At 53.6% G+C, this 69794-nt stretch overlaps 1 protein-coding gene across 1 annotated transcript; it reads left to right on the top strand.

Moving 5' to 3' along the window:
- Positions 1 to 12158: 12158 nt before the first annotated feature.
- On the top strand, positions 12159 to 61527 carry LOC122691410 (proto-oncogene tyrosine-protein kinase receptor Ret-like). Its single transcript, XM_043897974.1, is given in 20 exon segments — positions 12159 to 12435; positions 34221 to 34484; positions 36289 to 36576; positions 38940 to 39181; positions 40471 to 40666; positions 41942 to 42138; positions 44237 to 44495; positions 45204 to 45329; positions 46851 to 46961; positions 47770 to 47892; positions 48839 to 49104; positions 51574 to 51721; positions 53143 to 53250; positions 54454 to 54668; positions 54751 to 54873; positions 56988 to 57058; positions 58332 to 58469; positions 59517 to 59598; positions 59600 to 59620; positions 61094 to 61527. Coding segments are annotated over 20 exon segments (3228 nt in total). The 5' UTR covers positions 12159 to 12365; the 3' UTR covers positions 61274 to 61527.
- Positions 61528 to 69794: the final 8267 nt, after the last annotated feature.

Genomic DNA, 69794 nt, shown 5'->3' with positions numbered 1-69794 from the left:
CTCAGCTTATGTCTCTTCACCTCACCTTCCCTCTGGGCCTGACTCTGTCCAAATTCCTTCTTTTTATAAGGACACCAGTGATATTGGATTGGGGCCCACCCCAGTGACCTCATTTTAACCTGATTACATCTGTAAAGACCCTGTTTCTGAATCAGATCACATTCTAAGCTAACAGAGTCAGGACTCTAATATATGGATCTGGGGGGACACCATTCAACTCCTGATACAATGAAAATCGTATTTGAGTTTATGTTTCTCCCTTTAGTAGGACTGAGGATGACTGCACAGTAGCCTAGACCAGCATCAGGGTGATTTGGCAGGCAGAGGGCAGAGGGCACTGCCCTCAGGCCAGGAGGCCAGCTTTACCCTGTGGCCTTGGCCAGTCTCAGTGGAACCTCAGTCTTTCTGTGATAAGGCTTAGACCGAGTGGTCCCTTTGGGCCTTTCTGTCCCTGAGATTGCTCAGGGTCACTTGTCCCTGGCTTTAGTTCACATGAGGCATGGAGGCCTGTGCTGGGCCCACTCAGTGTGGGTGTGAACAGAAGTGTGGCGGACACCGGGGCACTCAGCCAGGCTGCTCAGGGTGGATGTGCTAAGGAGACACCAGTAGGCCTCCCGGGGAAGGGCCAGGTTCTTGTGGGATCAAGAACAAGGAACCCTAGTTTCTCTTTCCCGCAGACTTTCCTCACTGCCAGCCCTACAGGAATTTCCCTTGAGGGCTGGATGGTCAGAGAAGAAGATGACACTCCTGAAGGGCAATGACTAGGCTTAATGCTAGAGCAGAGGGCTGGGCAGTGCATGATGAGAGGCTGGTGCCCCTTCCCCCAACAGCTGCTGCAACTCCAGAGTAGAGAGTGTGGCTGAGGGACCATGGGAGGCTTGGCAGGGAGGGGCTGAGGAGTAAGTAAACACTTTGTCTTCCTTGCTTTCGCCTCTTCTGGGGCCTCAACATCAAGGGCCAGATGACAGGATATTCCTCTGCCCCCCGCTCCACCCCCCAGGGGCAGCCTGGCTGGCCCTGACACCGGCTGGTCCAACCCACTGCCCAGCCCCCGCCAAGTGTGGCTGGTGCACACTGGGGCAAAACTGAGCAGGCATAGCCCTCACCATGGAGGAGTGGGGATGATGCACATCTCACCTAGCACAGCAGGGAAGCCAGCCCTGTAGCTGCAGTGAGGCCCATCTGTTTCCGGGCACGAGCCCCAGCCTGGAGCTCCCTCAGGGAAGCACCCCAGGAATGCCCAACAAGGGCTTAAATCCAACAGCAGATCCTAAGTCTGGGACAGTGGGAATAAATAGTTGCTTAGGCAAGTTTCACCCTAAACCAAGACTTGGGGACAGTAATTCTTGCAGAGCAAAGATGGCTGTGTGATTGCTTACTGTCAGGAGGTTTGCCCAGGCTTCCAGGGTTGGGGTGCGGGTCCCACTGCTCTGGTCTTGGCAGCACCTGGCTCAGCCTGCCCTGCCCTCCTCTCCCTAGGCCGCCTCCTGTAGGCCTGGAGGAGCTGGGCATAGGGGTGAGGACCAGTGGGACCATGGCCCAGGCTTCCAGAAACACATGGGCCACGGGTCTGGAGCTCACCAGTGAGGCAGAGGAAGGGGAAGAAAGGACAGACAGCTCAAATGGGTTGTTGCTCCTAGCAGCCTGCAGGGCTGCCCTGTGCCCCCTCAGTTCCCCTCCCCAGCCCTGCAGGCAAGCATGGCCGGGTGGCCCCATTTCTCACCCCTATCGATTATGCTGGCAGAGCCCTGCAGCACAGGATGTAAATCATCATCCTTGGGGTATTTAACCCAGGGAGGGTTAGCTGGAGGTGGCATCCCTTATAAATCCTGCATCTGATGTTTTTATATTAATTCCTAGAGTAGCCAGATTACTTTTTATTCCACTGACTATTTATTCCACTGACTTCTTCATTGACTAGGAGACATTTCTGAACAGTGCGTATCTTGTGGAGCATCAGTCATTTAGTGGGGTGCTTCCTCTGGTTGCAAGTTTTTTCATTAATGTAAAAGGAATGAAAATTCCTTTGCTTCAAAGACTCGGTCTTTGGAAATAACAATGCACAGGCCAGCCAGAGTCACTGCTGCCAGCACCACCACTGCCATGTATATGCGCTGTCTGGAGGGGCCTGTGAGCCTCTGACTAAGGGGCAGAGTCCCCTGGCATCCTCTCTTTCCTCTTTTTCCCCAGTCCCCCTTGGCCATGCACAGGACCTGAATTAGCCTCTGTCAAGGGACCATGGCTTGGCAGAGACCAGGTCCCCGAGAGCCAAACACGTGGTCATCAGGATGATGGCAATAACCGTCTTGCTCTGAGGACCCAGTTGAAGACATGGGTGTTAGGGGAAGAAAGCTGTCTGCAAATACAGGTGTGTCCCTGCAGAGGAATGGAGCAGGCATGTTCTGGGTGATGGTGACAGCCCACTTGCTTTGCAGATGAGAGAATCATGTTTGCTGGAGACTCTCTGAAGCTCCACCCCATGCAAGAGTTGGATGGCAGTAGAATCCAGCCAAAACAAAGAGATGACCACCCTTTACCTGCACAGTGAGTGTGCTGGATCACCCAGTGGACTCAGTCGGGTCTGAGTCTCCCATGAGGGACCCAGCTGAAAAAAACGGGTGTTAGGAGGAGACAGCTGTCTGCAAACACAGGTGGGTCCCTGAAGAGGAGCAGAGAAGGTGAGTTCTGGGTGGGCTCCCAGCAAAGCCAGGGCCATGGGCATCAGCCAGGGGCAGATGGAGGCTGCAGAAAGGGAGGAGACACAGAGGAGGGGAGGCTCACTGGGAACAGGGCGTGCGAGCAGCAGAGTGAAGCAGGCACCTTCCATTTTGAGATCCTCACCTGTGTCTCTCCCATTGCACCATGCTCTGGGCAGCTGATCCCCACCCAGTGGGCCGGGTACCAGCGGCATCAGCAGCCCCAGGGATCTAGTCCCGAGGACAATGTGTCACCCTACCCCCACACCCAGAGTTAGAACCTGGGGGGCAGGCTCACAGTGTGTTTGACCAGCCTTGCACTAGAATTTGGAAACCAACAGTGAAGTGAGGGCAAGAAGCCCAGAGAAGGAACAGCTGGGTTTGCACCTCAGCAATCTGCCTGGAAAATGGGGCACTGCTCCCACCCAGGCGGGTGTTGTGACCCTGAATGAGTTAGAAGCTCCAGTCCAGGGCTGCCCCCATGTAGGTTCTCCACAGCCATGAGCCATTCCCACTGTGCTCACTCAAGGCCGGCCTCCTCTTCTAGGAGAGATGATTCAGGCCTCAGAGCTTTGCCTCCCAGGGAAACCTCACTCAGCTTTTCTTCCAGGGGTCAGACATGCATAATTCAACCTTTAGGATTTTGAGATTGCTGATAAATTACAGATACAAATGGGTAACCAGGCAAAGCCCCTCTGCAGCCTGGGTATCCACCTGGGAAATAAAACAGAGGTCACTCCCTCCTGCCCCCCACCATAGGCAAGGTCGCAGGAGCCCCCAAAGACGAAGGCTGCTTGCATTTGTGGGCAGCTGCTTCCAAGACAACCGTGAAGAAAACAAAAAAAGGTTGTGAATGGTGTTAGAGAATCAGCTGTATCCAAGCGTCTGGATCCTGTAAGGAAACAATTATGAGGCAGGAGCGAAGCTTTAGAAGATCATAGGTGCTTCATCCAAACTCTTCTCTTCCATTCCTGAGGTGGACTCCTGATGAGGGTCTGGGCAAGTCCCAGGAGCGAAGGAGGTAAGCTCGGGGCCCCGGGGCGGGGGTAGGGAGGAGAGCAGGCACCCAGGTGCCTGCTCAGTCCCGGCCTCTCTGCATCAGTCTCCCTGTTCATTCATTGCCTGACACAGCCATGGATGAAATGACTAGGACAGGGAGTGATCTGGCCATTTAGATAAATACATCTTGTAGACCAGCCATCAGGTTCCTGTGGGTAGGAGGGGGTGGGGGTTGGGGAGGGGAAGGAGAGTTGCTGTGAGTGAGGAGGATGCTTCTAAGCTTCTGAATCAGCTTTCCATGAGACCCCAGGGATCTGGGGCAAAGAGAGGGTCTGAGACAGGCCTCTGAGGGCCATTGCTAGGGGGTGGGAGATGGAGGGGCGGAGTGGGAGGGCAGAATTATCCACAGACGTGGAAAAGCCGAGGTTCAGTTTCTCAGTTACAGCAGTTTCTCAGTTATAGGAGTGGTTGAAAATGTGGTTCCGGGTGTCCTCAGAAGTCACCTAAGGGAAACGAGGGGCCCTCCCTGAAATCAGTGTGGAGTCTTGGTGTATTGATTGATTAGAACCTTTCTCCTGCCCCTGGGAGATGTCCTGTGTGGAGAACAGCACAGACACAGTGGTCCCTTCTCTCCCATCCCCCACCACCTGAGTGCTCATCTCACAGCTGTACTAGGAGGTGGACTGCTGTGCCCACAAAGTTCACATGGGCTTCCTTTCAGTTCCATCCATGTGGTTTCCGTGAGCCAGGTCCTAGGCCTTCCTGTGTGCCCCCAGCCAACCCACACCCACGTGTGGTGGAAAGACAAGCCCAAGTTCTGCCTGGCTCAGCCAGGGGGCCTCCCTGTGTGGCTGAGTCACAGCACAGACAATCTGTGGTGAGTTCTTCCATGGTAGCCTCATTCAAGGACAGGTTACAATTCGCAGAGGTTGCAACTGCATCCACCCCTCACAATGCAGCCCCTGTCTTGGGGGGCAGGGCAAGGGCTGAGCAGCACACACAGGGTAGTAGAAGCAGCCCCACCAGTGGCTACTTGGTGTCCGGGCTGGAGCTGGGCAGAGAGCAGCCGCAGGGCTCCCTGGAGGTCCTGGGACAGAGCCCGGGATGGGCAGGTAGGGGCCTGTCTCTAAGCCAGAAGGGAGAAGCTTCCAGACATGATTGCATCTGACCTTCTCCTCATGTCTCCTTTCTCTGGCGTAGGGCCTGCAGTGAGCCCAGCTCCTTCGTATTCCTGGGCTTCAGCGTGGGGGAACTTTGTAAAGTTTCCAACCCACAGAAAATTGCCAACCTCTGTAGGCTTGAGGGGGACCCACGATCTCCACACAGAGCCCTTCTCATTCCTGTGGACCTCTGTGGAGAGAGGAATTGGGGGTGGGGAGTGGGAGAGCTGCTCTGAGTGAGGAGGGTGCTTCTATGCTTCTAAATCAGCTTCCTGAGAGACCCTCACCCCCAACCCTGCTGGCCTGGAGCACTGAGGTCTTCAGAACCTTCCAGAACCTTCCTCAGTTGAGCAATCCCAGCCCAGGGCCAATCCCCAGGGAACCTGGAGAAAGAGAAGCTCCCCTTGTTGAGGATCCCTGTATCCTTCTGTTTAAAGGGCCAGAGGGAGGAGAAGGATTCTGAGCTTTTAAGAGAAGGTCTCTCAACAAAACACTTCCTGATGCTCATCTGACACTAAAAACCTATTCAAGTCATAAACTTCTCCTGTGGAACACGTCTCAAGAATGTATTTATCTAAAGGGCATCTGTGTTTGGTCTCAAACTCAAATGCTCCAAATGTCAGGCCCTGAATGATTTATTTGGGGCCTCCTGTTCCCTCCCTGTGAATTGTCTTCCGGCTCCAGCCCTGCTCCTGTCACCCTTTCCACTGATGTTTACAGACTCAACAGGCTTCTGTTCACACCAAGGAGGCAGCCCAGAGGGAGTTGGGGGCAGAGGGGTGTGAGTGTGCACCGGTAAGGACTGATGCTGTCACAGCAGATGGCCCTGCCCTACCTCCTGCCTCCTGAATGCACCTTGTGCCTCTGCCCAGGCTGTCTTCTTAGCTTCCAGGGCCATTCCTCACAGCAGGTCATCCAACTAGCACCCTGAGTCCTCATCATGTCCCCATGGAGAGGGCCGGGAGATAAATCCAGCACAGTTAAACCAGGAAGCAGGACTTCCCTGGCTGTGCAGTGGTTAAGACTCCATGCTCCCGATGTAGGGGATATGGGTTTGATCCCTAGTTGGGGAACTAAGCTCGCACATGCTGCAGGGCATGGCCAAAACAACAACAAAAACAAAAACAAAACAGGAAGCACACTGCGTGTGTGTGTGTGTGTGTGTGCTCAGTTGCTTCAGTCGGGTACAACTCTTTGCGACCCCATGGACTGTAGCCTGCCAGTCTGCTCTGTCTGTGAGATTCTCCAGGCAAGGTTGCTGGGGTGGGTTGCCATATCCTCCTCCAAAGATCTTCCCAACCCAGGGATCAAACCCACGTCTCCTGCGACTGCTGCAACGCAGGCAGATTCTTTACCACTGAGCCACCAGGGAAACCCAGGAAGCATACTGGGTTCCCTTCAAATTGTTTAGATGGAGCATCTGAGTATTGGCTAGGGAGAGTGGTATCTTGGAGCCCAGACTTCTGAGTGACAATTAAGAGTTGAACAACAGAGGGGGCCAGAGGCAGGCAGGAAGACAGAAGGAACAGCCAGTGGAGGTCAGTGGCCACAGAACACGTAGGGAGTCTGAGACCATTGGAGGCAGGGTGGCTTGGGAGCAGAGGGAGGTAGGCCCTGGAGAGGGGCTAGATGCTGAGCTCCCAGCCCCAGCAAGCAAGCCCTTGGGTCTCAGGCTGCTGCACAGAGTCCCCTGACAGCCCTTCATCACAACATATCAACATGCATGAGCTCATCAGCCCCTTTCCAAAGAGGCCCCTGAGAACAGGGCCCTCCAACGCCCACTCTGCCTACAGGAGGCAGGGGTTTCAGTAGACGTGGTCAGGCTTGGTGCTGGGTCTGCAGGGGAACAGAAGATTCCCCAGGACGAGAGAGAGTGTGCCCAGGGGGAACCCCAGCAAGACTGCTGCTGTTGAGGGTGGGGGTGGGGGCTCTGGCACTTTCAATCCACCAGGAAACAGAGTGGAAGCTGCTGGATCAGACAGCCCACTGGGACTCAGCAGGCTCTGGTTTCTCTGCTCTCCCCACAGCGGGGGAGGTTTGGGCTAGGAGCCTGCCCAGCCCCCCAGGAGCCCCAGGGTAAAGCCGGGAAGGTGTTTCTTAGAGCATCAATGCCCAATAAGTACATAGCCATGTATGACTACTTAATTTTACATTATTGTAAATTCAGTTCCTGAGTCGCACCATCCATATCTCAAGTGCTCCACAGCCACACTTGGCTAGTGGCCCTCACATTGGATGGAACAGAGGAGGAAGTTACCACCATCACAGAACATTCTGTGGACAGCACTGGGGATGAAGGCCAGGCTGGCCAGCTTCTCAGCAAACAGGGGTGCTGAGGGGTGCCCACCTGGGCTGGGTGAGGTGTCTACAGCAGAGCTGGGAGCTACCTCCCAACCATGCACCTAGGTTCAGATAGCCACCTTTAGGGAGGTGTTAGAGAGGAAGCAATGGTGGCACCCTAGATCTACCCGAGACAGCACTCCCCACCTCCCCTGGCCACCTGGGGCTGCTGCCATCACTGAACAAGGTCTTTAGGAGCACTTCCTGGATTGGGGTGGGGAGAATGGGGGTCAGTCAGTGCCCTGCTGCTCGCGGGCTTGTCTGTAAGCACAGGTGGCTGGGGGAGCCACACAGGTTATGCCCTCCCACAGGCAGGTGGCCAGCCCCCCTCCCCCTCCTTTCCAGGGATGGCGGCACCCCCACACACACACTGCCTCAGCACCCGCAGGCCTGAGATGGATGTAGAAGCAGCACACCGTGCCTGGAGCTGCACCCACCCCATCCTGGGCAAGGAGGCCTCAGAAGCCATTACAGGACATTAAGTCAATGGACTTCCTATTTGTCAGCACACCAAGAACACAGCAGACATTTTCCACTCCTAAAGATTGCCTGGGTCAGAGCATTCACTCTGCCAATCCTGCAGGCTGTAACCCTCTCAGAGACCAGAACTGCACCTTCTAGAGGGGTGAGGTGAGGCTGCCAAGGAGGTGCTTCATGGGGAGACAAAGACCCCTTATCCCTGCTGGGGCAACAGAGGAAACCCCAAGGCCCACCCTGTCACTTCCCCCACTCCCTGTGGGCAGCACCATCCCCAGAGCTCTGTCTTCTTTGCCCAAAGTCAACTCCCCGGGACATCCGCCCTGACAGACACCCTGCCCCATGCCCCTCCCCATCTGGGGTCACTTGTGAATGCTCTGTGTGTCTGTACCTTATGTGTTGGTGATTGTCCTTGAGAAGCACCCCAAAGGAAGGGTCTTGGCTTAGCTCACTGTAGTTTGAAAAGGGTGCTGGGAAAATAGTGCCCAGCAAGTATTTATTAAATAGATGAACTTTTCAAGAAGAGTAAATGGTAAATGTGCAGATCAGGTGAAATACAGACTCGGATGTGAATTTTTGAGCAAAAACAAGGCTCAACTTCATGCTTGTTGATCATTTTAGGTTACATGACCAGGGAGGGACATTCAAGGCCCCTCCTTGTAGACCCTGGCTAAGCAACCCTGCCACAAGGCAGACCTCCCTGGCTTTGTGATTCTGCCCACCTGAACATGACAGGTAGCATATGCTACCTGTCACCAGTTTTGTTTTGTTTTTCCACTGTGGGCCACAGAACAAATCGAGAGGCATCATCCATCTTACCTGAAGGTTTTGTCATTTCAGTCTGGAAACTGGAGAATTCATAAATAGGTTTTGTGATGGTAAAGGTAAGCTTAATTTTTCATTCACCTCTAGCTAATAACTGATGGAGAGGTTCGCCTTTGCTTCTAGAAGCAAAAGGGAAAAGAAAAGGCTTCCCAGTGACAGGATAATTTGTCAGAAAGTTATGAATGAGCACAAGCAGGACTGTATAGGAAGTGTGTATTGAATGATATGACATACTGGCTTCTAATTGCTGCTGCCTTTCTGATCAATAATACATGTTTTCAAAAAACCTTCTGTTTGCATTTACACAATGGGCTGTAACTACTGCAAAGGATCCATTAAGACCTATTTTAAAAAGTGCATTCGTAAAAACTTGTCTAAATCTGCATTACGAGGCAGATTATGAAACTGCCCTGGGAGATGTTTTTTCTAAAGAGCATTCAGGTCATACCTGATGGACTGGCCAATTCGAGCTCCCTGTTACTGCTATGGCTTGCTTGTAAGCTAGGTCAGTCCTTCTCTTTGGTGTCCTTGAGGCAAGAGGCAGGCACTGCCAGGCCTGAGGCCCCATTAGGTTCCAGTGGTCTCCAGCCAGTGGTACCCTTGGGCTGGGGACTTGATGTGAGCAAAGCCCCCAAAGCCTGGGTGAGGTATGAGCAGAAATCAACCCACCACTCCCGAATGTGTAATTACATGCTCAGATAAGTGCTGCGGTGGCAAAGAGGACTCTGGGGTTCTAGGGCTCTCTCTCCTTCCACTGAGAAAGCTGTAGGTCCTGTGGGGAGGGCTGGAGACAGGCATTGGCTCCTGCAGGCTGGTATCATTGGCTGCCAGCCCCATGCAGGTGTGACTTGTTACCTGTGCAGGTGGGAAGCCAGAGCTGGGGCAGCAGACAGCCCGTTTTAGGGGTCACCTGTGTTCTGTGCTACCTGAGCTAGGTCCACCGACCACTCTTGCCTCAGCTCAGCTTCCACAGCTGACGGGAACCAGTGATAACAAGGACAGCTCCTGCCCATTGCCTCGGATTCACCTGTCCTCAGGCACCTAAAGGGAGAGAGCTCTGCTTTCCTGAGGCCCAGAGATGTTGCAAACATGCTGAGGTCACACAGACCAGAGAGAGATGGCTTCGATACAACTCAGAGCCTACCTGCAACCTTCACATCAGGTCACTGCCCCCAGCCTAACATCCAGACAGCACCTTGGACTTTAGAGGACCCCTGGAAGAAGAGCCAAAAAAAAAAAAAAAGCTCATTTTCTAGACAACCAGAAACAGTGCTGATTCTGTCAAAGCTTCATTTGGGTTCAGCCTCACAGCACTGCCAGGTAGTTACTGTATTATTACTCCCATGTTCTAGTACATGATGAAGACCCCAAGGCCCCAGTGATGCAGCTAGCCTGGTTCTTGTGCTGTGGGGAGGAATGGAGAAGAGATTCTTCCAGAGAAGAGGGAGGGAAGCAGGCGAGGGAGGAAAAGGAAGAACAGAGGAAGGAAGGGAAAAGAGCAAGGTGGGGCCAGAAATTCAGAGGAGAAAAACAACTCCATTGGGGTGGCCCATGGAAGGGTGACTGGGGCAAAGAGTTGATGTCAGGCCTCCTGGTGGAGATGGGCCTTGTCTGGGACTCATGGGGGTCTCATAGATATGCAGGACCCAAGGCCAGAAAGCCCAACGCTTCACCTCTGCCCTCTCCTAGATGATTATCTGGTCAGGTCTCTGGGCATACACATGGGGGCGAGTGTACATCCGTGTCCTGCACATGACACAGGTATATGCTCATGCATACATGTGTACATACACAGACGGGGATAAAACTACACATAGGAGGCTCCCTGGACTTTTTTCTAAGAAGAAGGCAATACCCCCACCATAGTCTTAGATGTCCTCTCAAGACCCCCAAGGGTGGTGGTGGGGAAGGAGTGGAAGGGCCTGAGGGGATCAGGCAGGAGCACAGTGTCCAATGGGCCCTTGAGGTGGTCACCCAGAGCACGACTGGACATCCGGCCTGACCAGTGTCAGCCAAGGCTTGGCTGGGGCAGTTCCACAAGGGTGGGGCCAGTTGGAAAGAATGCACCAGGCCACCCCCCTTCATTCTGCATCCTCCTGTCACAGAAGTCTGTGTGTAACAAAGAAGTCTCTCTTGGGATCTCCCTTCCTAACTCAGGTCCCTTCGCTGTGCACAGGCCTGAGCAGCTCAGCCTTGGTGGTTACTATTAGCACCAGAGGTAGCTCGCCCACACCCAGGGGAATCCCCCACAGCCAACTCCAGCCCCAGATGTCCAAGAGCCTGAAGCCCTGGGAGGGTGAGGCAGGCAACATAAGGTCTGGTGGCCGCAGGGTGGCTCTCCTGAGCTGATAGCACTGTGCCCTGGCCTTCTGCCAACAGGCTGGCTTGGACATCTCAGGGGGCAGAGTCCCCAGCCAGCCTGTCTCGGCAGCTCCTCCTCCTCATGGCGAGTGACTTCACTTTGACTTCATATCTGCAGTGATGTGCACAGCTCTTACTCAGCTCTGAGCTCAGCCAGGCAGGAGGGCGCAGCTCTGTGCACAGCAGGAAGAAAAGACCCTGAAATAGGGGCACCTCAGGCCTAGGGACCTGGGATCCTCCCACCCCAAGCTCCCATGTGCATCCCATTCCTCTGTGCCCTGGTGGGGGCCAGACCTCAAAAGGCAGCTGGGAGGTGGGAGGAGAACAGTGGACTTTTCCCACAGGAGCCTAGTACTCACCTGCCCCCTCACCCCAGGACCTCCCATGTTAGGGACCCAGAGTCTTCCCTCTTTAGTATCAGATGTGTTTATAGGCATCATTTCTTGGTGCAAAAATTAAATTCTTTTGGGCTCCAGTTCCTTCTTGTTACTTGCTCTGCTACCCTGTCAGCCCCACATCCTAAGAACTCTAATGTGTGGTGGGGGGGAAAGGGTATTACCCTCCAAGCATTCCGTTAACGCTGGCTCCAGGTCTCTTTGAAAGGTGTGCCCGGTCAGATCCCTGTTTTCATTGGCTGGACCAGTCCTAAAGAGGGGTTCACAAACTAACGCTAGGACACCCCCAGAGGGACTACAGAAGCCACTCACCAGGCGCACCCCTGGAGTGCACAGAAGGCGCCGGCTCAGGGTCCCTCGCGGGGGCTCTTCCCCTCCTCCCACCTTCGGCCGCCAGAGAGGCCGTGCACCCACCGCACCTCCCCCCTCCGCGAAATGGCGGAGGATGCGCCCGTGCCCGGAGCCTGGAGGCGGGGCACCTGCCTGGTCTGCAGGTCCCTTCCGGCTCACTCCCAGCCAGTCCGCCCAGAATCCGCATCCCCGCCTGGTTTCCCTGCCCTCTCTGGGCGGCAGGGAAGGTCGAAGTGCAGAGACAGCGAGAGGGCGCACAGGCTGAGGAAGAGTGACTGTGCGTGCGGAGGTGCACGGCTTGGGGCTGCGGCTGCCAGGCCGGTACCCGGACCCCGCACCTCGCCCCTACTCGTGCCCCGCCCGGCCTGCACCCCGCGTCCGGCTCTGGTCTACTAACCCTCGCCCTGGGGTAAGCGCACCAGGGATCGCCTGGGGAGGTACCCGGCGCCCCGCCTTTACTTCCGCACCCTGGCCCCGCCCCCCCGCCACTCCGCCCCCCGCCCCACGCCGCCCTCACTGCCCCGCCCCGCCCCTGCTCTCGCCTAGTGCGCAGCCCGCGCCCTCCCCTCCTCAGTCATGTGCTCCGAGCCCCGAGCACAGCTGCGGAGAGTGCCCTGGAGCCCGCGCCCCGACGCTCGGTGCCCGCAGTGTTCACTGCGTCCTCCGCTCCAGGACGGGCGGTGCTGAGCGCCGCACCCCGCTGCTGAGCCCCCCAGCCCAAGGAAGCGTCCCTCTCGCCGCAGCCGCAGCGTGCATCGGCGATGGCGAAGGCGACGGCCAGCGCCGTGGGGCTGAGGTTGCTGCTTCTGCTGCTGCCCCTGCTCGGGGAAGGTGAGTTCTGTCGAGGACTGGTGCCCGCAGCGGCCGGGGTGAAGTTGGAGCCGCGCGGTGGAGTGGACGCGTTTGAAAATGCCTTTCTGTTCACGGCGGGCAGCAGGCCAGGCAGTTACTGGCCACATGGGCTCCACTGGGAGTGGGGTGGTGTGGCGGGCAGCGCGCCTCGGGCCCCAGGCTGGGTGGGTCTCGGCCGGAGCTGGACACGGGCCAGGCGCCTGTGCCCAGGGCCCGAGTCGCAGCCACGCTTGCCTGCCTGGTTGCGCCTCGGGCCACAGCAGCGTCTCGCGAACCAAGCGGATCTTGTTGGCGTTTTGGTGCAGGTAGGGGAGGACGGGTAAGGTAGCCCTAAAAAGCCTGCCACTGGGGCAGGAGGAGTTGTGTTTCTGTAAACGATTGCTCCATTTTGGTTTCCTTGTCACACTCCACGTCGGTGCGTTTCTCCTCCAGCTCTGATATCCTCTCTCAGGTGAGAGCGGAGGGGATCTGATCTTTTTAAAACGGTTGCTTTTCCTTGTGAGTTTTTGCCACCCTACTTCTTAAAAATCCCCCAAGCCTGTGGTTTTTAGGGAGGCTGCCCTCGAGGGCCCGCTCAGGCTGGCCCAGCGCCACCGGCCCTGGCTCCAGTCCCACCCGCTTCTTTAGAGTCCCCTGTTGCTGCCCCACAGGGGTACCTGAAGGTGCGGCCTTTGGCACCGTTTGACAGTTCGGGGCCACCATGCACCAAGCGCTTTTACCATCCTGGAGTGGAGTAGGGCTGTGTGTTGTCAGCATCAGTGCTGGGAGGATTCGAAGTGGCTTTGCAGAGGCTGGTCACTGCCCCCACCTCCAAAACTCTCAACAGATGAATGAACCCCAAGGCTGTGGAATCTGCTTCTTACCCCCTGCCCCCCGTGGCCACGAATTTTAGTTTCTCTCAAATTGTCCCTGATTTCTTTTTCTTAAATACTTATATGTATGTACTAAATTTCCCTCTGAGAGTAGCCCCCACCACCCTTCCCCACCTTTCCCTTCAGCCTTTGGGAATACAAGAGGCAGTGAGTGGTTCCCTGCTTCTGGCCCTGGGTCCTGCACAGACGGTGGGTTCACAGGCCTGCCCAAGGTTTCATTTGTATGACTGGATCCTAAACTCAAGAGTCAGATACTTACACTAGGATGGGCCCCCAGCCCATCACAGGAAAGGCAGGGGAGAAATCCTTCCCATGCCCCGGGGAAGAATGGGGGAAGCATTGGGAGTCTGGGGTCAGGGTGCTGTGAGGCGGAAACAGACAGAAGAAGGATGAAGACTCCGCAGAAGTAAACACAGACAAGGCCTTCAGAAGATCTCTTGTAACTCTGCGTTGCAACTTTGTAGTAATGGGCGGGTGATCAGGTGAGAGGCCGAAGCCAGGGTGGACTTGGTGGCCTCAGAACCTAGAAGAGGACTTCCCATGCCTCTCCTGTGCTTAGCCAAGGTGTCCAGCTGAGGCTAGGAGGACTGGACTGGGAGCGGGGCTGCTAGCATGGACCTGTGACACTTGGTAGGAATGCAAGTGGCTTTTTCACAGCCTGGACTTAAGGAGTTGGGTGGTGGGAGAAAGGCCCTCCAATCCAGGGAAAGCAGGTCTCCTGCCCCACCCACTCTTCCAACAGGATGAGTAAGAAACTGATTGACGACACTGAGAGTGGAGAGGTGGCCCCGCGGTACTCAGGAGGAGACAGCTGGGCGTTTGGAGAGGCCTGCGGGCACACTACTCAGAGTGGCAGTTCTGGAGCTCTCTCAGTGTGGCGCTCCAGACTGCCGCAAGTGAGCCAGGGCCACTGCTCCGGGACTCACCCAGGCTGGGAGTAGCCCGGCCTCAGGGCGGCCCCTTGTGGATGCAGCCCTTCAGTGGCCGTGCCTCTTACCTGGGGTATGGGCTGGGTCTCTAGGGGATGAAAGCCCTCCCTGCTGGCCTAGACCTACCTCCCCCAGACTGGAAGCTCTCTTCTGTGCTGGATGACTGATGAGAGGCAGGGTAGGGAGGCAACCAGATGGAGCGGCAGTGGCCTGGACCCCAGTGTTGGGGAAGGAAAGCACTGCCTCAGGGCTGGCAGGGATGGGCTAGAGGGCTCAGGGGTGCTCAGACCAAGGTCATAGGACATCACCAGACCCCTAGTGTGTGCCCCTCTCCATGTGTACACACTCTCATTGTGTAAGAATTCACACGCCTTCAGAAAAAGGCGCCATCCCAGACACAGACTCCCAGAGTAGGGCAGTACTCCTCACCCACACTCTGGTATCTGTGTGAGGGCACACATGGGCACACACACACACTCTTGAATCCATGCTCACACACTCTCATGCTCACTCTTGGTGATCACCGAGACACCACTGCCCTTTCTCAAGGATATGTGATCATGAGGCCTGTGGACACACTCACACCCATGCTCGGCCCCTCACACTACACCCTTATCTGGGAAACCCAGCCCCCCTCCCTGCTACTCCCACACATTGCGACCCCTGCGTGTATACACAGGGACACCTGCTCCTCCCTATTCACACTCAGGGGGCACAGCCTGTCCACCTGGGGCATCCTGGACCCATCTAGAAGTTGTTCTCAGAAGAGTGTGTGGCGTTTTACTGCTCCAGTGCAGGTACAGATGTCCCCGTGGCATGGATGAAGAGACTGATTCCCAGCTTCCAGGGCTCTCCCTGAATGTCTCAGGCTGACTGCTCACCCAGCACCTTCTCCCTGCTCTTCCTCATGAGGCCTCGCACCTCCCATCTTCCTGGCCTGGCTTCTGGGTTCCCGTTTTGCTCAGTACCTCTGCCCACAAGGAGAGACCTGACCCCTGTGCCTGCACGCCCCTGGGGCCTCTCACTCCCAGTACTGGCCATGACTTCCAGCCTGCTCTCCAGGCTGTGGGCCCTGCCCCTCTGCAGTTGGACCTGGGTGTGCCACTTTTGCTGGGACCAGCAGGTGCCAGCGCAGCCCCTCAGCCAGGAAGACTGCTCTGCCGACCTCTTTGTTTCTCTTTCTGCCCCTTCCCTCTCTAGCCAGGGACGAGTGGTGGTGTGCTTCATCAGGCTCACCTGGGTCCCCCTAAGCCCTTCTGGCCTCTGAGAGCTGCCTGCGCTCCACACTGACTGTCCTGGGCCCTAGCAGAGTCCAGCCTTCTGAGGGAGCAAGGGGCTGGGTCAGCTGGTAGGCTCCTAAGAGTAGGGTCTGCAAGCAGAGAGCAAATGGGGAAGTTTATTGAGACCATTGCAAAATTGCCTTTATTCTGCAGAATTGCATTAAGGATGGCTAAGTAAATCACTGTTTCCTTGGTGGTGTGAAGAAAATGGGATTCTTTTACCTAATGGGGTGCTAATGGCCTTTTAGCCAGGGGAGGAGAAAACAAATGAAAAATTATGGGATCTGTTAACCTGAAGTATGGGGTGCCAAGCGGAAGTGGGGTGGGGGGGGCAGGAAACTGCTGCCTTGCCTGAGGGCTTCTCCCCCTGTGACCCAAAAGAGGTGCCCTCTGCCTATTGGTCTTAACTGGATAAGGTGATGCCAGCAACAGCCACCCCAGGGGGCCCACAGCATGCTGATCCTGTGCTCAGCACCGCCTGTCTGCTACTCACTGTATCCTCCTGAAACCCTGAGGGATGTGGCCTTGTATTCCCATTTCATAGGTAAGAAAACTGAGGCTCCCACAGCCCGTGTACCTGAGCCCGTGAAGAGGACTTCATGACTCTGTGGCCCTGGTCCTCTGGTTTTCAGCAAGCCCCTCCTCTGGGCCAGCGGTGGTGGGGACCTGCAACAGGGCTCAGGAGGAGTCCGGGGATGGGTGTGGGGAAGGTGGCCCTGAGTCTGCTCACCCACTGGTCACCCTCTGGTGGGGTGCTCCAGGGGCCCGAGGGACAGCCTGGCCTGGGTCTGGGACGGAAGTGTGCTGCCATGCTCCCCAACACCTGAGTCAGGAGCCCGCAGGACTCTGGCTGATTCTCAGATGGGACTGCTACTGTAGCTGATGTCTGGGAGTCCTACAGGTCCAGGAACTGCCTCCAGGTGGGATCCTGTCATAACTGGCCCCAGGGGAGGGAGCGTGCTAGTGGTGTAGGCTGAGAGTGTGACCCTTGTACCCGCCTCTGCCTGGGGACCTAGAACCTGACAGAAGCCACTGTGCTGAGGAGTGGGGGAGGGCAGGGGCTGGGCTTCAGGGCACATGGGTATGACTGTGTCTCCTTACCTGGACTCCAGGACATTCTGGGAGAAGAAAGTGCCCACTGGGCTCCCCAGGAAAGAGGCAGAGCTGGAGAAGTGCCCCCCAACAACGGTATTGCTTCCTTCTATCCTGAAGAAGTGGCTAGTCTCCACTCTGGAGACCCACCCCCTTCCTGTGGATGTGGGGGAGGACACTTCCTCCTGTGGGGGTTGTGTTCAGGCTCCAGTCCCTCATCTTCTCCTCTTCATTTCTTTCTCTTCTTCCTCCTGGTTTCTGCAATTGTTTTTCTGAGAGAGTGACTTAATAGTAACAATAACAGTACTGGTGAGCAGCCCACATACACGCTCCGAGGGACCACCTGCCACCCAGGCAGCTTCTCCAGGACTAGGGGTGCACCCGGGGAGAATGCAGAAGGTGACTTTGACCTCAGAGCTATCTCCATGTAGGAGAAATGGGCAGTAAAGGAAGCGCCAAGCTGTCATTTATCTCAAATGTGTGTGTGTGATATCAAATGGAAGTGCATGGCAGAAGGCAGGCTGTGGGGCCGGGTGGAAGCAGGGATGGTGGGCTGCCAGGCAGGAAAGGGGCCCTTCTGGGCTTGGGCCACAGGGTGTGAAGGCGGTGGAGGACATCCCCCTCCCTCCCTCCCTCCTGCCTTCTCACTTGCTTCCCCTGGGTCTTCAAGGGCAGAGTGCTATGCTTTATGGGTGGGCATGCTTCAGCTCCTGGAAGACTGGGGGGTTGGTGTGACTCAGAGAGATCACCCAGGGCCATGACCTGGGTAGTCTCAGAGGGGCTTGAAGGGGTATGAAGATTCAGGCCTCCAGAGCCCACATGGCTTTCCCTCCCTACCCCAGAGCAGCGGACTGGCAGCGCAGGTCCCCCTCCCCGACCCCCGTGTTCCCATGCTCAAGGGAGGCTGTGGCTCCCAAGACAGAGCTCTGCCATACCTGAGAGGACCTGAGGGTATTGTCCTCTTTGGGCTGAAGCCCTGGGAGCCCCTGTGGACGGGGCCCACTTCCTGCCTGGCTTCACCTCCCAATCCTCCCACCATCCGCCTTCCCAAGCTCTGGACCAGACGAGACCTGGGCTTCCATCAAGCTCTGGCCTCACAGCTGGGTAATTGTGGGAGCCCCTGGCACCTGTCCCTGAGGCTGGAGCCTGAAAGCCAGTGGCCCTATCAGCTGTCCACTGCAAGACCCTGGGCAAGGTAGGGTGGGGCGAGAGAGAGCAGGGAGGTAGAACTGATACCCCCTAGAAAGCGTGGTTGTGGGTGTGATGACACCAGCAGGAGCTTGGGGAAGGCAGATCAGGCACCACCTGGGCCCTCAAGGAGAGCAGGTGGCCAGCCCTGAGCAAACACCTCTGTTTGCTTTTGCCTGGTGAGCGGCTCCACAGAGTATAGCAGCCAAGGCACCACTGTAGAAAGGTCACCTGTGCACCTGGACAGGTGTGTGCCCACCTGTTGGTCCGGCCGATGCAGGCTCTCCATGACATCAAGGATACCTAGTGGGACTGGGGGCCTCTGTGGCAGGCAGGGATCAGTTCTGGGACCCACTCAGGGAAGACACCCCTGCCCCTGCAGACCCACGTCCTGGGGGCCCCAGCCCACTGCCCCCAGATTCAGGTACTGGGACTTTACTTTATCCCCATCTTAAGCCTTCACTCTTCTGACCTGGGAGCTACTGTCTGGGTTCCACAGGGCCCTGGGCTCCAGAGAAGTATCTAAGGGGCAGGGTGGCCAGGAGAGGGAGGCAGAGCTCCAAGCTGTGCCCTGATTACCAGCTCTGACTGCCCTGTGATTGAAGAAACAATTTGGCTTCTGAAACAGTCAGAACCTCTCTGGTGAGACAATGGACATCAGAACTGGTTCTAGTCCCCCATTCCTGCCTATGGGATTGCCAGAAAACTCCAGTGGTTCTTAGTCTTAGCAAAAGGGGGAAAGAAACCATGTAAGTTCCTAAGCTTTAATTAACAAAAAAAAAAAAAAAGGAAAAGAAAAACTATAAGTTCCTAAGCTTTAACTAACAGCCTGGAAAATGCTTGGGAAGATATATGTTCTGTGTGCCAGAACCTGAGAGTGAGACAGGTGTGGGGGTGGGGGGCGATCTGGGGTGCACAGCGTGGTGGTGGGAGTCCGAGTGGAGGGAAAGAGTTTATGGAGTTTCTTTCTCAAGTTTTTCTACCCCTGAAACAGTCAAAGACACAGATACGGTGAAACAGGGAAAGACCCAGAAGCTGGGGGGCTGGTTCAGAGTGTGCTTTCTCCTTCCCTCCTCCCCTATCCTGCCTTTCCAGCATTGCCCATGGTGCATCTGATGCTCTTTTTTTTTCTTTCTGGGAAGGAGAAAGGATGGAATCAGCACTCCATTCTGCCACCTCTTGGCCATGACATGGGTGCAAGGTGACCGTGTACTCTGTGCTGTGAGCACATGCTTTGCCACTGGGTTGAGCCTCCTCATCAGATTGGCACCTGCAGGGGATCTTTACAGGAGATCACACATGTGACTCCACAGAGCCTTGAGAAGTCTCCCCTGGGACCCTCTTGAATCTTCTTCTGCAGCCACCTATCCCCTGTACCTATGTGAGCAGGAAAGACTATGAACTTGGGGGTGACAGAAACCCCCAGTCTCAACGTCTCAACACTGTTCATTTGTCTCCTGCTCCCCGCCCCCTGCCCTTGGCAGCCACTCCACACCTGACTGTGTGCACAAGAGGGGCCCAGAGCTCTGAGGAGTCGGGTTTCTAGGGCCCTGGGCTCTTTGCCCATTTCCACAGGCTGGAATCCCATCACAGGGTCCTTTTCTCTGCAAGAGAAGCCAGTGTGCAGAGGAGAGCATGGTGGTTTGGTGGGATGCACACTGGGGCACCTGTGCAGGCTCCTGGGGTCCGCTCTGGACTTGTGCCCCTGCCTCTTCCAGGGTGGTCTCTCCTGCGGAGATGGGGGGAAGAACAGGGTGGTAAACAATTAAAATTCACTTCTTTTGAGGTATGAAATTCACAGAACAAAATTAGAGTGAACAGTTGAGTGGGATTTAGTACATTCACAGCATTGCATATTCATCACCCCTGTGTAGTTCCAGAACATTATTGTTAACCCCCCAAAGAAAACCCCATACCCATTAGGCAGTGCGCCTAGTCCCCCCACACTAGCCCCTGGTAACTGCCACTCTGCACCTGTCTCTATGGGCTTGTCTATTTTGGATATTTAAAATAAATTGACCTTTCATTTGTATCAGGCTCCTTTTACTTGGTTGGAGGTATATCCGTGTTGTAGCATGTATTGGTATTTCATTCCTTTTTAAGGGTGAGTAATATTACATTGCATGTATTGGGTTGGCCAGGAAGTTTGTTTGGGTTTATGAACTTTAGGGCCAATGCAACATGTATCACATTTATTTATTCATTCATCTCTTGGTGGACATTTGGGTTGTTTACATCTTTTGACTTTTGTGAATAATGCTGCTGTGGATATTTTTGTGTGAGTATCTGTTTGAATCCCTGTTTTCAGTTCTCTTAGGTGTTTATTTTGGAGTAGAATTGCTGGGTCATGTGATAATTTCAACTTTTCTGAGGAACTGCCAAGCTCTTTTCTGAGGAACTGCCAAGCTATTTTCTGATAACAACTGAAACATTTTACAATTTTACCAGCTGTGTGTGAGAGTTCTAGTTTTACCACATCCTCACCAACACATGTTAGTTTCTGTTTATATTTTTAAATTGTATCAATTTTCTTGGATACAAGCAGTGTCCTCACCTATGGTTTTGATTTGCTTTTTCTTAATTATCAGTGATGCTGAGAGTCTTTTTACTTCCTTCTTGGCCATTTGTATCTTTTTTGGGGAAGCAACTATTTTGCCCCTGTTTCAATTGGGTGGACCTTCTTTTGTTGTTGAGTTTACTTTGCTTTATCAAATTTCCACCAGGTGTTCCCACCTGCTCAGGGTGGGAAGATCTTGACTAGGGGGTTATCAGGAAGCCTTTGTGGGCCCAAGGAGGTCTCATTCAGGAGTCAGGGAGGAGGCGGCTCCTTGCCAGGCTGTCCTGTGGATGCTTCTGGGACTTTGTATGCTTCCCTTTTTCTTCCTCTTCCCACACAGTATCTGGGAGATTTTTGCTCTTTATTCGGACTCCTGGTTATTTATTGCGGGTTGGCAAGTGCTTGGTTTGGAAATGAAGGGTAAGGCTGGAAAGGAGGAAGCAGGTTGGAGACATGGTCTTCCTGACCTTCCAGAGTCAGTCAGCATCCTCTCTCCCTGCCTTCTGGGACCTTCTTGGTTTTCCAGAAGGTCCTGGCTGGGGGAGCTCTGAGCTCTGTGGTAGAACTGAGTGTAAGGGAGAACTAGTGTGTAAAGACACCACACCAGTATGAGGCAGAAACACACATCCTCCCAGCAGCCTGGGTCACCCTTGTACCAGAACTCGTCTGCTGGTGGTCAGCCCCTGCGTGATCCCTTCACAGCCCGAGGCTGGGGCCGCAGCCTGTGACCCAGCAGACACTGACCAGGACCCCAGTGCATTCCCTCTCGCCTGTCCCTCTGCCCTCCTCTTTCCTGGGACCATCCTGCATCACTGCATCTGATTTGCCTCAGTGGCAGACCTGGGTCCAGTGTCCTCTCCTTGACTTTGTGATGAAGGTCAAAAGAGCACAGGGACCATACCCAGGTTAGACTGAGCTCCTCCAATGGGAAGGCTTGCCCTTGGCAATTTCCACACCCCCACCCCCCACAAGACTCTCAAGGGAGGTGCCAAGAGACCCCGAGACTCCAAGGCTTCCTCCTTGGGAAGCTGCCCCTGGGACTCTGGACACTGGGCTGAATGAATTCAGTCAGTCTCACTCCAATGGTCAGAATGTTAGTCTGCTTTTATTTTTTCATTTGTTTTGTTCGTTGAATAAATGCTGCTGACGACAAGCTCTCTTTAATAAACCACATGTTCTTTGCAAAAAAAAAAAGAGAGGGAGAAAAGAGGAGAAGTGGCTCTGGCTCCCACCAGTAGGCGCTTGGTCCCAGCAGTCCTTCCAGGGAGGGTCCCTGTCCCTGTTCACAGCTGGGAACAGACGCAGGGAGGCTGAGCACTGAGCGGGCCATGCAGCAAGACAGAGAAGGAGCGTGGCCGGGGCCTGGCTCTGCACTTGTCTCTCTGCTTTCACGAGTCATGCTTAAATCTCTCCTTTGTATCTAGACTCACTTCTGAAGGTGAAATGTGTGTGTGTACGTGCATGCATGTGCACGTGTGCACGCACACATGCTCAGTTGTATCCTACTCTTTGCAACCACAGGGACTCTAGCCCTCCAGGCTCCTCTGTCCATGGGATTCTCCAGGCAAGAATACTGGCGTGGGTTGCCATTTCCTCCTCCAGGGGATCTTCCCGACCCAGGTATCGAATAGTAGGATCTAACAGCGGCAAAGAAAAGGACCCCTCAAGGCTCAGTCCTGTGTCCAGGGGGCATGGGCACATCAGGCCCCTAGCATCCCCAGGTACCTGCACACTCAGCAGCCTTGACCATGTCCATCCCTGTTGGACAGCGCTGGCTGAGCAAACTCCCCCCTGGTCACGTCTTCCTGGGCTTTTGCTCTGTTTCAGTGAGATATGAAAGAGCAAATTTCCACGAGGAGACTTTTAAGGGCACCTGCATTTTTGAGGAGGCTGAAGAAGACTATGGAGGATTATTTAGGTTGCATTTTCCACCTGGTCAGCAAGCAGGTGGATGGGTGGCCTGGAGTCCCAGGTCATGGTGCCCTGGCTTTTCCACATGTGTGTGCACAGCCGTCACCGAGCAGAGGAGCCTGGTGGCCACGCATACCTAAGAGTAGAACCCTTAAGTCCTGGCTCACTCACTCTGTACAGCCTTGGGCAAGGTAGCCTCTCTCTGCCTTGGTTTCCTTGCTCTAAGACAGGAACCAGAAGTTGTCCTTACCTCTGGCAGTTGTCCTGTCCATTAGTAGGGTGATGCACGTGAAGCATTTGGAATAAAGCTTCTCAGGAAGAATGCATTTACTTGCCAAAAAGTTAGTTTGGGTTTTTTTTGTAATATCGTGCTTTAAAAACTCAAACGACCTTTTTGGCCAACCCAATAAAGAAGTCTCACTCGTGCTTAGTCAAATCCAACTCTTTGCAACGCCATAGACTGTAGCCCATCAGGCTCCTCTGTCCATGGGATTCTCCAGGCAAGAATACTGGAGTGGGTTGCCATTTCCTCCTCCAGGGGATCTTCCCGAGCCAAGGATCGAACCTGTGTCTCCTGCATCGCAGGCAGATTCTTTACCTGATGAACCTTTGGGGAAGCCCTTGCTGGTTAATGGTAAACCTGGGCTGGGCGAAACCGGTGCTGGGGGGAGGGGCAGAAAGGGGCAGGACCATGGCTGTTCAAGGAGGTCCAACGAGGTGACAGATTTGTTGAGATCTGAGTCATAGTGCCCTGCTGGGTGTGAGGGGGACAGTTGCTGGGCAGCAGCACCAGAGTCAAAGCCTGGGATGTCCTGACCGGTCGCCAGGGCTGACCTGACCAGGCCGGGGCTGACACACCTGCCGTTGGCTGGGGCCACAGAGCGCAGGAACCCCAGAGCCAAGGGAGCCTGGTGACCTGCAGAACAGTCATCATCAGGCCACTTGGGTGGCCAGTCTTTTTCCAGTCAGGCTTTGCCCTGGGTAAAGAAATTAATTGTAACCTAATTGGCAGTTTCCTTTGCATAGAAGCCAGAAGGAACTGCTAGTGAGGCTGGTGATTAACTCAGCGGCAGCTGGGAAATCACATTTGGGCATGAGTGTCCATCATCTGAGCGAGGCTGTTGCAGCTGGTCTGGGCGGGTGGGGATGTGGGTGGTGGCCACGGGTGCCTGCTGGGTGCAGCCTGGCCCTCAGGCCTCTGGGAGCAGAAGGTTGGGGCCTGGGCACAAGGGAGGAATTTGGGCTGCTGGCTCCATGCAGCTGGGCTGCAGATCTCGTCTGCACACCTCACTACCCCAAACTTCAGCCACACCCTGACCCCTTCCTGCCCATCAGCAGAGGACTACGTAGATGAAATGGCAGAGGAGGGGGTTGTCAGGAGACCTAGGCCTGGTTGCAGTTCCATTCTGAGAGCAAGAAGTGAATTCTCTTTCTCAGAATTGGGAAACAGGCGGGGAGACTGAGGTCTACAGTAAGAGCTCGGGTAAGGTGGGCAAGTCAGAGCTTTTCACGTGTGGAGGAAGGTACCTGTACGTACAGGTCTGTGGTGCCTCTGAGGCAAGGCCTGGTCCTCAGGTCTCTCCTCCTCTCTCCAGGCCACCAGCCACCCTGTCCAGGCAGGGCCCACACAGACAGGTGTGTGGGGAGACACAGTACCCCTGCATGTGATCGCCTGCCCTGCCCACTGTGGACCACACGATGAGGCTCAGTCTGAAGGGATGATGGAGGGAAGGTCTGCAGAGCTGGGCTATGTGTGAAGCCCCTGACCAGACAGGCAGGCAGGTGCCTGGGCTCGGCGCTAGACAGAATCCTCAGGAGCATGGAGAGCCCCGGGCATCCAGGGTGTGCCAGGGTGGCTGCTCACTCCTCCTTGTGTGCCAGGCCTTTGTGCCAGCTGGCCTTTGTTGTGTGCCCAGTCCGGGCCAGGAAGGCCACTCAGCCTTGTGGCCACAGTGGCACACAGGCTGTCCACTGAGGGCTGCTGGCTGCATTTGGGAAGAGGGAATTTAAGACTGGAATTGAGGCTGCTCTCATGGTGACTAGTGTCCTCACTGGGCACCAAGTAAAGTAGCTAGCCCTGGCTTGTATTCACCACCCATGTATGCACTTAGCTGTCCAGCTTTGGGTACACCTGCACAGGCCAGAGTTTTCTTGATGATTTTGTAGAGAGGCTTCAGTTCCCAGCATGAGGACTGGGGCAAGCTGTCATATTCCCTGCAAGGAGGCACTGGCTTGTGACATCTAAGCTGAGCCCAGGACCCGTGAACAGAGGTGGCTGGCTCTCAAAGGGCCACCCAGGCCTTTCCTTCTCGCCTGCTCTGTGCCAGGCATCAGGCAAGGTTCTGGGAATGCAGCAGTGAACAGGACAGGCCCGGGCTGGCTTTGTGGGTCTTTCCAGTCCAGCTTTCTTCCCACATCTTATGTGGGTCAAACCTGGCAAAGCTGCTTCATTTGGAAGCCTCTGGATGCCTAGCAGAGTGATGATGGTGGCGATGGTTGGAGGGTGGAGTGATGGTGGGTGGTGATGGTGTAGGCATGGTCAGCAGTAGTGGTGAAGCTGGTGGGTGAAGGTGTGAGGTGATGGTTGTGGGGAGGGTGGTGATGGTGTCAGTAGTGGTTAGGGTGTGGGGATGATAATATAGTGGGGGGCTGGAGTTCAGGTGAAGTTAGTGATGGTGGTGGTGATGCTGTGTAGGTGAGGGGGGTGAAGGTGATGGTGCTTGTGGGGAGAGTGGTGATCATGGTAGTGGTAATGGTGTAACTTGGGGTGGTGATTGTGGTTGGGTAATGGTGGTGATGGTGGTGATGGTTTTATGGCCACACACAGGAGGTACTGAGCATACCATCAGCCCCATTTATGGCCAAAGTGGGGCTGGCCTGCAGGGCCCTCTCTGCGCTCATAGGCACTGGCTCTCCTGACCTGTGCTTTTTTCCTAAAAAGACAAAATTACATTACAGTCCCTTGCAAAGCCAGCCTCCATCTGGGACAAAAAATGGAGATCGTGGGGTGTGTGGAGCATCCTACAGGGTGACCCTGACTGAGAGTGCACACGTGTGTGTGTGCATGTGTGTGTCATTCTGCCTAATGTCTCCCAGTTGGCAGTGTTCCTCAGTTACCAGGCCATCATTTCCTGAGCCGTGGTCAGTGATTTTGTTCTTAGGTGTCCTCAGGGTTTCTTTGCTCAATGCCAACTCTGGCCTCACCCAGGCAGGTCGTGCACTAGAGGGTGCTGTGTGCCCCACGTGAGCCTCATGGGGCGGGGAGGGGCATCCGTGAGGCTCCATTGCACTCATCCTGCCACTGGCCACCCACCTGTGGCTCCCTGTGCCTGTCAGACCAAGCCAGGGGGTCTTGACCAAGGTGATATCACCCATCTCTCTGATACCCTGCCCCCTCTCCTATCCCAAAGTCTCACTGTTTTCCAAATGTGCCCAGCTGTTAACCTCCCGCCCACCTTCCCCCCGCCACTCTGTGCTTAAAACCATTTATGTATTAGTTTGTTCCTTCCTGGATTCATTTGTTGTTTCACTCACTAGTTTGTTGTTTCAGATAGATTGTGACATGATCTGACTGATCCTGGCTGCTCTGGGGCAAGTGGCCTATGGGGTCAAGAGTGGTCTCAAGGAGGGACTTCCCTGGTGGTCCAGTGACTAAGACTCTGTGCTCCCAAAGCAGGGGGCCTGGCTTCAGTCCTGGTCCAGGAACTTAAATCTTGCATGCCACAACTAAGATCCAGTACAGCCAAAAAAAAAAGAGTGGGCTCAGGGAAGCTAGGTGGTCCTCTAAGCTGAACTGAGATGAGGGAGAGGATGGAGCGAGTTGGTACAGATGTCTCTGGTACTTGGGTGGAGGTCAGGGCTGGTGAACGTGGCATTCCTTGGCCCAGAGGCAGCCATTCGAGCTGTGGGACTGGCTGCCATTTGCTTAAGGACGCTCTGGAGAGAACACCTAGAAGATAAGCTGAGACGGAGGAAACCCACATGGGGGTGAGCAGGCTGGCTCATCAGAATGAAATAGGAAAGCACCAAACACAGGAGGTCCTGAAGCAACCAGAGAGAAGAGAGAACCAAGAAGGGAATCATTAGAACGAGTACAGAGCTCTCAGAAGCAGGACAGCAGAATCACGCTTTTGAAGGACAGAATAACTGTCCTGTAGAAGTCTCAGGGCTTCCCAAGTGGGCTTCCCAGTTGGCACAGTTGATAAAGGGTCTGCTTGCCAATGCAGGAGATGCAGATTCAATCCCTGGGTCAGGAAAATCCCCTGGAGGAGAAAATGGCAACTCCCTCCAGATATTCTTGCCTGGAAAATTCCATGGACAGAGGAGCCTGGCAGGCTACAGTCCATGGGGTCACAAAAGAGTTGGACATGACTGAGCACTCACACACACAGAATTCTCTGCCCAGCAGAAGTGCCTTTCAAGAATAAGGTAAAAGTGTTTTAAAAAGAGGGGCAAGGGAAACAAAGACCCAGATTCATGTTTCTGTGAGTGTATGAGGTGGAAGGGGCGTGTGGGAGGGGCAGCACTGTTGCTAAACGTCCAGTTAAGTTGGCCACAGGTTCATGAGTGTCTGTTGCAGAACACTATTTTGACATAAATGTTCTGCAAAATATACTGCTTGTACATGTCAAATATTCAACTAGAATAAAGAGAAAATGTGAACAGGATATGAGAGGAGGGGCATGGGGTGGACGAGGAGAGGATAATGGTGCCAAAAGTTGCTGTCTGGGCGGTGGGGCTAGGGGGACCCTCCACAGGGACAGCTGGCCCTCAGGGAGAGGGGCAGTCCCTGGGGAGGAGTCCATGAGGTCTGCTTCCTGTTCCTGCAGAAGTGATGGCATTAGGAAACCACCATCTGTTAAGGAGATTGTGCTGGGCCATAATAAAGCTGTCATCTGCAGGATCTGGTGCTCGTCACAGGCAGGAGCAGGGCTGCCCAGTGAGTGGATTCTGCGGGAAGGTACTGCCTTGCACACACATGTGGGCACTATTATCACCCCACTCAGTTCTTAGATCAGACCATCTTGCCATGTGTTTTTTTCTTGAGAGCCCCAAATTCTGGCTTTTACATTGCAGTCCTAGGACATTGGTTGTCTGGGGCCTTGTGTGGGATGACCACGGTGACTGCCACTCACTCTAGTCAAGGGTGCCCAGTTAGGAAGGACCTGCCTGGATCTGGGTTGGTATGGTCAGACTGGCAGCACATCTTCGGTCGAGGGTAGCAAGGAGGTCAAAGGAACCTCAGGGGAGTTGTGCATGGCCTCTCATGGCCAGGGCTGACCAGGGGGCACTGGTGAGGTGAGCCTGCAGTTAGGGCTGGGTAGGCTCGGTATGTCTCACTAAATGAGCAAGAAGATGGGGGAGGTGGGGGTGGGTCTGCAACAGTGTGAGAGAATGTGCATGTGACATGCTAAGTGTAAGAGAGATGTGTGTATCAGTCTGGGTCCAATCCAGAGACACCCACACAGCGACTGGACCAGAGGAGGTTAACATAAGAGTTGATCGGCAGTGATGAGTGTAAGAGAGCTGTGGGCCACCCTGAGGCAGAGGGCAGGAGCTTGGGGAAGGGGCTCCCTCCCCAGAGTGGGGTCACAGCTCAGTGCATATTGAGAAGTTGGCTGGGTTGCAGGGGCCAGGACTGGTCTGCAGCCTCGGGGGCCAGCGGGAGGTGACCCTCCAGTACACGGGGGAGCTGAGGCTGGTGCACAAAGGCTGGCGATGGGTGCATCTGGGGGCTATGGGAGGTGATCGCGGGGCAACGGCGTGGGCTACGTTGGAGCCAAGGGGCTGCGTGCATTTGGCATGGACTGAGGCAGAGCATGCAGGATGTCCCCACAATGTGCTGCAGAAGTGAGGGATGACAACCAGAAACCCTCGTCCACCTGCGTGGTCCTCCACCGCACAGGAGGGCACTCACAGCTTCTGTGTGGGTCTGAGAATGTGTACGAGTATGACCAGTGTTCATGTGTGAGTGTTCACACAGGGCTGAGCTTGTGGACAGTTGAATGAGTGAAAGTGAAGTAGAAACTTGGGCCTGCTTCTCTCTGCATACAAATGTGAGTAAATGACACATCCAGCCAGGTGTGGAGCATTGAAGACTGCCTTTCCAGGATACAAAAATGCTGGTGACTGCATGTGCCAAATGAGACTATCCATGCCTGGTGGCTCTGCTTGTAAAGATGCTGGAGGAGGCCCTCCTTGGAACAGGACTGCCTGCTGTCCCCACTGAGTGTTAGTTGCACATCTTCTCCTGCAGGGGTGGGGCAGGGTGGGAGGATATGGGGCCTTGGGCCCACGTGCCTGTCTCTGTTTCCATCTGCTGCATACCTGTGCATACACATTCATGCATATATACACACAGGCCATGAAGGGGGCCTGGGGTCTCTGCAAATGCGAGCAGCAACCAGGGCCTTTGGCAGGTATGTCATGAGCAGTGTGGGACCCATCCCCACTCCTGTGAGAGCAAAGCCCATCTCCTCACCCTCTGGTGTGATGCCAGGGCAACTTGAGGGGCCAGAACCCCACATGGTGCTGGCAACACCTGTCGAGGCAGAAACGTGGGACTAGGTGTTGGGGGAGGACCCTGTCACCCAGCAGCATTCAGGGTGGAAGGTGTGGGTGGGGCAGGTTTTACAAGTCCTGCTGTGTCGACCTGCCCCAAGTTCCAGGGGAGACTCTCATCAGAGGTTGGTCAAAAAGCCCTTCCTGGCAAAACGGTGCCAGCAGGGAGGGGTGGTCAGCTGGCAGGGCCTGGGGCTTCCTGGTGGGGCCAGCATCTGCCTTGCTCCTGAGTCCCATCGCCGCTTTGTTAGTCATCGTCCAAACCCCAAGATGCCCACCCTCCAGCTGTTTGACCATGGGAAGTCTTCTCACCTCCCAGCCTCCATGTTCTTACCTATTTAATGGGGCAGTGAAGAGGTTTGCCCAGTGATTATAAATCGGAAGTGTGAACTTCATACCGCGTGTACCTGTGCAAAGGTGAGGCCTATACCAGCTCCTCCTCTCCCCAGCCTGCCCTTCTCTTGTTCACAGTCAGAGAAAATGAGGCCCAGAGGAGGCTAGAACTTTACAAAGGCTGCACAGCCCCAGGAAACTGGACACCTCTGATGGCCCTTTCCGGGCTCTTCTCCTTCACCCTCTGGGGTTGGCCCCATCATCTGTAGGGCCCACCATAGAATGCAGATTGTTCTAGAATTATGAATTATTTTAGGACAATGACAGGAGAGCATTAAACCAAGTATGGGGAACTGTGGTCTCCCCAGGCTACACCCCCCTGAGGCCAGCCCTGCACCCACACCCTCGTTCCCTACCTTGGACCATGTGTTTTTCCATCTAAACGTGTCTGTGACAAGGAGGAGCATTAAGGCGGCCATGCCCTGAGTAGGGACCACCTGGGAAGCGTTTTAAGTGCATTTAAGACTGTTTCTGCTCACAATCATTGCCCAACCCACAAATCACTTTTGGCAGCAACAGACCAGGCCCCACATGGATCCTGTAGGACCTGGCTCAGAGATGAGAGCAGGTAGTGCTCTCATCCTGCACGTGAAGTCTGTGTGGTGGTGACTGGACCAGCTCGGAGGTGGGGGCTCCCTGGAGCTCAAGGCACCTCCCAGCCCCTGGACCATTGAATGTACATGTGCTCAAGGGGGCCCCAGGGGAGGAGCCCTATTCTGGATCTGCTCCTCACTACCTGGTAGGTGGAGTGAGCATCTCGCCCCCGCTTAGAAGACCGATCTGCAAGCCCTACCCCCCATGGGTGGCTCCCAGGGCTGCCAGTTCTTGCACAGCTGACCAAGGCCACAGCGATTATATCCTGAGAGAATAAGAAGGCAAAAGTCGCGATATTCTGCTGATGTGGGTGCAGGCGTCCCACACCATCCTTGACAGTACTCTGGAGACCAGAATGCAGACCTCACTTCTCCACAGAGAGCTCTGGCACACCAAGGAGAGCTGGTGGCCAGGCAGGCTGGCAGACACAGGCTGCCCTTGGCTGTGTGCCATCTGGGGGACCCACCCACACCCACCCTGGGCTTCCCCCCTCCCCACCAACTGAGTCTCCTGCAGCTCTGGGGTTGGGGCCCTGAAGGCAGCATCTCAGATCGCTAGTGGTTGGCACTCACCTTTCTGCCAGGATGAGAAGGAGGCTGGCAGCACAGAGCCCCCTTCCCATCCAGCATGGTGTCACAAGCCTGGACTGCCACTAGGTCACCACCCTGTCAAGCCACTGGGAAATCTCTCATTCTCTTTGTGGCCAGAAAGTCAACCTTCCCGAAAGATGGTGCACCCTCCGGGGCTGCTTTCTACTGCAGGCCAGCGTCCCTGACTTGCGGTCACCGCTCAGGACTTGGGGTGGGGGTGGAGGGTGGGCACAGTAACCGTGGGTTCTGGACCATGTGACATGGGGTTGAGCAGGCCGGTGAGGGCTATGCTGCTGGAAAGACAGCCCTCCAAATCCCAATCCCCTGGCTGGCTGCACATGTGCCCTCGAGCATACAAACAACTTTCTTTCTGTCCTGCCCAGGTGTCTGTTTGCAAAGCAGTGATCCCATCAGCAGCTCCATCTGGGGTTGCGAAGAAAATGCAGGGTCACCATGTGCCATGGGGCCTGGCCTCGTGCTGTGTGAGTCCACCTGGCCGTGCTCACCCCACTCTGCACCTTTGAGAGGCGGGGTGGGCGAATGCGGTGGGCCAGGTCCTCTGGAGAAGGTGGCAGTGGAGGGAAAAGCAAGCCACTCCTCTTGCTGTCCACAGGGCTGTGAGCATCAGCTTCTGCGCTCCTTCCCCAGCCCCCCACAGCCCACCCCAGAGCTCCCCCTAGACTCTTTGACTTGCAACCTTCATGGAGTGTTGGAGGGAAAGGAAGCTGGGCTGCTGCTTATGAATCAGGCACTTGTTTTGGGGCAGCAGGGCTGTGTCTGGTGTTGACCCCCACTTTGAATCTGCCTTCCCAGACCCGGCCTTACTGGGGCAGGACAGGGGGCCACCGTGGGCTCGGAGCCCTTCTGATTTCTGTGAGGAGTGCAGACCCAGGTTTATTACTCTGCCAGGCAGTGCAGTGGGGCTTCAGTGCACTACAGGTGGGGAGCAGCTGCCCCTTCCCTCTCGTTGGCTGAGGAAACACCACAGAGACCCTCCTGCCTTTGTCACAAGAGCATTGATGAGCAGTGCTGTAGGGTCCTCTTTGGGACCCCGAACTGTGTACTTCTCAGGAAGCGTGAGCCAGTGGAGTGCATCCTAGCTGTGCAGGAGGATCTGTCAGCTGTGGCCTGTCACTCTGCCCAGCTTGCAAAAGGCCTGCTCCGAGCTAGTGCCATTGGCTGCCTTTTCACAGAAGCATCAAGGCCAGTCTTGAGGCCATTTGGGGCTGACACAGTTCTCTCAGCTGCCAGCCATCCCTGCTAGGGTTGGCTACTAAATCCCAAAGAAATGAACACTCTGAGTGTATCTGAGAGGCAGCCCATGTCCTCATGGCCAGTTGGGAGGCTGTGGGACAGGAGGGTGGCATCCAGCCATGTGTGGGTGGCTCCTGTCATGGTCTCTACCAGTGAGACCCCCGGCAAGGGAAGTCAGGTCTCAGTGCTCCCTCCCCAGAGTTCCCCAGAGTGACTTCTTCCTAGGGCTCCTGGAGCTGCCACCGCCTTGGATGGCAGGCAGCATGATGCTCTGGGTGGATCCCTTCCCCCAAGAGGTGGCAGGGCAGGAAGGCCACACGCAGAGCCTGACTTGGGCACAGGGCCAGCTCCTTGGAGTTCAGCTGCCCTTCCCAGTACCTCACCTGCAGAGACCCAGTGATTCTGGGTCCCACTCCAGGGACAGCACTCCTAGGGAGCAGTTTTCCGAAGGTCTAATAAGTCAGCTCCGTACCTGCAGCCCCCTCCTTCCATCTCTGTCTTTAGTGCCGGGTGTGCAGTAGCCTTTGACTACTGGCCAGAGCATCTCTCCCCTCCATCCTCTCCGCCTTACTTACCTTTGTCCTTAGCCCCATTTGTCTTTTCCCTCCTTCCCTCTCTCTCCCTCTGTTTCTCTTCCTGTTCCCTCCCTCTCCTGCTGGCTCCGTGGTCCAGCCTGTTTGGCAGGGCAGCACCCACACTGGGTGGGTGGGACCCAATCAATGCACACTTCAAGTTGGCATTCCCAGCCGGGTTGCCTTTGAAGTCATCCTTGGGAAGCCTGGCACAGTGCTGGCAACCTTCCAGTTTTCTTCTGTTTCACCACTTTGGGATCCAAAAGGTCTTCACCAGTTCTCCTCACCTGACTCCAGTTGGCTCTTGATTGTTTCCCACACACAAGTGTGTCTTCAAGGACCCAGGCAGCCCCAGGGTGTCTTCCACTGGTGTGGAGCGGACCAACCACTCACCTTGGTGGCTGCAAGAGAAGCAGAATGTAGGTGGAAACAAATTGATTGAAAAGAGAAATCGCTTACACACAAGTACAATGTTTCTCATGTTTGCTTTGTGTGTTAGTATTTTTTATGCTTTGTAGAGAATATTGGCAGGTTTTCAGGTTTTTTTTAAAGCATCACCTGCCCATTTATCCATCTTTTTAAAACTTCTTACTATTTAAAAATAACTGTTTATGATGCAAAATGTTGAACATACACCAAGTCAAGAGAGTAGTAGGATGAGTGCCCCATTGGTTCACCCAGCGTGGCCATGGTCAGCATCCCTCTTCCTCATGGCATTTACAGCTCTACCCATAGCCTCTCAGTGATAAATTTAGGCCACATTTACATACGTTGAAATGCACAAATCTTGGCTGTATGTTGTTGACAAATGGATGTCCCTGTGTGACCCACACCCCATCAGAATATGAAACATGTATGTTTCCCAGAATATGCCCCCTGCTTTTCCAGTCTATTACCTCCCCTATCCCCAGCTGGTACCCAGTTTGATTTCTGTCACCTAAAATCAGTCTGGAACGGTGCCATGTGATTCTTTTGTGCTGCTTCTTCCACTTGGCAGGATGTCTATGAGATGTGTCCAGGCTGTCGTGTGTATCAATAGTTTGTGCCCCATCCTAACTGCATAGGGTTCCATGGTGTGATGGACTGAGGTTTGTTATCTGATAACCTGCTGGAACACATCTGGGTTCTTCCCAGTTCTTGGCTCTGTGAATAACCCCAGCATTTGTGAACAAGTCACTTGACGGACATATGTTTTCATTTTTCTCAGATAAATGGAGTGGAATTTTTTGGTACTATGGTAGGAGCATGTTTGACTTTAGATGAAGATTTTGTTACTTACAGGGGCTTCCCAGGTGGAACTAGTGGTAAAGAACCCACCTGCCAATGCAGGAGGTGTAAGTGATGCAGGTTCAATCCTTGAGTCAGTAAGATCTCTTAGAGGAGGGCATGGCAACCCACTCCAGTATTCTTGTCTGGAGAATTCCAAGGACAGAGGAGAGTGGAGGGCTATAGTGCATAGGGTTACAAAGAGTTGGACACGACTGAAGCGACTTAGCATGCACGAATGTTGTTACTTATAAAGTGCTCTAGTTCATCTTCCCTGCCTGCTCTGCTTTTCTGGCAGCGTCTTGTACACTTCAAAACTCTGGCTCCAGGTGATTTGCTCAGAAGCTTGGGTGAAAGCCGAGTGGTTTACATGCTTATCTATCTCAGGTAATCGAGGATGATATTGCAACTGTTTATGCTTCCTCACTTCCTCCTCTTTCTGTTTTAAAGCAGTGTATTTGCAGCTAGTGTTTAGCTATACAGATAACTGTGTGTTGATGTTCTTAGGAATACAGATGAGAAAGACCTACTTAGATCAGAATTTTAAATTAGTGAAGTTTTCTTTTTTGGCCCACAAGGAAGCTATTACTAAAATGTGAAGTTAGGCCGCTGGGAAAGGTGATCTGCCTGGGAGGGCTGCTGGGCTCTGCACCGTGGTCGTCCCTCAGTCCCTCCTTCCCTCACGTGTTTCCCTGCCTCCCACAGCCCCGCTGGGACTCTACTTCTCCAGGGACGCTTACTGGGAGAAGCTATACGTGGACCAGCCAGCCGGCACGCCCCTGCTCTATGTCCATGCCCTGCAGGACGTGCCAGAGGAGATGCCCAGCTTCCGCCTGGGCCAGCACCTCTACAGCGCCTACCACACGCGGCTGCACGAGAACAACTGGGTCCGCATCCAGGAGGACACGGGGCTTCTCTACCTTAACCAGAGCCTGGACCACAGCTCCTGGGAGAAGCTCAACATCCTCAGTAAGGGGGCGGCCCTGACCCCACCCCCACATGCCTCATTACCCACCCCGCCCCGCCCTCACCTGGTCCTTCCTTAGAGCCCATCACACAGCTCCTACGACTCCTGCTGTGTAAGAGTGGAGCAAGTGAGATGGGGCTGGCCTGTCCTCTTTGTCCAGTCCGTGAGGGAGCCAGGATGAGCTTGAGGACCACTGATGACCCTCAGGCCTCCTGAGGCTGTTGGGATTTTGGAGAACTTATGTGGAGGACTTGAGGGGCTCTCTCCATGCTGGCTCCAAATGTCTTCCAGTTGGATTAACAGAGATGTGGGGTTGTGAGAGAAGAGTTAAGAAAGGCTAGAGACATCCCAAGATCTTGATTTAGTGGATGATCTGGAACTTGGTGGAGAAGCAGCTGTTTGCACGGAAAGCCCACCTTACCATCAGCAGCAGGCTGCTCTTGGCACCTGGTGAGGACTGGGGCCTGGTGCCGGGGAGGAAAGTGGAGCAGGAGGAAGGCCTGGACGGCTTCTCAGAGCAGGGGTCCAAGCTGGAGTGAAGGCCACGTGTGACCCTGGTACTGGGAGGAGGTTGTTTGTGGAGCAGAGTTCTGCCTTGTGGCACCAAATGGTGATCACAACCCCACCTCTTGCTCTATAGACATGGCCTCCCTGGATCCTCACGCCAGCTCTGAGCTCCTGTGAGTGCTGAGAGGCAGACACTCTGCTGTGAACAGTACTGCCAGAGTGAAATTTGCCAAGGGTCTGAGTTTCATAGGAGGCCTGTTCTGTTTGTGATTGGAGAGCAGCCTCATGCACCTGCCAGCTCTAGTCAGGAGAGAAATCACAGTAATTAGAACAGAGAAAGTTTATACGGAGAATTATTAACCACAGCAGGGGACTGGAGCAACAGAGGACAGGCTAATAAGAAGCAGAGAACTGATGAATATGGGAGGAGTAGATGTAGCGGGGGGACACTTACCTAGAGCTAAGATAGAAGGCCCAGGAAGAGCCCCCGCCCCAGCTGAGATCCAGATGGGTTGGACGGGGGTTGCTATGGTGCCTCCATGATGGAATTTGCCAGAAATCCCCTCTCTAGGTGCTGGGGAAGTCTGTGTCTCTGCAGGGGTGGCATGGAATTCCCTGGGGGTCCCGTGGTTAGGACTCTGAGCTTTCATTGTTGAGGTCTTGGGTTCAGTCCCTGGTCAGGGAACTAAGATCCCACAAGCAGCAACACTGGCAAAAATAGAATAGAATAAGTGTTTTATTTATTTTTAATTGAGGGATAATTACAGTATTGTGTTGGCTTCTGCCATACATCACAATGAATCAGCCATAGGTATACATATGTCCCCTCCCTCTTGAACCTCTCTCCCCCCTCCCACCCAGTTCCACCCCTGTAGTGTTTTTAAAAGTGAGAAAAGAAAGAAAGTGGTTGGGGTAGTGGGTGAGGGAGGGAAGGGAGGTCACCTGAGGTGCCAAGAGCCTGCCTTGGGGAAGCACTCCATCTTAGACCCAGGGTTCAGCGCACCTCTCTGAGGAAGGGTATTTGAACTGAGACTTGGAATAATCAGAGAGATGGACCTGTGAGGCACCCCCCAGGACGAGGGAGCAGAGCCATAGGGCCCTGAGGCTGCCAGATCCCAAGTCCAGGGCCGTAGGGGGCAAGCAGGAGGTAGGGGACAGGGCGGGGTTCCCAGCAGAGCCCTGCTAGCCTTGGTGAGGACTAGGCTTTGTGCCAGCCCCGAGCTCCTGCCCTCTCCCCATTCAGGTCCCAGCTGGGCGGGTGTGGCTGACACCCTGGCGGGGCCTGACTTGTCTCTGCAGACGGCGGCTTCCCGCTGCTTACCATCTACCTGCGGGTCTTCCTGTCACCCACATCCCTACGTGAGGGCGAGTGCCAGTGGCCAGGCTGTGCCCGAGTGTACTTCTCCATCATCAACGCCTCCTTCCCGGCTTGCGGCGCCCTCAAGCCCCGGGAGCTCTGCTTCCCTGAGTCAGGCCTGTCCTTCCGCATCCGGGAGAACAGGCCCCCTGGCACCTTCCACCAGTTCCGCCTGCTGCCCGTGCAGTTCCTCTGCCCCAACGTCAGCGTGGCCTACAGGCTTCTGGGAGGTGAGTGCCAGGCGCATGGAGCCTTCCTCGATGCCTGCCGAGTGCCAGGCATGGCCCTGCGGTTCCTCTACATGAGCCGTCCAAGTTGACTACACCACCCCACCATCCATTCATTCAGAGGCCCACGTGTATCTCATGTATGCTGGCCACAGGCCAGGCATGGTTCTAGGGACCAGGGATGAAACAGTGAACAAGTTCAGGCCCAAATCCTGCCTGTCTGGACCTTCCACGCCTGGGGCAGGTGGAGACCACACAGGCGCGAAGGACGTCGGGTGGCCTCTGAAGGGGCCAGGTGGGAGGTAACGCTGAGAAGGCACAGAGTGGTGGAGACCACTGTCCTAAGTCAGGTGGCTGGAGCAAGGTAAAGGAGGGTGCCCAGCAAGCAGGGCGAGCTCATTCAAAAGTGCGGAGGGGGAGGTGCGGCTGGAGGGGAGGGCAGAGGCTACTGAGGGCAGAAAAATGCAAGGGAGGGGGCAGGACTTCCTGATGAGGGGACTAGGGAGCTATAGAAGGTGTTTTCAGGGGTGGGGGGGAGGGTGTCATTGACAGGATATAACTTACTTTAAAAGGTTAGTCGGGCTGATGTGTTCGAAATGATTTGGGGCGAGTGGTTTGGAGGAAGCAGGAAAACTATGAAGAGGCAGGAGACATCCTTGAGTGAGAGGATGAGGACGGGTTGAGGGTGAAAGCCTTTAGGCCACAAGAAGCAGGCAGATTCTGGGCATGTTTTTGCAGGAAGATCCAGCAAGATTTTCTGGGGAGTTGAATGTGGGGTGTTGAGAGATTCACGAGGGGACCAAGCATGGTTCCAGGATTCCGCCTGAGCCACTGTAAGGACAGTGGACCTTGTCACAAGATAGTCCTACCACACGATGGCCCTGGGGAAGCCACATGGATTTGGGGTAGGGGAAGGGCACTGGATCCGAGTGGAGATGAGAGAAGGCAACTGAGCCGCTGTGTGAGGTGCCATTGGACAGTTTAAAGGGGACTTAAAGGGGACACTTATTACGCTGGACAGCTGGTAAGTGAAGCCTGGATTCCCACCAGGTTGATGGCACCCACACATGGTCATAATGTTAAAGGAGTGCTCAGTAGTGTAAGGAAAGTAGTCACTCACACTTCCACATCCCTTCATTTATCCTGCCACAGGGATGGATATCTTTGTACAAAGTTGTCCCCAAAGCATATGGTTTAGTGTGCTGCCTTTTTCGCTTAAAAAGAAAAGCCATTTTTGTAACCATAAGCAATACAGGGAAATGTGTAGTTCACATGTAATATGTGGCTCTGATGTGATTTTCCACTAAGTGGAGTTGACAGCCCTCCTGAGGTTGGCTATGGGGTGGTCACTGTTGACCTTCAAGCGTTCAGCTTTTCCCCCTTTCTGGGTCCTTTCTGGAGGATGAATTCCAGGACAGGCTTGGGTTGAAGAGTATGTTGTTATTACTGGTCCTCCCCTCACCAGGTTGCAGTGAGTCATTGAACTTACAGCAGTGTCTGGCGATGAATACACACAGCATCTCATCTTCTGGGGCTTCCCTGGTGGCTCAGCTGATAGAAAATCTACCTGCAGTGCGGGAGACCTGGGTTCAATCCCTGGGTTGGGAAGACCCCCTTGGAAAAGGGAACAGCTACCCACTCCAATATTCTGGCCTAGGGAATTCCATGAACTGTATAGTCCATGGGGTCGCAAAGAGTCAGACACGACTGAGCAACTCTCACTTCACTTCATCTTCTGGCGAGGAAGCTGAAGAACAGAGACAGAACCATCAGCCTTAGGCCACGCAGCCTGCAGGTGTATAGGGCAGGGATCCAAACTAGGCAGTCAGAAATATTTGTGTGTTAACATGAAATTACACCAGATGTCCCCAATGTTGGTTTTCAAGTGGTGGAATTGTGGCTTTTTTCTCACATTCTCTAAAATGAGCATGTCTTACTTCCACAGTTAAGAAAATTCCTGACAGTTTTTCAGATACCAGCAAACGCTAGGAGCTGGATCTCTGGGCCTGCAGCGTGACTGGTGCCAGCCCTCGCCACAGAGGAGGCAGGCAGGGTGTGTGAAGGGGTGTGCCCTCCTAGGAGATTGGGTTGAGGACCTGAGGCAGACCTCCTGGTCCCTGCTCTTCCCTATCAGCACCAGTGCAGGCTGCAGGCACAGTGACGCTCAGAGCATAATCTTCACTGCAAACTGTACTTGGAGGCTGTGCTCCACTGTGGAAGCTGAAGAGGGGCCACGGCCCAGGCCCAGCATGCACCCCAGCTCTGTCTCCTCTTGCACACTGCTCCCTGTGGGGCCCTGAGGAAGGCAGCTCACCCTCCCCTCAGCTCAGGGTCATCCTGGGGTTGCTGGTCTGTTTGGTGCTCAGGTGAGAGTCTGCCTTTCCGCTGCGATCCGGACAGCCTGGAGGTGAGCACGCGTTGGGCCCTGGACCATGAGCAGCGGGAGAAGTATGAGCTGGTGGCCGCGTGCACGGTTCGCATGGGCATGCGCGAGGAGGAGGTGATGGTGCCCTTCCCTGTGACCGTGTATGACGAGGACGACTCTGCGCCCACCTTCTTCGGGGGCGTCGACAGTGCCAGCGCGGTGGTGGAGTTCAAGCGGAAGGAGGTGCCTATGCGTTTGTCTGGTGCTTGTCTAGTGTCTGTCATCTCTTTGTTGGGCATCTGGGTCTCTCCATTCGTCATTTGTTCCTCGGTCTATTCAGCTGTCCATCTAGCCATCCAGACATGTGGCTGACCATCACTGTGGTTATTTGTCTTTCATTTGTCCATCAGTCTGTCTGTTGGGGTTTTGTTGGTTTCCAGGACAGCTGAGGAGGAGAGAGGACCAGCCTCGCTGGCCCCGAGCTGACCTCTGCCCTGGGAAGCGGGTGAGGGGAGGGGTTGGGGTGCCGGTGGGGTTGAGGGTAAGGGTGCCCAGCCTCTGACTCAAACATCAGGGCTCGCATCAGAGGGGCACAACTGTGGTACTGCAGAGGCGGGGCACACTGCCCCAAGGAGACGGAGAGGACATCTGCCAGGAGGGTGTTCCCTTCTTCGGGCTGTCAGCCCCTCAAGGGAGGGCCAGTGAGTTCAGGGAGGGTACCCCGGAGTGGAGGAAGACAGGACAGTGGATCCGGCAGGGGTGTCCCTGCGCCGCCCCTCCCATCGGGGCCCCGCCTTCCTCTTGCCCGTGCAGGCGGAGAGTGACTGCCACCTGCTGGGCCCTGGGCTGTCCTGCAGCCGGCAGGCTGGCGGGAGCAAGGGGAGGGTCGGGGTCGGATATGCTGTGGTTGGCTGCTTCTCCGCACACCCAGGGAGCAGGTTTGGTGGATGGATGGGCAAGAGGAAAGCACATGGAGTAGGGAAATGTCCCATGAGCCTGGCAGGGCAGCTCCATGGTAACACTGTGGAGCCTGGCCAGGAGTGAGAGCAGAGATGACATGTGGCTTTACTCAGAACCCCCCTCATGACCCCATCTAGCCTGGGGTACAGAAGAAGCTGTAGGAGAGCATTCTGGTGGACACTGTGCTTAGGTCCCAGCTCTGTCATCTGTCACTGCATGACGTTGAACTAACTTCTCCACTGTGCGGGGCCCAGCTTCCTGGAAGGAGAGTGGGGGTGCCCACTCTGCCCTGTGGGGACCTGAATGAGGTCTTCCACAGAGCACCAGGGCATCTGTTCTAACCCATAATCATGGGAAGTCTGGAGATGCCATTGCACCTGTTGCAGAGGTGAGGTGCAGTGGCCCAGGAAGGGTGACAAGCAGGCTGGCTGGGGGTCCCTTGCAGCTTGAACCCTGGTCAGTCTGTCCCTGGAGCCAGCTCTGACCGCACACACCTGATCCACCTGTGGGGCACGTGCCCTCCTATGGGCTCTGGCTTTCGGGGCCCTGACTGGCCCCCGTATTCTCTGCAGGGCACAGTGGTAGCCACGTTACGTGTCTTCGATGCAGACGTGGTGCCAGCCTCCGGGGAGCTCCTGAGACGGTACACGAACACGCTGCTCTCTGGGGATGCCAAGGCCCTCCGGACCTTCCGAGTGGAGCACATGCCCAATGAGACCTTGGCCCAGGCCAACGGCAGCTTTGTGCGGGCAACCGTGCATGACTACAGTAAGAGGGGACCAGTGTGGCCTGACAGGGCCCCCTGGGGAACTGGCGACCTGCTTTCCTTGGGCAGGGCAGCACCCTGCACAAGTAGACACCTGTCCTGGCCCTCTCAGCCCCAGGTGGCCACCCCTTCCAACCCTCTTCCCAGCCTTTGTCTCTGCTGGGCTCACCTTGGCCACCTTGGTGGGTGTTTACAGGCTGTCCTTTCTCTCTGAACTGCCCCAAGGCCAAGGCTGACCCTGGCAGGACCCCCACCACACTACCCTGTGCTGACCACGCCAGGGCTCACTGCAACCTCCTAGGTGCCCAAGTGTCCAGGGATCCTTGACCCTCCCCAGCAACTCTCCACTAACAGGAGTTGATGTCCAGTAGCAGCTCTGTGCCCCCAGATTGGAGGGTTCTGGGATGACTGTCCTGTCTGACTTCTGAAATGTGCCCACCCTCAGGGCTAAGCACCACGTGCCCCCAGGGCTCACCTGCAGGATGGGGTGTCCTCGCCAGTTGCCAAACCTCCCCACCTCCCTCGCCTGCTCTCCTGCCTGTGTTTTGTAGGATCACCTTTCAAATATGCCACTTGTGCTTGGATCCTTGTTTGGAGGCCTGCTTCTGGGGAACCCAGGATCACTGGTGCCTTTACCCCTTTCTGCCTGACCCAGTCCTATTTCCTGTCTTCTTCCTCACCAAGCTCTGATGACCTCTGTTCTGTGCAAGGGAAAATGTCATCCTTGCCCCTGCACACTCCCTCTGTATGCCACGTGCACCCAGAGATCCTCGCCTCCTCTGTTCTCCACTAAATGGGGATCTTAGCCTTGGCACATGGTGACAGCTCAGGAGTGCGGAAGCCCCTGGGTGCTTGAGGCCTGTGGAACCTGAGGGTCCATAGGAGGCTGGTACTGTTGCGAGAAGTTCTCAGGGGCCAGGACGGTCTTTCTGGGACCTTGCTGGTGGTGGTGGTGGGTCTTTACCTGTGTGTGCTTGCCCCGACATGCATCTTTCTCATACACATGCACACACACACACACCTCACTGAGGTTACCTCCCAGCTGAGGAGGGTCTTCTGGGCTCAGCTCAGCACAGTGACTCACATTTAAAATAGTTCAACCTTAGTGCCTCCAGCCAGGTCTGTTGTCCGTGTACCGTGCGGGTAGAAGTACCTGTTGTCACACGTACGCCCGTGTGTCCAGGGAATGCTTTGCAGGGGAGATGTGCAGCAGCGTGGGGCAGTGGTCTCCACCCTGGGCAGGGCCCCTACCTATCATCATGTGCCTCCACCCACAGGGCTGGTTCTCAACCGGAGCCTCCCCATCTCGGAGAGCTGGGCTGTGCAGCTGGCCGTGCTGGTCAACGACTCAGACTTCCAGGGCCCGGGGGAGGGTGTCGTCCTCCTCCACTTCAATGTGTCCGTGCTGCCCGTCAGCCTGCGCCTGCCCAGTGCCTACTCCTCGGTGAGCCGGCAGGCCCACCGCTTTGCCCAGGTGAGCTCCTGGCCTCTTGCCAGCCTGGGGAGGGGAATGGAGGAGCAGGGACCCCCAGGGTGGGGTCACATGGGGGACACCACCTCCCTGAGCACACAGAGTGGCCCTGGGGAGCAACAGGCACAAAGCCAAGGAGGCTAAGGCCGTGGGAGAAAGGAGTGGGGCTGGTGGGCTTTGTGGGCCCCTCTTTGCCCTCTCCCTTCTCAGCATTTTTACATTTTTTACTAATGAAAGAGCAGTGCCAGGTAAATCTATGCTGACTTGGAAAGACATTCCCGGTGAAGGAAGTGGGAAAAGTAGTTGGCAGAAGTATTGGTCTTAGGTGGCTCCGTATGTTCAAAACCAAGTCTTCATTGCTAGAAATTTCCAAGTGTGCAAACACAGGCATTAGTGGAGACCTCTGCAAGGAAAGACAGGAAGTGCTTCTATTTCCTACTTTCCTGCAAGTCTGTTTGCTAGAGCTTATTTTGCATTTGTCATCAGAAAATAGTGATTAGAAGTAGGAAAAAAAAGGGAAGTAGTAAGAATTTGTCAAAAGGATATAAGGGATAGATAAGAGCGATCTCTTTTCCTCATATCAGCCAGTGTTTTACGTTTTGGTGCAATTCTTTCTAGAATGTTTCTCTGAAGCACTTTTTAAAGTTTACTTGCAATTATGGCAAGCATGACTTAATATACTGCATTCTCCTAATGGCATAGCTGTGGCCATGTGCCCTTTAGAATATCCCATTTAGGGTCATCTCCTAACTAGGACAGTGGCTTTGCCAGTTTCTGTGGTTGGTTCCCATGCCACCTCCGCTCCTGACAGCCACTTAGTACCCAGCACAAGAAGAGCCCCACCCTTGGACACAGCCAGGCTCCCCACTTGCCACCCCCGCCAGGCCTTTCCTGGAGGCAGAGGGCAAGGCTGGTGAGAGGTGACGAAGCAGAGGGGCCTGACGGGTGTCCAGGGGGGCTGAGGCGGGCATAGGCATTGCCAGGGGTGTGTCAGCAGAGCCAGGCAGTGGGGAGGGTGATGAGGGCTGAGTGGGAGTGGGGCCTGGGAGGGCGGGCCCCGCCAGCCTCTGCAACATCTCCCACCCCTGACCACTAAGTCTTTCACTGTGCCTGGACTCAGGAGGGTGCAGAGACCCGAGTCTCAGCCCAGCCTTACACACACTGCTGTCTCTCACCAGCCCCCCCTTAGCATTCATGATTATAAATTGAAGGTGGTGATCTCAGGCAATTTTGAGGATCACAGGAGAAAGTGGAAGTGAACCTGCTCTGTACAAGGAAGTGCTCGGAGCCTAGGAGGTAGTTTTGTTGTGGTGTGAGGAGTGGGCTTGGTGGAGCCTGGCTCTGCCCTGGGCCTGAGCAAGGCTGAGCAAGGGCCTGGCCTGTGGCTGCAGGCAGGGGGCCCTGTGCCACCACTGCCGCCAGGCCCGCAGCCCTCGACCTTGACTGGTCAGAGCTTCTGATCTCAGGCCCCAGCAGCCCTAACTCCACCTTGGGTGGTGAGGGAGGGAAAAGGAGAGTCCAGGCCCCAGTGACCACTGCGGCCGTGAGGCATCCCTGGAGAAGTATCCCTTCTCTCCCAGGGGTTCCGGCCCAAGTCTTGGAGGAGGCTCCAGGACCTGGGTGGGACAGCAACCCTGCTGTGTGAATTATGGCCCGGGTGCTGAGCTCTGGCTGACCAGGCAGGCGACCCAGGCAGGACACTGAGGATGGACCCTAGTGGTGCCCAGAGGGGAGGGAGGTGTGTGGGAGGCACCCAGGCTGCCTCTGTGCCCGAATGAGGGAGCAAGTGAGCGGTGAGCCGGGCAAGCCAGCAAGTGCCTCCCGGGCGGGCCAGTCCCTAAACCAAAGCCTGTGTTCTTTTCACCTCCGGCTCCCAGGAGCAGGGATGAAGGGTGGTGTCACGGTCTGCGCAGGGCCAGGCCAGGCCAGGCAGGCAGATGGGTCTGCAGATTCCAGGGGCATGGAGCATGGGGAGATTGGGGGCCACCATCTCTGGGCTGAGTGGGAAACTGTCCTGGGACTCAGCTGGCATGGAGCCCCTCCAGCCACTGTCCCAGGTGGTCCACTCACCTGGCTAAGGGTTCCGTGATCCCATGCCTAGATCGGGAAAGTCTGCGTGGAAAACTGCCAGGAGTTCAGCGGCATCCAAGTGCAGTACAGGCTGCAGCCCTCCAGCGCCAACTGCAGCGCCCTGGGGATGGTCACCTCGGCGGAGGACACCTCGGGGACCCTGTTCGTGAATGACACGGAGGCCTTGCAGCGGCCCGAGTGTTCCCAGCTCCAGTACACAGTGGTGGCCGCCGAGAAGCCAACCCGCCAGCAAGCGCAGGCCCTGCTGCTCGTTACCGTGGAAGGGAAGTGTGAGTGCCCGGCTGCGGGAAGGGTCAGGGTGGATGGGGCGTGGCAGAGCCTCGGGCTGTTCCTACAGAGGGGTGCTGTCCTATACCCCGTCACTGATCAGTGGGCTTTCTTGAGCCTCCTCTGTAAGACGAGAAGACAGCGCACAGCTGCACTGGAAGGGTGATGGGGGAGGCATGACACAGTTTAGTCCAGTGTGACAGCATTGTGGGTGGCCGCTGCTGCCCATCGCCTCTGTCAGCGGGTCCTACGTGTGCGCTTGTTTTAGGGCTGCCAGGTACGATATAGGACCCAGGTTGAGTGTGAATTTCAGGTAAACAACGAGCAATTTTTGTGGTGTAAGTACATCTCGTGCAGCCTTTGCAGTGAATTAGAAGACAAACTCCCCTATGTCCCTGTGATATTAGGGCCATATTTACACAAAGCAGGTATTCACTGTTCTCTGAAGTTCAAGTTTAACTGGGTGTCCTGCGTGTCCCTGGATGAGTCTGGCCACCTCCCATCCCCACTCCATACTCAGCCCCCTAGCTGCCCCTGCTGTGTGACTGTGATGCCACCCCTCCCCCAGCAGCCCCCTCACTACCCTGCGCCCCCAGTTTAGTGACTGCCTCCCCTCTGGGCTCAACTTGGGACAGCTCAGCCAGTGCTGCCTGCACCCATGGGTGCCTGTGGCAGGCTGGCCCCCCATGACTGCTTTCTGCCACCCCTAGACGTGCCTGAGGAGCCTGGCTGCCCCCTGTCCTGCGCGGTCAGCAAGAGGCAGCCCGAATGTGAGGAATGCGGTGGCCTGGGCTCTCTGACGGGCAGGTGCGAGTGGAGACAGGGAGATGGCAAAGGTAAGCCCTGGGCAGAGCCAGGCGGCGGGGAGCGTGATGAGGGCTGAGGGGGAGTAGGGTCTGTGCCTGTGGGCCCTGCCAGCCTCTGTGACACCCCCCACCCCTGCCCATCTAGTCCTCCCCTGCGCTTGGTCCCTGCCATGGCTCCTGATGCCAGGAGAGGGTGGTCACGAGCGCAGGGAACAGAGAACCTCCCAACTGTTTATCACCGATGGGATCACAGGTGCCTGAGACTGAGCTCGCTCTGGACTTGAGAAGGTCAGGGCCAAAGTTGAGATGTGTGTGTTTTCTTTTTACTTTATTCTAAAATTCTGAATTTCCGTATTGGTGCCCACACCAGATGGTAATTAACATGTATATATCCATTTCTCTACCCATATACACATAAATACACGTGCAGTTGTGAATGTGAAGTTGAAGGTGTTAGTCGTTCACTCGTGTCTGACTCTTTGTGGAAGAGTCTACTATGGACTGTAGCCCACCAGGCTCCTCTGTCCATGGAATTCTCTGACAAGAATACTGGAGTGGTAGCCATTTCCTTCTCCAGGGACTGTCCCAAGCCAGAGATCAAACTCAGGTCTCCAGCATTACAGGCAGACGCTTTACTGTCTGAGCCACTATATTCACCCAATGCCTTCTCTTTTTTTTTTAACGTTTTATGTTATATTGTAGCATAGTTGATGAACAATGTTGTGTCAGTTTCCAGTGTACAGCATAGTGATTCAGTTATACGTGTATATATTCTTTTTCAAATTCTTTTTTCATTGAGGTTTTTATAGCATATTGAGCAGAGTTCCATGTGCTATACAGTAGGTTCTTGTTGGTTGTTCTAAATATAGTGTGTATACATGTGTATCCCAAACTCCCTGACTATCCTTTCTCCCCACTCTTCCCCCCATTCACCCAACACTTTTAAACACATAGTTCACAGACACTTTTCGAAGATCTCTTGGTAATATTACTGTGCATCCAAGAAGTGGAGGAATTAAGGTAGACTACACTGTTGACACGTCATTTATGGTTGGCTTTACTTCATGAAAACACAAACCTTAAAATAATTCAAAATATCCAAAATGGTCTTCAGAGAGGCTCTACCCAGGAGGTCCCAGCCCAGGGGACGTGGACTCAAATAGGAGGGACCTGAGCAGCCTTGGGTTGGACAGTAACTGGCTGCCAGCTGGGCCCACCAATCTGAGGGTCCCACCCACAGTGCAGCCTGGAGAGGGTCCCAGCCTCATCTGGTCTCTTCTGGCCTCTCTGATGTGAGCCTGGCACAGCTCTGGGACTGCCTGGCTCCTCTGGCCCCCACCATCCTGGCTGCTCTGTACCTCAGGGATGCCCTGCTGGTGGGGCTCTGTGTGTGGTTCTTCTCTGCTCAGATCTCAGTTTGCTCTTCCTTGCAGGGGATGGGGTGGGGTACAGGGTTGACCTGGAAGGCCCTGGGGTGTGACCCTCCTGGCTCTGCAGTCTGAACAGGGCAGCTGCTCCCTTGTGGTCATAACTGCCCACTCTGTGTTGTAGGAATAACCAGGAACTTCTCCACCTGCTCCCCCAGCATCAGGACCTGCCCCGATGGCCACTGTGACGCCGTGGAGAGCAGAGACCCCAACATCTGCCCCCAGGACTGCCTCCGTAAGCAGCCCGATGAGCCTGCACCGTGACTCTGAGCAAGCAGGAGCCTGAATGGGTGGGGGAGTAACAAGCTAAAGGGGCTTGGACTCTCACCTGCACTTCAGCCAGACCAGCCAAGTTTCTGGGTTTTGAGTGCTGAGCCCTTTCCTAACATTTTCTTTGAATAAAGGCGCTCCAAAATTAGAGCTTGCTGGCTTGACCCACACCCTTCCAGTGTTGCTCTAGCCAACTCATGGGGCACGACTCCCTGTCCCCCGTTTTGCTGACTGCCAGCTGCCCCCTCTGCCCCTTTTCTGCTTCTGAAAAGTGACCAAGTGTGGACCTTGGCCTGGGCCCAGGGCAGCCTATGGGTTCCTCCTCTCACCCGATGCGGCCAGGGAGCTGGTTTGGGGGCTCATCATGCTGCAACTGGGGCTTCCCAGATGGCACTAGTGGTAAAGAAACCCACCTGCCAATGTAGGAGATGTGCAGGTTTGATCTCTGGATCGGGAAGATCCCCTGAAGAAGGGCCTGGCAACCCTCTCCAGTATTTTTGCCTGGAAAATCTCATGGACAGAGGAGCTTGGTGGGCTACAGTCCATAGTGTTGCAAAGAGTCGACCTGACTGAAGCGACTTAGCACACACGCATGCATGCTGAGGCTCTTGCCTGGGGTGACCTAGACTTCTGATCTCACTGTGCTCCCTGGGCGTGAGAGTGCTGACATCAGGTGGGGAGGGGCCTCTCATGATCCTGTCTGGTGGTCCTGGCTGGCCAGGTCCCCCTGGAGGCTGAGAGTGGGCTGCTGAGTGGGTGGTGTCTGTCCTCAGGGGGCGGCAGCATCATTGGTGGGCACGAACCTGGGGAGCGCCGAGGGATTAAAGCTGGCTTCGGTATCTGCAACTGCTTCCCTGAGGAGAAGAAGTGCTTCTGTGAGCCGGAGGATAGCCAAGGTGCATTGGGGGTGGGGGGGTGGGGGGCACAGCTGGCTGGGATCCCCACGCCTCCCTGAGCCTCCAGGGAGCGAGGGAGAAGATTGCCGGAAGGAAGAGAAACCTAGGAGATCTTCCTCCTTCCCTGGGGTCTTGGTTCCCCCATGTGTGCAGACAAGGAGCTGGCTCAAGGCTACTAAGACTGCCTTGTGGCCCGAAGTTCCTTTTTTTTTTTTTTTTTGGCAAGGCTTATGGGATCTTAGGTGCCCAACCAGGGATTGAATCTTGGCCACAGCCGTGAAAGCTCCTTGTGCTAACTGCTGGACCACCAAAGAATTCCCTGGCCTCAAGTTCTGTAATAAAGATTGGGCTGGAAAACTAGTTATTCCACCAAATAGCTCAGCATCTTCTCAGACTGTGCCTGTGTAGAGCCTTTCCTGGGCCTGTGGCATTGGCCAGCTGGGTCCCCCCTCCCAGCACCCTCCAGGTGCTTCTTCTAGAACAGGGGGGCCCCACTGAACACATGGGGAGCTTTTCTGGCATTTGGGTGGTCATTGCATGGCCCAAATCCTGGGCCACTTGTCTTTCCTCTCCACTATATATTGAACATGAAGAAAATACAGAAGATATTAGGAATGCAGGAGAAGAACTTCTCCCACCCCCAGGGCCCCTGGGCCTCTGGCTTCAGTGCAACATTCCAGGGTGGGGGAGGTGCAGGGGTGCACAACCTCTAGTGTGTGACCTCAGGCAGGATGTTTATAAATGCTCATTCCTTCCAGAAAAGGGCAATAATAGTCTCTTGTAGCAAAAACATACAGAACAGTACCTGCCATGGGTCAGGAGTGTTGGCAGGCAGCTCACAGTCGGTCACAGCAGCCACTTCCTGGCTGTCACAGGTGTGGCTCTGTTGGGTATTGGGGGTCCCCCTTGTGGGGTGTCTACTCTCACAGCCCCTACTCTCCCGCAGACACCCTGCGTGATGACCTCTGCTGCACAGTGATCACGGCAGCTGTGGTCTTCTCCATCGTATCTGTGCTGCTGTCTGTGCTGCTGTCCACCTTCTGCATCCACCGCTACCGCAAGAATGCCCACAAGCCGCCCATTGCCTCGGCTGAGATGACCTTCCATCGACCCGCCCAAGCTTTCCCGGTCAGCTACTCCTCATCTGGTGCCTGCCGGCCCTCTCTGGACTCCATGGAGAACCAGGTCTCAGTGGACACCTTCAAGATCCCGGTGAGGTTCTCCATGTGGCAGCAGGGCCAGGGAGGCAGCCCTTCCAGGTAGCCCTGTGGGTAGCCTCTGGTCTAGGGCAGCTGGGGAAGGAGGTGGGGACAGAAGGGGCAGGGCCCTTGGGGTTGTTGCATCCTTGCCTGCCAGGAGGACCTCGTGAGCTTCCAGCTGTCTTCTAACCTCCACCGAGATGTCTTTCAAGGAGGGCAGAAGGCAGGGGTGGGGCAGAGAGCGTGAATCAGTGTGGAAAAGGATGGGTGCGGATTTAAATGACTGAGATCTGGGCCATTAGGCTCCAAGGAGAGGGCAGGCCATGCTGTACCTGCCTAAGATATCTCCTACGGAGGCCCCAAGTGCTGGAGGATGCAGCCTTGGGGGAGGCCCTGAGGAAGAGTGTGTGGGTTTTATTCTCAGAAGGTAGGACCACCCTAGGGCTGGAGGCTGATGTTCTGCCTTCATTTCCACAGGTCGCTCTGTTGGGGAGTCTGTTGGGTAGGAGCCCCATGATGAAACACTGTCCCCATCCAGGCAAGAGAGACTGGCAGGTGGGGGGCCTGGCCGCAGCCAGGAGGGGATTCTGTCTGTGGCTTGGAGAGTGGGGTTGCTGAGAGGCCTCTCAGGCACCATCAGGGGAGCCTGGCCCCAGGACTCTGTGACTGGCCTGCCAAGAGGGGAGAATCAGCCCAAGCCTCCTCCTCCATGGCATGGTCTGGGCCTGCAGTTAGTGTGGGAGGCTCAGACACCACCTCCTGCCCGGCCAGGCTGCTCCTCCGCCTGTCTGCCCTCCAGTGTTTTTGCTGAGGAGACTGAAATACTATGGGGACTGGGGGCTGGAGACCTCCCACCTGCTGAGTGTTTGGAACCAGCAAAGTCAGGAAGGAGGCCCCTGTGGCCACCACATCTGGGAATGGCCCTCGTGGCCCAGGGACGAGCCATTTGATTCCCTTATATGCCCTGGCCGTTTGTGCTGAGACACACAATGAGAGAGGTTCTTCTGTGGGGGGGCCACAGGCCACTTTCAGCCTCTAGCCCAGAGTGCAGAGAAGCCAGAGCTGGGCCGCAGGCCCAGGACCACACTGACCAGCTCTGAGGTCTTAGACACATTATTCGACCCTTTGGCCTTAGTTCTGTCTTACATAAAGTGGGGAGGACACTTTGGGGTTTTAGCACTTTTAAAGAGAAACAAATGAGAGATATCCCCTCTTAGCCCAGTCTTTGTGTGCAGTCAGCTGTTATCCAGTGCAGTGTGGACACCAGGGTGGTGGTGACTGTGTTGTCACCTTTGAGCCTGACTATGGATTCTTGGTAGAGGAGGAAATGGCAACCCACTCCAGTATTCTTGACTGGAGAATCTCATGGACAGAGGAGCCTGGCTACAGTCCATGGGAGTCAGACATGACTGACTCTTTTGCAACTTAAAGAACAAACAACATGGGTTATTGGGGAAGCTGAGACACCAGGACACCTGGGGAGCTGGCTGGAAGGCGCCCCTGGCCGTGGTGCTTAGAGGAGCCTGCCTCTGCTCCCAGACATAAGAACACAGGGTTCTGGTCCCTGGGGGCGGGGGGGGCAGTGGGTCACCAGTGTGTGTCTGTGGGTTAGGCGAGCCTGCCAGGCACATCATAAGCAGCCCCTGGAGCCATGCCCACACCCAGCCACAGCAAGACTTGGGGACCTGGGCATCCAGTGCTGACGGGAAGGCAGGTTCCAGACAGGCTTCAGCATCCCCAGAGTTCAGGTCTTCGAGCCAGTCTTGGAGATCCCACCCCAGAGGGGTCTTCAGTGGGCATGGTGTGTTGGGAAGGCCGGTGTGTGCAAGTTCTGGCCAGTGGCTGGGCTGTGGGAGGAGCAGACTCTTCCACACATTGTCAGGGAAGGATGGGGGGTTACCTGAGGGGCACAGTGGTAACTTTCTAGAGGCTGCCACACCAGGAAGGTGTTCTTGACACCCCCTCCTGTAGCTGGGAGTGCAGGGCTGATAGGCAACTGGGGCCACAGCTGCCACTTGAGTTCTCTTGGAAGTCCTGGAGCCTGGGCCACTGTCAGTGCCTGGTGTCCAAAACAGAGGTGGTGCCATGAGGCTTGGGCCTGAGTCCCAGGGAAGAGGCTGTGGTCCCCCTGTGAGCACCTGTGGGTGCTGAGTAAACCCTGACTCCCTCACTGGAGATACCAGGCCCTGGGCCTGAGGTGGCCCAGGGCATCTACAGTAGATGGAGGCCAGTGAGGGTATGAGCATACGGAGTCCAGCCAGTCTGTGGCAACACCTGCCTTCCTGTGGGGGGACGCATCTTGTCATGGCACCTCAGGGCCTGACTGTGGGGTCTTGCCCTTGGACATGGTGACTGTCACCTGTCACTTCAGGTGACAGTCGGCTGTCTGCACACGGAGCTTGTCCGCCGGCTCTTGCCTTCTTCCTTTCTTCTTACCTTCGCCATCTCTCTTCCCTCTCTTTTTCCTTCAAACCCAATGTAGGAGGATCCCAAGTGGGAATTCCCACGGAAGAACTTGGTGCTTGGACAAACTCTGGGAGAAGGTGAATTTGGAAAAGTGGTCAAGGCCACAGCCTTTCAGCTGAAAGGCAAAGCAGGGTACACGACTGTGGCTGTGAAGATGCTGAAAGGTACGTGCCCAGGCAGTACACAGGGGGCTCTGCCACTCACACCTGCGGGGGCCCCAGTGGGTGGATGAAGCCCTTATGACAGCCAGGACTCTGGCAATCAGCCTGCTGCCTCCTGAAGAACCAATACGCCTCCCCTGCTCTTCTTGAGTGGCTGCAGTATAGGGACCTCCACCATGGATGATGTGGGCTGGTGTGGTCCCTGGAGAAGCAGGGTAAGACATTCCTCCCTTGAAAGCTTTCAGAGCCATGTTGCTTGTGTATCAATGTTGGGTAAAGATCCGAGTTTAAATTAAAAGCCCTTAAGTTCAAAACCGACAACTCTCCCCACCTCAGTCTGCCCCATTAATTTCTTTCGCCAAGCGTCCACTGAGGTCCTGGTGAAGAGACCACCTGTAAGGACTGGCCCCTGTCCCCCAGGTCCCTGCCTTTCCCAGTCCCCATCCCCCCCCAGCCCTTAGTGGGCCAGCACTGCCCCAGTCTTACCACATGCTGGGTATCCTCACTGCTGCTTCTCAGCAGGGACTGGGTAGACAGTCCTCTGCCATGGCTGAGTTCTGCCTCAGCTTGACCAACTGAGGGCCCAGTGGCCATGTGATGGGCACATTTTAGGCTGATGCACTCTGATGTTCAGCAGTCGGGGAGCCATGCAGTGCCGGGTACTTTTGTGTACTTACCCAGGCCCTCAGACTGGGGTTGCCCCTTGTCTATGAGACCCCAGGCCCTAAGAGGGCACAGTGAGACTGGCCCTGGGTCACTCATGTGTGGTCCAAAGGGTTCCAGTGCCCCATCTTGCAGCTGTCTTCTCATTTCCAGACAAGTCTACAGCCAGAGGCAGTGGCACAACTGGGCAGTGGGATGTGGGGCCATGACCCAGGAGGACAGTTGGCCAGGAGACCTCCACACCCAAGCTCCTGAGCACAACTATCTCTGCCCTTGGAAAACACACACTCAGCATGGCAAGACGACTTCTGTGAAGTCTCATGGCCTTCACCTTTCTCCAGGGCCTCACCCCCCTTTGCCAAGTGCTTGGTTGGCAGGTGTTTGGGGACACCAGGGAGTCCCTTTACCTCCCCAGAAGGGTTAACGGAGGGTTAACGCCACTGTCTTTGAGAGATGGTGATTGCAGGGAAATAATGCCATTTGCATGCATAGCCCAGCCCAGAAGGCTTTCCATGGAAAGACTCTGCTCACATGGAAGTGCGCTCCTCTGGTTCTTACTCCCTGTAGGCAATTGAGGCCGCTGTTGACCCTCCCATGGGCTGAGAGTAGCTCCAAGCAGTGAGGTCCTGGCAGGCCTCAGTCTGAACCTGAGTAGGATGTCTGGGAAGGAGACAAGTCTGTGTAGACTCCTCGTTTGCGCCCGTGACCCAGCACGGTGGTAGCAGGGACTTTGTGACCTGTTTTGTTTCTGTGCATTTCAGAGAATGCCTCCCCAAGCGAGCTGTGGGACCTGCTATCAGAGTTCAACCTCCTGAAGCAGGTCAACCACCCAAAAGTCATCAAGCTGTACGGGGCCTGCAGCCAGGATGGTAAGACCAGCCGGGGACTAGCAGCTGCTGGGCACAAGCCAGGGGCTCTGGGCTGCTCCATTCTGCATTCTCCCTCATCCCCATCCTTTTCTTCTCTGGCACCTGTCCTCTCTCTTCCTGGAAGCATGGTTTCTCTGGCCCTTGCCTGAAACTTGTGTGTCAGTGGACCATGAGGGCTGCCACAGGAGTGTTCCCTGGGGTCTCTGGTGACATCCTGGTTGTCAGCACCCTGCCCCAGGCCGAGCCCTTAAGACAGGGAAGTCCAGAGATGAGCAGTGTCTCCTGGGCACCTACTAGATATGCCATAACCTCCAGGTGATCTCAACCCCACCCCAGCCTGGGGTGGCAAAGGCAATGGCAGATCGTTTTTCACATAAGAGCATTTTGCTCTATTGGTCTTCCAAAACTGCTTTGCCACCCTGGGGGCCTCCCACTTTGGGTGTGTGTGTGTGTGTGTGTGTGTGTGTGTGTGTGTGTGCATGTGCGCGTGGGTGCATGTGTATTTGGGGTGTGAGGGAGATGGGAGGCCGACAGGGAGAGAGCAGCAGGGGCACCAGTAGCACTCAGGGCCGGGCCTCGGGGAGGACTGTGGCCTGAGAGCAGGCAGGGCAGGGAGAGGGTGGCCAGGGGCAGTCCAGAACCTCTGCCTCCATCAGCTGTCCCCAGGCCATACTGTGGCAAGACCAGGGGTACAGAAAGTTCCTGACATCCGAGCAGCAGTGGTTATCTCCCAGGGCAGCTTCAAATGCAGTGACTGCTTGCCCTGGACACCCAGGAAAGAGGTTGTGGTCAACTGTCCAGGCAGCTGGCTTTGGAATCCAAAGCCCCTGCAAGATGCAGGAGCTTCCCAAGTGGCACTAGTGATAAAGAACCTGCCTGCCAATGCAGGAGATGTAAAAGACTTGGGTTCAATCCCTGAGTCAGGAAGATCCCTTGGAGGGGGACATGACAACCTACTCCACTCTTCTTGCCTGGAAAATCCCATGGACAGAGGAGCTTGGCAGGCTACAGTCTATAGGGTCACAAAGAGTCAGACATGACTGAAGTAACATAGCGCTGCAAGGTGGAGAGCAGAGTGATGTGAGAGTGAGCTGAGGCTTGAGTCCTCAGGATGCTGGAAGCGATTGCCCCGTGCTGGCCCAACTTCTGCCTGCCCAGGGTCACCTAAGCAGCCAGCCCACGTACCTACTGCTCTGCCCCTAGGGCCACTGCTCCTCATCTTGGAGTATGCCAAGTACGGCTCCCTGCGGGGCTTCCTCCGAGAGAGCCGCAAGGCGGGACCTGGCTACGTGGGCAGCGGGGGCAGCCGCAACTCCAGTTACCTGGACAACCTGGAGGAGCAGGCCCTGACCATGGGCGACCTTGTCTCCTTTGCCTGGCAGATCTCACAAGGGATGCAGTACCTGGCTGAGATGAAGGTGCGTGCCGCCCCAGCCCCGCGCCCCCTCCGCCAGCGATTGGCCCGGGGTTCAGGGGTCCCTGCTGTTGTCTTTTCCACAGCTTGTCCATCGGGACTTGGCAGCCAGAAACGTCCTGGTAGCCGAGGGCCACAGGATGAAAATCTCAGATTTTGGTCTGTCCCGAGATGTTTATGAAGAGGATTCCTACGTGAAGAGGAGCGAGGTACCAGGCTCTGGGGTGTGATGGCCTGAGGGCAGAGGGCATGGTCAGGGAGCCCACAGGGTGGGGACAGATTTTGATCTGAGGAAGATAAAGCGGGTTTTTAGAGTGCAAACTTCCAGTCCTCATCCCCGAACTCTTTCCTAGTCCTGGGTCCCCAGAGACCCAGAGCAGGACTCAGTCTTGAGCCTGTTCCTTCTCTTCCTCACAGCCACACGTGCTGTTTTGGAGCTCCCTGCTGGGAGTGGGGTTCCTGCAGCTTCTCTCACTTTTCATCACTATCACTTCTAAAGGTCACCCACCACTGCAGAAATAACAATCTTCTTGTCTGCAGTTGCTCCTCTCACTGCTGCAGAGTGAAGGTCACTGTTTTACTTTCTGTGTAACTTTAGTCCTTTGCTTGGGGAAAAGAAATGAATTAAACTCAAGCTTGCTAGTCATTCTTTACAGAAAGGATTGAACCACTTTACAGCAGGGTATGCTCCTGGTCCAAGGGCCTAGGAACGGCTGACTAAGTGAGTTTGGAAGGCAATCAGGAGGATCCTGGAGACAAAGTCCAGAGTTGCAGTGTAGAGATTTGGGAAGCTTTTTCCAAGTCACTAAAACAGGTGGTTCGGGGACCTTCTTGGGAAACCTGGTTCCCTGGTATGGTCCCCTTCCCTGTGACATTGTTCTTGACTTTCTTGGTGCTGCTATCCTCCCAACCCCTTTCTAGTAGCCTCCCTGTGACAGACTAGACAGGGAAGATCACAGGCCCCCTCAAGACACACAGCTAAGCTGGCATTCAGAACAGATGCTGCTCAAAAAGAAAAACACAGAAAGCCACGACATACACTTCAGCTTTGCTCTGAGGGGCGAGTGAAGCCCAGGTGCTCCTGGGGCTGTGAGGATGACATTTGATTTCTTGTGGGGTTTCTGTTGTGACAGCACATCTTAGAAGTGCTGAAGGGGAAGTGGAGAGGGGTGCTCCCTACCCCGTGGAGGGGGCTGGATGGAACTTCCTGTTGATGCACTGGTCCTCGGGAAGGCCCTGTGTCACCCAGCAAGGAAGCACAAGGTGCCCAAGCCCCGCCCCTGAGAGCACAGCCTGCAGGTTGCATTGTTAGAAACACACACCCTCGAAGCAGTCACACTTCATGTAGGGTATGAATCCTAAATAGTACTTTAAAAAAAAAAGAAGTACAATAAATGCATTAAAATCCAAAGCAAATGCCTTTTTTTAAATTGATTGTGCCTTGATGCTGACCTGTTTGTTGTTGTTTAATCGATCAGTCATGTCTGACTCTTTGCGACCCATGGACTGTAGCCCAGCAGGATCCTCTGTCTATGGAATTCCCCAGGCAAGAATACTGGAGTGGGTTGCCATTTCCTCCTCCAGGGTATCTTCCTGACCCATGGATCAAACCCGCATCTCCTGCACTGCAGGTGGATTCTTTACCACTGAGCCACCAGGAAAGCCCGCTGATCTATTTGTACCAAAAAGCTATTAAGTTGCATTAGAAAGGATTTGTTAGGTTGAACTCCAGCCTCTCCATGGTGGAGGACAGTCTTTCAGAGGATGCTAAAAGGGCCCTGGGATAAAATAAGAGGGAAAAATCAGACTCAAGACACTCACATTGATTTCTTCGCTCAGAGCTTCTTAGAAAGGCCTTTAGTGTGTTCGTTTGTGTCAGAAATTCCCAAGATGGAAACACTGGATGTTGGCTTCCCAGACCCCTTCACCCTCAGAAATCAGGGGAGATCTTGATGGAAGTGCTTCCAGCCTACCCACTGGGCAGCACCCAGGGTGCGGTGCCCCTGATCTCCTGAGAAGTGACCACAGTGGGGCCTGGCTTGCACTTAGCATCAATTCCTTGCGATGTGGTGCATGACCAGCACACCTTGTATAGCTGTGGGCAGGCCGACTGACTCCCTCACGGGTCTCAGCCAAGCCTAGGAAGGCGGGGGTAGGACTCCAGCACCTGTGAGGCTGGGCTGCTGGCCTCTACCCAGGAACACACTGGAGTCATTACTCAGTGTTCCCTAAGAGCTGAAAGAGCCTGAGATGTGTCCCCCCCACACACCAGTTCCTAGGATCTCAGAGCAACGTTAATGCCTTTCTTTCACTCCTTCCTTAGGGTCGGATCCCAGTCAAGTGGATGGCCATTGAGTCCCTCTTTGATCATATCTACACCACCCAGAGTGATGTGTGAGTCTGGGTGTTGCCTTCCTGGGGTGGAGGTTACATGTATACACCTGTCTGGGCAGCTCCGCTGGGGAACAGAGTTGCCCTGAGTCCCTGTCAGCTCATTCCAGCCGTCCAGAGTGACCTCCCCAAACTGGGGGGCTGCGGATGGGGGAGCTTTGTGTACTCACACAGCAAATGGCAAAGGCCCAGGCAGTAGTTCTGAGTGCCACGGTGGAATGCATGAGGATGTGAGCCATAGCTGCAGCCCCCCTTGCCTCCCCCACCTCCCCTGCCCTCTCTTTGGACATCTCAGTGACACACAGTCCCAGCTGAACAGTTCCCTCTCTGTGAGCCTGAGTGTGAGCGGGCTTCAAGCAGGTCCCTGGAGACTGGTCCCCACCCAGAGACAGGTTTAGGGTGGAGTGACCTTGAATGGGTTTCCGGTACCCAAACTGCTCCAAGACCAAAACTCAGTCTTCCAAGTCCAACTGCATTCTCAATTGTTTTCAAAACCACAACAGACTTGTTTCCAAATGTTCTGCTGTAAACAGCCTTGCATGTTTTAAATAAGGTAGGCTGTGAAAAGGCAATTCTTAAACAGTTTTAACAGCTGTGTTCTGATTACCAAATTGACTGTAAAACAACTGGAAATGCAGGGGAAAGCATAATGAAGAGACTAAAAGTCAGTGGGGCCCCACCATCCCTAAATAACTACGGCCAGCACTCACAGGCCTTACCTAGAGTTGTCCATGGCATGCAGGCATTCTTTATTACTGTAAACGGGCTTGTGTGATAATGCTGTTTTGTGATGATTTTGTCCCCACTTGACAGTAAATTTTCCCTCACAGTTGATATTTTCCCATTGCAGTGTTTTTTCCTTTTAACATCTTATGAAAATTTCCAGGCACACAGAAAAGGTGAAGGGGTTTTGCAGAGTGCCCTGGTGCCCTGTGGCCTCAGTTTGACCTGCTTTTCACTGTGCTCATTTGCATTCCCTGTGCCGTCTCTGATGCTACAGAGCTTCACCTCAGGGGTCAGCCACCTGCCCTTTTTGGATATGGGGGCTGAGCTTGGGCAGCAGCTTGCCAGGGGGTTGGGGCAGGGCAGGCAGACACCTGGTCCCGCCTCCATTCCACTTCCATCTGTCTGGTCAGCCTAGGCTGAAACTGTGGGCACTTGGACCACTCTCTCTACAGGGAACTCGGGTCCTGTTGCTGCTCAGGGGGAGGATATCTGGGGCGCTGAGGATGCCACAGACTCAGTGCAGTCGCTCATTGGCCCTCTGGTTCTGCAGGTGGTCCTTTGGTGTCCTGCTGTGGGAGATTGTGACCCTGGGCGGCAACCCCTACCCTGGGATTCCTCCAGAGCGGCTCTTCAACCTTCTGAAGACAGGCTATCGGATGGAGAGGCCAGACAACTGCAGCGAGGAGATGTGAGCATGCTTTCTCTGGTCCAGCCTCCCCAGCCACTGACACTCCAGGTTTTGGAGGGGTGGGGTCATGCACACTCATCCTTTCCCACTGCTGGGCAGGCCTGGGTGCCAGCCCCAGGCGAGCTGGGCAGCTGGAAGCAACGGGCTAAGACAAAGGCACAGATGACAGAGAACCACCCTTGGGCATGATGGCAGATGCTGGGGACCCAGATTCCACTGGGGGCTGGGTGGGCCTCCTGGGGGGACTTAGAAGCTGAGGGGGAGCAGGACCCCAGGAGAGGTGGTGGAAGGATGAGGGAGCAGCTTCAGTCTAAGGCTAGAGACCTGTCCCAGGATGCTTGGGGAGGGGCAGGTAATTCAGAATGGCCCCAGGGGTACATACAGGGGAGCGCCCAAGTGGAGACACCAAGGCAGACAAAGAGCAGGCAGATGGCACCTGGACTTCAGCTCGAGGGCACCAGAATCTTCTCATCAAATGGTGGTTCCATCAGATGATCCTTGGAGAACAGGTTGAGAACACATGAGAAGGGGGTCGTCCATAGTTAGACACACACTGGTCCATTCATTCTACAAAGTCTGTCATGCACCTGCCATGTGCCTGGCTCAGGGCTGTGGGAGTGCAAGGGTGAGTAGGTGCTGCCTCCCTGGGCACCCTAGACTGGCAGGCACAGGCCCAGCACTCACCCACAAGGTGGCCCCTGCAGCCCTGCCAGAGCCCCAGGGGAGGGAGGGAGGGAGGTGCAAGACAGAGTGTGCTTGGCAGGTTTTTGTGTTCATACACAGTTCATCCTTCATAAGAGTTTTAAGGACTGGCATTTCTGCGTTAGCTGCCATAACAAGCATGGCTGGACCACAGCGCCAGACACTGTGAGCCCCTGCTGACCCATCATACCCTGGCCCAACTCAGAGAAGGATGTCAGTGACACAGGAACAGCTTTGGGATTTTGGACCAGAGCCTCTGGGGCCCAGGTGCACTGTACTGGGTGTGGTGGTTGTGACTGGGCAATCCTTGCTGGATTGTCACCACCCACCTGTTTGTCTCACCAGGTACAGTCTAATGCTGCAGTGCTGGAAGCGGGAACCAGACAAGAGGCCAGTGTTTGCCGACATCAGCAAAGACCTAGATATCTAAGATGATGGTTAAGAGCAGAGTGAGTACCCGGAGCCAATCCCTGGTGCCACTTCCCTCACCCCAGTTCATGGAATTCCCAATACAAAGGCAGAGTGCGGCTGTGCAGAGTGAGATGGTCATGTCGTCTCCTGGTAGGGGGCAGGGCAGATTGGGGGCAGGGGGCGGGGCGGGCACGAACCTTTATCCTTAATCCAGGCCTCTTGGACTTCTTGAAATTAGGGAGAAACCAGGATTTTTACCTTGACACTTAGGAAGAGCCCTCCACAGACAGGGGTGGGAAGAAGATATGCCAAAGCCAAACAAAATTATTTTCAATAATGGAACTTGAGGAAGTAAAGTTGGAATGAATGTGTCCTAAATTCAGATTCTATGAAGGGTCTGGCTAGGGGTGGGAAGTGAAGGGAGCAGTGGAAACTGTGACAAATAGTAACCTACCAGCTGGCTCTGAAGGACCTGTTACCATAGACAATGTAACCTGTAGGAATAAGAGTGCCAGCATGCCAGGGCTTTTTAAGGGATGTTTATGTTTCCCAGTTTTTATAGCAATTTCCAAAAGCTCAGTGTGGGCCAAACAACATATCTGTGTGCCTCCAGTTTACAACTCTAGGTGATAGAGGAAATCAACACAGTTTTCACTAATATTGATTGGGCAATGGGCTGCCTCCTGTATTCTGCCTTAGATGCTGGGGATGCAAGTAAAGAAAATAGACACAGACCTTGCTTGCCGTCTGGTGGTTTCATCCTTAAATTGACACAGTTACTGAAAGTTGTCATTTCTCCAAACATGGAAGGCAAGATGCATGGACTGGGCCCCTTGGAATAAAACCCAACCTTGGTGTATCGTTTGGGCACATCCTATGATTTGCCCTAAACAGAGGTAATAGCTGATGCCTACAAACAGCTTTCCTAGAACAGTGCTGAGAACCAGCAAGAAACACACTGGAAGCATTCTTGACACCTTTAACCAGGGCAGTGGAAGTAGCCGGTCCTCACAAATCATCCTGCTTGGGAGCTGAAGCCTCTAGCAGCATCTTATGCAAAACCCACACCGATGACTCAGATTTCTTGGTCCTGACTTGATATTGGAGATGGCAGGAGTGCCTGGAGGGAAGCCAGAAAGTGTGGAGCAGATGGGGAATGTGTCTTGGCCTTCCCACATGAGTCACGGGACTGCAATCCCAGAGCCTCAGGTTTTATAAACAGGCCTGTTCTCCAGTGCTGGGCCTGGTGCCCCTAGCGCTGCAGAGAGAGGACCAGAACAATGAGGGAACACATTTCTGCCTCCAAGAGGTGATTTTCTGTGATGAGGACCAGAGGCTGGGGGAACTCATGCTGACAGACCTGGCCAGGGGCTCAGATCTGGCGAGAGGTTGATAGGTGCGGGGTGGGACTCGGCTGGGGCTTCTGCTATCAGGCAGGGCGGGGGTGGGGAGGGGTGGGCATGTCCAGCAATGGCCTGCTCCAGGAGTGACCAGGTCTCTCTCCCTTCCAGGACTACTTGGACCTGGCCGTGTCCACCCCATCCGACTCACTGTTGTATGATGATGGCCTGTCAGAGGAGGAGACAACCCTGGGGGACTGTAATAATGTTCCCCTCCCTCGCACCCTCCCATCCACATGGATTGAAAACAAACTCTATGGTAGAATTTCACATGCATTTACTAGATTCTAGCCACGTTGTTCCTGCTCTCTGCACTGTCCTTACTCTCTGTAATGCTTTTTAAGAGTGTTTCTGGTTTGAATGAAACCAAAGTCTGCTCTGAACCTTTTTGTTTGTAAATGTCTGACTTTGCATCCATTTACATTTAGGCATTTTTTTTAAAACTATGTTTTTTTTAAAGGATGTGAAAATATGTGTGATGATCACATTGCCCAGCAGCTTAAGATGATAGAGGAGAGGGCGGGGCAGAACTCTCAGGGGATATTTTTTTTTTTGGCTCCTCGCATTTTTCACACCTTTTCATGCTCCTCGCATTTTTCACACCTTTTCATGCTCCTCGCATTTTTCACACATTTTCATGCTCCTCGTCTTTTTTTTTTTTTTTTTTTTTTTTTTTGCTCCTCGTATTTTTCTCCCCTTTTCCTGCTCCTGGGATTTTTCACACTTTTCTTGCTCCTCGTATTTTCACACTTTTGATGCTCCTGTTATTTTTCACACTTTTCTGCTCCTCGTATTTTTCTGTTTTTTTTTTTTTTTTTGCTCTTCGTATTTTTCTCCCCTTTTCCTGCTCCTGGGATTTTTCACACTTTTCTTGCTCCTCGTATTTCCACACTTTTGATCCTCCTCTTATTTTCCCCCCTTGTCTGCTCCTCGTATTTTTCTTTTTTTTTGCTCCTCGTATTCTTCTCCCCTTTTTCTTCTCCTCGTGTTTTTCCCACTTTTCTTGCTCCTCGTATTTCCACACTTTTGATCCTCCTCTTATTTTCCCCCCTTGTCTGCTCCTCGTATTTTTCTTTTTCTTTTTTTTTTTTTTGCTCCTCGTATTCTTCTCCCTTTTTTCTTCGCCTCGGGTTTTTCAAACCTTTCTTGTTCCTCGTATTTCCACACTTTTGATCCTCCTCTTATTTTTCCCCCTTTTCTGCTCCTCGTATTTTTCTTTTTTTTTTTTTCGCTCCTCGTATTGTTCTCCCCTTTTTCTTCTCCTCGTGTTTTTCCCACTTTTCCTGCTCCTCGTATTTCCACACTTTTGATCCACCTCTTATTTTCCCCCCTTTTCTGCTCCTCGTATTTTTCTTTTTTTTTTGCTCCTCGTATTGTTCTCCCCTTTTTCTTCTCCTCGTGTTTTTCCCACTTTTCCTGCTCCTCGTATTTCCACACTTTTGATCCACCTCTTATTTTCCCCCCTTTTCTGCTCCTCGTATTTTTCTTTTTTTTTTTGCTCCTCGTATTGTTCTCCCCTTTTTCTTCTCCTCGTGTTTTTCCCACTTTTCTTGCTCCTCGTATTTCCACACTTTTGATCCTCCTCTTATTTTTCCCCCTTGTCTGCTCCTCGAATTTTTCTTTTCTTTTTTTTTTTTTGCTCCTCGTATTGTTCTCCCCTTTTTCTTCTCCTCGTGTTTTTCCCACTTTTCTTGCTCCTCATATTTCCACACTTTTGATCCTCCTCTTATTTTCCCCCCTTTTCTGCTCCTCGTATTTTCTTTTTTTTTTTTTTTTTGCTCCTCGTATTGTTCTCCGCTTTTGCGTCTCCTCGTGTTTTTCCCACTTTTCTTGCTCCTCGTATTTCCACACTTTTGATCCTCCTCTTATTTTTTCCCCTTGTCTGCTCCTTGAATTTTTCTTTTCTTTTTTTTTTTGCTCCTCGTATTGTTCTCCCCTTTTTCTTCTCCTCGTGTTTTTCCCACTTTTCTTGCTCCTCGTATCTCCACACTTTTGATCCTCCTCTTATTTTCCCCCATTGTCTGCTCCTCGTATTTTTCTTTTTTTTTTTTGCTCCTCGTATTGTTCTCCCCTTTTTCTTCTCCTCATGTTTTTCCCACTTTTCTTGCTCCTCGTATTTCCACACTTTTGATCCTCCTCTTATTTTCCCCCCTTGTCTGCTCCTCGTATTGTTCTTTTTTTTTTCCGGCTACTCGTATTGTTCTCCCCTTTTTCTTCGCCTCGTTTTTTCCCACGTTTCTTGCTCCTCGTATTTCCACACTTTTGATCCTCCTCTTATTTTCCCCCCTTGTCTGCTCCTCGTATTGGTCTTTTTTTTTTTTTTGCTCCTCGTATTGTTCTCCCCTTTTTCTTCTCCTCGTGTTTTTCCCACTTTTCTTGCTCCTCGTATTTCCACACTTTTGATCCTCCTCTTATTTTCCCCCCTCGTCTGCTCCTCGAATTTTTCTTTTCTTTTTTTTTTTTGCTCCTCGTATTGTTCTCCCCTTTTTCTTCTCCTCGTGTTTTTCCCACTTTTCTTGCTCCTCGTATTTCCACACTTTTGATCCTCCTCTTATTTTTCCCCCTTGTCTGCTCCTCGAATTTTTCTTTTTCTTTTTTTTTTCTTGCTCCTCGTATTCTTCTCCCCTGTTTCTTCGCCTCGGGTTTTTCACACTTCTCTTGATCCTCGTAGTGGCATAATGTTGATCCTCCTCTGATTTTCGCCCCTTGTGTTCTCCTCGTTTTTGTCTTTTGCTTTTTTTTTCTTGCTCCTCTTATTCTTCTCCCCTGTTTCTTCGCCTCGGGTTTTTCACACTGCTCTTGCTCCTCGTAGTGCCACACTTTTGATCCTCCTCTGATTTTCCCCCCCTGTCTGCTCCTCGTTTTTGTATTTTGCTTTTTTTTTCTTGCTCCTCCTATTCTTCTCCCCTGTTTCTTCACCTCGGGTTTTTCACACTGCTCTTGCTCCTCGTAGTGGCATACTTTTCATCCTCCTCTGATTTTCCCCCCTTGTCTGCTCCTCGTTTTTGTCTTTTGCTTTTTTTTCTTGCTCCGCATATTCTTCTCCCCTGTTTCTTCGCCTCGGGTTTTTCACACTGCTCTTGCTCCTCGCAGTGCCATACTTTTGATCCTCCTCTGATTTTTACTCCTTGTCTGCTCCTCGTTTTTGTATTTTGCTTTTTTTTTCTTGCTCCTCGTATTCTTCTCCCATGTTTCTTCGCGTCAGGTTTTTCACACTGCTCTTGTTCCTTGTAGTGCCACACTTTTGATCCTCCTCTGATTTTCGCCCCTTGTGTTCTCCTCGTTTTTGTATTTTGCTTTTTTTTTTTGCTCCTCGTATTCTTCTCCGCTGTTTCTTCGCCTCGGGTTTTTCACACTTCTCTTGCTCCTCGTAGTGGCATACTGCTGATCCTCCTCTGATTTTCGCCCCTTGTGTTCTCCTCGTTTTTGTATTTTGCTTTTTTTTTCTTGCTCCTCCTATTCTTCTCCCCTGTTTCTTCACATGAGCTTTTTCACACTTCTCTTACTCCACGTAGTGCCACACTTTTGATCCTCCTCTGATTTTCGCCCCTTGTGTTCTCCTCGTTTTTGTATTTTGCTTTTTTTTTCTTGCTCCTCGTATTCTTCTCCCCTGTTTCTTCGCCTCGGGTTTTTCACACGTCTCTTGCTCCTTGTAGTGCCACACTTTTGATCCTCCTCTGATTTTCGCCCCTTGTGTTCTCCTCATTTTTGTATTTTGCTTTTTTTTTCTTGCTCCTCGTATTCTTCTCCCCTGTTTCTTCGCCTCGGGTTTTTCACACGTCTCTTGCTCCTTGTAGTGCCACACTTTTGATCCTCCTCTGATTTTCGCCCCTTGTGTTTTCCTCATTTTTGTATTTTGCTTTTTTTTTCTTGCTCCCCGTATTCTTCTCCCCGGTTTCTTCAGCTCGGGTTTTTCACGCTTCTCTTACTCCTCGTAGTGCCACACTTTTGATCCTCCTCTGATTTTCGCCCCTTGTGTTCTCCTCGTTTTTGTATTTTGCTTTTTTTTTTCTTGCTCCTCGTATTCTTCTCCCCTGTTTCTTCGCCTCGGGTTTTTCACACTTCTCTTGCTCCTCGTAGTGGCATACTGTTGATCCTCCTCTGATTTTCGCCCCTTGTGTTCTCCTCGTTTTTGTATTTTGCTTTTTTTTTTCTTGCTCCCCGTATTCTTCTCGCCGGTTTCTTCGTCTCGGGTTTTTCACACTTCTCTTGCTCCTTGTAGTGCCACACTTTTGATCCTCCTCTGATTTTCGCCCCTTGTGTTCTCCTCGTTTTTGTATTTTGCTTTTTTTTCTTGCTCCTCGTATTCTTCTCCCCTGTTTCTTCGCCTCGGGTTTTTCACACTGCTCTTGCTCCTTGTAGTGCCACACTTTTGATCCTCCTCTGATTTTCGCCCCTTGTGTTCTCCTCGTTTTTGTATTTTGCTTTTTTTTTCTTGCCCCTCGTATTCTTCTCCCCTGTTTCTTCGCTTCAGCGTTTTCACACTTCTCTTGCTCCTCGTAGTGCCACACTTTTGATCCTCCTCTGATTTTCGCCCCTTGTGTTCTCCTCGTTTTTGTATTTTGCTTTTTTTTTCTTGCTCCTCGTATTCTTCTCCCCTGTTTCTTTGCGTCGGGTTTTTCACACTTCTCTTGCTCCTCGTAGTGGCATAGTGTTGATCCTCCTCTGATTTTCGCCCCTTGTGTTCTCCTCGTTTTTGTATTTTGCTTTTTTTTTCTTGCTCCTCGTATTCTTCTCCCCTGTTTCTTCGCCTCGGGTTTTTCACACTTCTCTTGCTCCTTGTATTGCCACACTTTTGATTCTCCTCTGATTTTCGCCCCTTGTGTTCTCCTCATTTTTGTATTTTGCTTTTTTTTTCTTGCTCCTCGTATTCTTCTTCCCTGTTTCTTCGCCTCGGGTTTTTCACACTTCTCTTGCTCCTCGTAGTGCCACACTTTTGATCCTCCTCTGATTTTCGCCCCTTGTGTTCTCCTCGTTTTTGTATTTTGCTTTTTTTTTCTTGCTCCTCGTATTCTTCTCCCCTGTTTCTTCGCCTCGGGTTTTTCACACTTCTCTTGCTCCTCGTAGTGGCGTACTGTTGATCCTCCTCTGATTTTCGCCCCTTGTGTTCTCCTCGTTTTTGTATTTTGCTTTTTTTATCTTGCTCCTCGTATTCTTCTCCCCTGTTTCTTCGCCTCGGGTTTTTCACACTTCTCTTGCTCCTCGTAGTGGCATACTGTTGATCCTCCTCTGATTTTCGCCCCTTGTGTTCTCCTCGTTTTTGTATTTTGCTTTTTTTTTCTTGCTCCTCGTATTCTTCTCCCCTGTTTCTTCGCCTTGGATTTTTCACACTTCTCTTACTCCACGTAGTGCCACACTTTTGATCCTCCTCTGATTTTCGCCCCTTGTGTTCTCCTCGTTTTTGTATTTTGCTTTTTTTTTCTTGCTCCTCGTATTCTTCTCCCCTGTTTCTTCGCCTCGGGTTTTTCACACTTCTCTTGCTCCTCGTAGTGGCATACTGCTGATCCTCCTCTGATTTTCGCCCCTTGTGTTCTCCTCGTTTTTGTATTTTGCTTTTTTTTTCTTACTCCTCGTATTCTTCTCCCCTGTTTCTTCGCCTCGGATTTTTCACACTTCTCTTACTCCACGTAGTGCCACACTTTTGATCCTCCTCTGATTTTCGCCCCTTGTGTTCTCCTCGTTTTTGTATTTTGCTTTTTTTTACTTGCTCCTCGTATTCTTCTCCCCTGTTTCTTCGCCTCGTGTTTTTCACACTTCTCTTACTCCACGTAGTGGCATACTGTTGATCCTCCTCTGATTTTCGCCCCTTGTGTTCTCCTCGTTTTTGTATTTTGCTTTTTTTTTCTTGCTCCTCGTATTCTTCTCCCCTGTTTCTTCACCTCGGGTTTTTCACACTTCTCTTACTCCACGTAGTGCCACACTTTTGATCCTCCTCTGATTTTCGCCCCTTGTGTTCTCCTCGTTTTTGTATTTTGCTTTTTTTTTCTTGCTCCTCGTATTCTTCTCCCCTGTTTCTTCGCCTCGGGTTTTTCACACTTCTCTTACTCCACGTAGTGCCACACTTTTGATCCTCCTCTGATTTTCGCCCCTTGTGTTCTCCTCGTTTTTGTATTTTGCTTTTTTTTTTCTTGCTCCTCGTATTCTTCTCCCCTGTTTCTTCGCCTCGGGTTTTTCACACTTCTCTTGCTCCTCGTAGTGGCATACTGTTGATCCTCCTCTGATTTTCGCCCCTTGTGTTCTCCTCGTTTTTGTATTTTGCTTTTTTTTTTCTTGCTCCCCGTATTCTTCTCGCCGGTTTCTTCGTCTCGGGTTTTTCACACTTCTCTTGCTCCTTGTAGTGCCACACTTTTGATCCTCCTCTGATTTTCGCCCCTTGTGTTCTCCTCGTTTTTGTATTTTGCTTTTTTTTCTTGCTCCTCGTATTCTTCTCCCCTGTTTCTTCGCCTCGGGTTTTTCACACTGCTCTTGCTCCTTGTAGTGCCACACTTTTGATCCTCCTCTGATTTTCGCCCCTTGTGTTCTCCTCGTTTTTGTATTTTGCTTTTTTTTTCTTGCTCCTCGTATTCTTCTCCCCTGTTTCTTTGCGTCGGGTTTCACACGTCTCTTGCTCCTCGTAGTGGCATACTGTTGATCCTCCTCTGATTTTCGCCCCTTGTGTTCTCCTCGTTTTTGTATTTTGCTTTTTTTTTCTTGCTCCTCGTATTCTTCTCCCCTGTTTCTTCGCCTCGGGTTTTTCACACTTCTCTTGCTACTCGTATTGCCACACTTTTGATTCTCCTCTGATTTTCGCCCCTTGTGTTCTCCTCATTTTTGTATTTTGCTTTTTTTTTCTTGCTCCTCGTATTCTTCTCCCCTGTTTCTTCGCCTCGGGTTTTTCACACTTCTCTTGCTCCTCGTAGTGCCACACTTTTGATCCTCCTCTGATTTTCGCCCCTTGTGTTCTCCTCGTTTTTGTATTTTGCTTTTTTTTTCTTGCTCCTCGTATTCTTCTCCCCTGTTTCTTCGCCTCGGGTTTTTCACACTTCTCTTGCTCCTCGTAGTGGCATACTGTTGATCCTCCTCTGATTTTCGCCCCTTGTGTTCTCCTCGTTTTTGTATTTTGCTTTTTTTTTCTTGCTCCTCGTATTCTTCTCCCCTGTTTCTTCGCCTCGGGTTTTTCACACTTCTCTTGCTCCTCGTAGTGGCATACTGTTGATCCTCCTCTGATTTTCGCCCCTTGTGTTCTCCTCGTTTTTGTATTTTGCTTTTTTTCTCTTGCTCCTCGTATTCTTCTCCCCTGTTTCTTCGCCTCGGATTTTTCACACTTCTCTTACTCCACGTAGTGCCACACTTTTGATCCTCCTCTGATTTTCGCCACTTGTGTTCTCCTCGTTTTTGTATTTTGCTTTTTTTTTCTTGCTCCTCGTATTTTTCTCCCCTGTTTCTTCGCCTCGGGTTTTTCACACTTCTCTTGCTCCTCGTAGTGGCATACTGTTGATCCTCCTCTGATTTTCGCCCCTTGAGTTCTCCTCGTTTTTGTGTTTTGCTTTTTTTTTCTTACTCCTCGTATTCTTCTCCCCTGTTTCTTCACCTCGGGTTTTTCACACCTCTCTTACTCCACGTCGTGCCACACTTTTGATCCTCCTCTGATTTTCGCCCCTTGTGTTCTCCTCGTTTTTGTATTTTGCTTTTTTTTTCTTGCTCCTCGTATTCTTCTCCCCTGTTTCTTCGCCTCGGGTTTTTCACACTTCTCTTACTCCACGTAGTGCCACACTTTGGATCCTCCTCTGATTTTCTCCCCTTGTGTTCTCCTCGTTTTTGTATTTTGCTTTTTTTTTCTTGCTCCTCGTATTCTTCTACCCTGTTTCTTCACCTCGGGTTTTTCACAATTCTCTTGCTCCTCGTAGTGGCATACTGTTGATCCTCCTCTGATTTTCGCCCCTTGTGTTCTCCTCGTTTTTGTATTTTGCTTTTTTTTTCTTGCTCCTCGTATTCTTCTCCCCTGTTTCTTCGCCTCGGGTTTTTCACACTTCTCTTACTCCACGTAGTGCCACACTTTTGATCCTCCTCTGATTTTCGCCCCTTGTGTTCTCCTCGTTTTTGTATTTTGCTTTTTTTTTCTTGCTCCTCGTATTCTTCTCCCCTGTTTCTTCGCCTCGGGTTTTTCACACTTCTCTTGCTCCTTGTATTGCCACACTTTTGATTCTCCTCTGATTTTCGCCCCTTGTGTTCTCCTCATTTTTGTATTTTGCTTTTTTTTTCTTGCTCCTCGTATTCTTCTCCCCTGTTTCTTCGCCTCGGGTTTTTCACACTTCTCTTGCTCCTCGTAGTGCCACACTTTTGATCCTCCTCTGATTTTCGCCCCTTGTGTTCTCCTCGTTTTTGTATTTTGCTTTTTTTTTCTTGCTCCTCGTATTCTTCTCCCCTGTTTCTTCGCCTCGGGTTTTTCACACTTCTCTTGCTCCTCGTAGTGGCATACTGTTGATCCTCCTCTGATTTTCGCCCCTTGTGTTCTCCTCGTTTTTGTATTTTGCTTTTTTTTTCTTGCTCCTCGTATTCTTCTCCCCTGTTTCTTCGCCTCGGGTTTTTCACACTTCTCTTGCTCCTCGTAGTGGCATACTGTTGATCCTCCTCTGATTTTCGCCCCTTGTGTTCTCCTCGTTTTTGTATTTTGCTTTTTTTTTCTTGCTCCTCGTATTCTTCTCCCCTGTTTCTTCGCCTTGGATTTTTCACACTTCTCTTACTCCACGTAGTGCCACACTTTTGATCCTCCTCTGATTTTCGCCACTTGTGTTCTCCTCGTTTTTGTATTTTGCTTTTTTTTTCTTGCTCC

The sequence above is a fragment of the Cervus elaphus genome, unplaced genomic scaffold (genome assembly GCF_910594005.1).
Source record: "Cervus elaphus unplaced genomic scaffold, mCerEla1.1, whole genome shotgun sequence".
NCBI classification, from domain to species: Eukaryota; Metazoa; Chordata; class Mammalia; order Artiodactyla; family Cervidae; genus Cervus; species Cervus elaphus.
Note: the sequence above shows the minus strand (reverse complement) of the source record. Positions and strands in the feature narration are given on the sequence as shown.